Genomic DNA, 72,089 nt, shown 5'->3' on the forward strand with positions numbered 1-72,089 from the left:
AGGCCACTTATTACCTCATCAGAGCAAGTTGGCAAAGTAATTCAAGGGCTGGCTGATCAGGAGAGGTTACTAGAAGGCTGGATGTTGGCACACAGAAAAGAAAGTTCTATAATTTATTTTCTGTTTCAGTTGTGATACATTCCACAGTGGCATGCTGTTGTATTTATCATTACTAATCTCTTAAGGCCTTGAAATATTATTTTAGCTCACTCCTGTCAATGTCACAATGGGGAAAAACAAAATTGGTAGTTTTTCCCTCACAAAGGCTTTCCAAATATATTTTTTAAATGTCCCTGTCTATTTTTACATGCACCTTACCATGGGGGCACCAAAGGTAGACCCTAGGGGTGTCCTATGGGAAACATCGTTTACAACGCATGCATTACAGCGCATGTCATTAAAACAAATGTTTTACAACACGAAATCCATTACAACGCATGTCATTACATTGCATAATCCATTACAACGCATTCCCCAAAGTAACGCACTGGTTTAGTTAGAATAGTAATTGTGTTGTAATGCATTATGCGTTGTAACGACATGCGTTGTAATGGATTTTGCGATGTAAAAAATGTGTTGTAATGACTCGCGTTGTAATGCATGCGTTGTAAAGTGTCATATTTGTGTCTTATATGTAAAAATAAGGTAGTTTAGTACTTTGGACTTACCTTTACATCCAATGTCAAATTTTCACATAATTTCAATTTAAAATGAACTTGCAAAGAAGACCCTACTTTTAAAATGACATCAGGCAATACAATAGTGCACACTTAAGTGCCTTAACTCTACTGGGCCCCTAAACCTAGATGACCTACCATATACTAGGGACTTACAAGTACATTACTTAATGGGTAGACGGTGGAACTTTGGGGCATATTACCAAGCAATAGCGATAATTATCGCTATTGGTTGGTTAGAGACAAAATTTTACCGCTGAGCTGCGGCGATTTTTACCGCAGATAAACCTTGGTATTACCAAGGTTTTTCGCAAATGCGATAAAAAACGGCCGCAATGCATGAATATCGCTGAAAAGTCAGCGATATTCATGCATTACCGAGCTAATGCTCTTAGCCATGTTATCCAACACCCATTGGATAACATGGCTAAGAACTGCTCAGGGCAGGTGTTAGTTTTTGGAGATATTCGCGCTTAGCGCGAATCTCTCCAAAAGTTGGTAATAGGAGATAGCGATGTTAGCGACTGTTTCCAGTCGCTAACATCTTGGCATGCCCACTTTGCATGTCATTAGTGATAAATATCACTGACATGCAAAGTGGGGCCCAAGATGGTCGCTATCTCCTACTAGCTGTCGCTAACAGGTGTTAGCGACAGCTAGGTAATAGGGAGATATTTTTATCTCCGCTTTCTTGGCTTTTAAAGGCAAAAAAGCAGAGACAAACCCTCTTGATAATATGCCCCTTTGTTTTAAGTAAAATCACAAGTGACCTAACCCAGTGCTTTCTATGAGTGTTGCAGTTTCATGTGATGCTCTCCTAGGCAACTCTTGGGTTCCCCATATCTATAGAACCCCCATGCCATAACCCATCCAGTATGACATTGGGTTGTTGGTTGAGGGCGGTGAAACTCTAATGAAGCAACAGTTCTCGTCAGGGTGAACCACAAAAAGCCACTTAATTAACCTGTGCTTGTGCTTAACCCTCTCGTAGCTTGGCACAAAAGTAGTCTGGCTTAATTTAGAGGCAATATGTCTAGTATTTATGTAGCACTCAAACTGTAATAAACTGAGAACACAACATAAGAAGAATTTCATGCTAATTTAGAAAAATAGGGTTGAATGTAATAAATATTTGACACCAAAATGACAAAAATACAAGGAGACCGTGGAGATTAGTGTCAGATTCCAAAGTACTTTTATTTGGGTACACAGGAACAGAGATGCTAGCTCCCAAATCCCGCCAAGCAACAACCGAGAGCTTGAGTCGACAAGTCTCTCAGTATGTTACTTCAGCGGGAAGGGGGTAGTGGATAAAATAACAAAAGAGAGAAGAGAGAGAGTCCTGGCGATTCTTCTCACGGTCCGTCCAGCAGACTTCTTTTGGAAGAATTACCTGCAAGAATTTTACATTGATTTAGATAACTCTCCTATAACCTACTAATATTATTCTAATACTCTGGTCTACTTTTGCTTTCCTACCATTGCTATTCCAGAACTCTGCTGCTCTTCTATTTTCTATTCTCTTCACAAGGTGTCAAGTAATTGCAGGCTCCGTCAGCTAATCTTTTCTGCAAAACACAAACTCACTTAGTATCTTGTGCCTTCTCTATCCCTGTCCTTTCCCTGTTACTAGCCTTCCTCTACTTACTTAAGTTTCCTCTCTGTGTGTTCTATATTCGATGGTGCCTGTCTGTTTCTCCTCTGTACATCTTATGAAACTTATTCTGTGCTAGAATGAAATGTGCAAGGTGATTAGTCTTAACCTCTTTTTCTTTAAAACCTGCACTAACATATGGGTCTCATCAAACTCACTGAATTCGTTTTCTGTGTTGTCTTTACTCGAGTCGGTGTATGTCCATCTAACTTGAACTTCTACTGCTAAATTTTCCGAAGAAGATATACTCTGGAAATATCACTTTATATTCTAGTACTGCGGCATTTCAGGTAAGTCTTTATCTTCTCTAAACATTAATCAACTGTGACTTTGGGCCTAGAAACCCAGCGTGACACTTAGCTCTTGTCGTTTTCTTTTTTCTTTCAGCTCTGTTCCTGGTTTGCCGGTTCTACAGTTTCCAGCCGAAGATTGCCTCAGCGTTATCCTTTTCAGCGCCGTTAGAGGTCTCTAAGATGCCGGCAGACGGAAAGGCACGGTTAGTTGGCAGATTAAGTTGAGCGGATGCGGAGTTCTAAATCGGGGGAATGAGGAGACGGGAAGCGGGAAAATGGTCAACTAATGTACGGGGAAAACGGATACTAAAAGCCTACGGGACGGGAATGGCTACTCAGGTTTCTCAGAATCAAGACGCTAAAAACGCTCCTCCTCAGGCAGGGACTCAGGTGAAGTGCGCAGTTCTCTGCACTTGCGCGCTTCACCAGCACTCCACGTTTACTTTGGCGAAAGACTAGACCTCTGACTCTGCAGTGCGTCAGTGGCCATTCTTAGATTCCATTGGTGTACAATTTTCGTCCATTGTTTTCCCTGAAGGTGATTTTGTTTACGGATTCCGCTAGATCCTGCTAACACGCCGATTTGGAAACGTGGGGTTCTGACAGTACCCCCCAACAAAGTGGATTCTTTCCTCCCTGGCTTGGTGGGGTAACGTTGGTGGAATACCTTAACCAATCTAGGAGCGTGAACGTCCGTCTCATGCTCCCATGATCTTTCCTCCGGTCCATAACGTTTCCAGTCTACCAGGTAATATAGTTCCCCTCTTTGCTCTTTGGAGTCTATTATCTCCTTAACCTCAAATTCAGTTCCAGTCTCTAGTTGAAGTGGTTTTGGGGGAAGTTTTACTCGCAATTCCTTAGGGGCCTTCTTCAGCAAGGAGATATGAAAGACCGGGTGAACCTTCAATTTTGGTGGCAAAGTAAGTCGAAAAGTTACTGGATTTACTTTTTCTTCCACAGGGTATGGACCAATGAACCTTGGTTGAAACTTCCGATTGCCTTTTAACCTCAAGTTCTTGGTGCTTAACCAAACCTGATCTCCTATCTCCAAGAGAGGGCCTACTCTTCTTTTCTTGTCTGCATAACTCTTGTATTTCTTTTTTGCCGATTCTAAATTTTCTTTAGCACTTTGGTGTACCTAATTTAAATGGGTAACTATCTCCTCAACAGCTGGGACACATAGGTCTGTTTGTCTAATGGTGGAGTTTGGATGTCTCCCATAGTTCAGGTAGAAAGGTGAATAGCCTGTGGAGACATTCTTAGTGTTATTATGTGCAAACTCTGCTGCCCATAAGTAATCTGACCAATTCCCTTCCTGTTTGAGAAGAAATAATCTCAAATATTGTTCTAACTCCTGGTTCACCCTCTCGGTTTGACCATCAGTTTCCGGGTGGTAACTAGTGGAAAACCGAGTTTCACTCCCCAACCCTTTCATGAAAGATTTCCAGAAATGTGAAATGAACTGTGGGCCTCTGTCGGATATCACTACTTTGGAATTCCGTGAATTTTCACTACCTGACTGCTAAAATGAGCAGCCAACTGCTTAGCTGTTGGTACTCCTTTTAGGGCCAAGAAGTGTGCCATTTTACTAAGGGAATCAACCATTACCAGTATGGTGTTGTGACCCTGACTAAGTGGCAGATCAGTGATAAGGTCTAAGGTAACTGTGTGCCATGGGTATGGTGGTGTTGGTAAAGGCATGAGTAAACCTTTTGGTGCCTGCCGTTCTGATTTTCCCTGAGCGCAAATCTCACAGGTTTTCACATATTCCTCAATATCCTTGGACATATTAGGCCACCAATAGTGCCGCTTAATCAGTTCCTTGGTCTTTACCTCACCTTTATGACCTGCTAACTTTGCATCATGACATTCTTTTATAACTTGTTGTTGCAATTCATTGGTGGGAACGTACAGTTTTTCCTGAAAATACGGCAACTGATGATGAATCCTTCTGCCTTCTCCTTCTCGTGCCCAATCCTGTATTGCCTCTGAATCCATTGCTTCTAAAATTCCTTGTTCAAGGTGGATTGATGAGATTGCTCCAATTATTCTCTCGCTTGGAATGATCAACTGATTCTCTAAGGGAGTCTTCTGGTTCTCTGTGTCTAGCCTGGACAAGGCATCCGCTTTTCCGTTTTGTGCTCCTGGCCGATAAGTAATCACGAAGTCGTATTCAGCAAAATATAATGACCAACGTAACTGTCTTGGGGTGAGTGTTCTGGCCGTTTTCAAAAACTTCAGATTACGGTGGTCGGTGAAAACTGTTACTTGATGTTGCGCTCCCATCAGGTGATGCTGCCACTCGTTGAAAGCGTCTTTTATAGCCAATAGTTCTTTCTCGGTTATTGTGTAGTTAACCTCAGCCGAGGTTAATTTTCTCGATCTATAGGCTACTGGGTGCAACTGGCCCGTTGACTTCTTTCGCTGAGACAAGACTCCTCCAACTGCTTGATCCGAGGCGTCCGTCTCCACATAGAAAGGCTCAGTTGGATGTGCATGTTGTAGGATTGGGGCTGTCGTAAAGCTTTTCTTTAGTGACTGGAAGGCTGACTCTGCATCTTCGGTCCACTCAAATTTGAACCCCTTTTTCAACAGTCGGGTAAGGGGTAGAATCTTATGTGAAAATTCACTGATGAATCTTCGGTAGAAATTGGCGAATCCAATAAAACTTTGGACCTCCTTCACACTCTCTGGAGGCTTCCATTCCATCACCGCTTCAATTTTCTTCTGGTCCATGTGTATTCCTGTTGGTGAAATGATGAAACCCAGGAATTCTACTTGGTTTACATTGAAGGCACATTTCTCTAGTTTTACGAACAGTCTGTTTTCTCTCAGCTTCTGTAACACTCCTCTGACTTGATCTCGATGCCTCCCTTCGTCTTCTGAGTAGATTAGTATGTCGTCTATATACACGATTGCGCACTGATCAATAAACTCTTTCAAAACATCGTTATTGAAATACTGGAAAGCAGCCGGGGCGTTGCAGAGGCCATAGGGCATGACTTGATACTCAAATAGTCCGAATTTAGTCCGAAAGGCTGTTTTCCACTCGTCGCCCTCCTTCATCCTCACTAGATGGTACGCCCCTCTCAGGTCAAATTTTGTCTAAATCTTGGCTCCTTTTAATTGATCCAATAACACCGATATGAGTGGTAACGGATATCGGTTCTTTTTAGTAATCTTATTGATGGCTCTATAGTCAATGCAGGTTCTCAAATCCCCCTCCTTCTTCGGTATAAAGACCAAAGGCGAAGAGACTGGGGATTGAGAGGGTCGGATAAATCCGTTGGCCAAATACTTGTTGAGATATTCCCTAAGGTGATGGTGCTCCTTCTCAGTAAGGGCGTAAACTCGACTGCAAGGCAAATTTGAGCCTGGTTCTAACTCGATCTTACAGTCATAAGTTCGATGTGGAGGGAGTTGTTCCGCCTCGACTTCATTGAACACCTCCTCATATTCCTGATATTCTTCTGGAATCTCCTGGACGTGAATCACACAGATCGACCCTCCGGCTAGACACAACGAGTGTACAGGATTTGTTTCTTGCTCTTTTTCTGGTACCCCAAAGCAATATTCCTGACAATAGCTGGACTCCATTTGAATGGTCCTGGTGCTCCAGTTAATTGTTGGGTTATGCTCAGTGAGCCAAGGAAGTCCTAGTATCAGTTGGAATTGGGGAGCATCGATCAAATTAAACTGAATTTTCTCCTCATGTCCATCATTAGAAATTAAATGGATCGATTCCGTGTGGTTCACTATGGGGCCGGATGATAAGTTTGTCCCATCTACAGCTCTGACTGGTTCACTTTTTGATTTTTTAATAGATTGGATTCCCACTTCACTTGCAAATTTTATATCACAAAAATTTCCAGTCGCCCCAGAATCAATCATTACCGATACTCCAACTAATGTGATATCTCGAAATCTCACCTCCATAGGTAAGATTAAATGAGGGGCTGCTGATTGTAAGGTGTTAGCTATTTGATGTTCTTCTGGAGTTTTCTTCTGAGTCGCATCCACCTGTTCAACTCCGACAACAGGTGGTGCTTCTAGTTTTCCTTTGGCTTGTACATTGTCTTGGGCTTTTTTGGACAGTTTCTAACAAAATGACCGCCTGATCCGCAATACATGCACAGATTGCCAGCTCTTCTCTTTTCCTTCTCTTCTTTTGTGAGTGGACCACGTATTGTTCCTATTTGCATCGGTTTGGTTCCCTGTTGACTTTCATAGCTTCTGCCTCCTTCCGATCTGACCCTATCAAATCGAGGAACTGTCGGTCTATAATCTTTTCTTCTTTCACCCTTCCTTTCACCTTGTCGAAAATCTATCTCCAAGACCAGGTCCACTAACGCAGATACTTCTGTAGGTCTGTTTGGTATCCCAGCCAATACATCCTTTAACTCATCCTTCAGTCCGTGATGGAAAACTGCCGCCCTCTTGCTCTCCGGCCAGTTAGTTTCAACCGCTAGCTTGTTGAATTGGGCTAGATATGAGACCACGTCTCAGTTTCCTTGTTTCAGGTCGAGTAGTTCGTTGTCCACAGCTTGAGAGATTCGACGTCTCTCAAAAATTCGAAGGAATTCCTCCTTGAAATTTTCATAATTTCTTAATATCGGGTCATCTTTGGTGATTAACGGCAAAGACCAAGACGCTGCGTCACCACTCAGATACGATAATACAAAGGCGACCTTAGACTGCGCATCTGGAAAAATCGAAGGGCGGCACATAAAGTGTAGTGAGCATTGTGTGATAAATATTTGCGCCTTCTGTGGGTCTCCACTAAAACGCTCTGGTGCGGCTAAGGGAATAACTGGTGACAATGAGTGAATAACTTGAGAGGTCACTCTACTAGCGCCTGCTGCCTCTGAGGTTTGTCCACCAAACCCTGAACCCAATGGTTGTCTTAGTCGGTGAGCTAGCTCTGCAGTCTCTTTTCTCGAGTTTACAACTTCTTGTCTAAGATTTTAATTCTCCTCCCTGACTGCGCTCAACTCCTTTTGTATGGTATCTAAAATTGTTCCAAGGCTCTGTAAATCTATCCCCTCGGCCATCTCTGTTCGGGTGTAAAATGCAACTTGGGCACTTCACTCTGTCAGATTCCAAAGTACTTTTATTTGGGTACACAGGAACAGAGATGCTAGCTCCCAAATCCCGCCAAGCAACAACCGAGAGCTTGAGTCGACAAGTCTCTCAGTATGTTACTTCAGCGGGAAGGGGGTAGTGGATAAAATAACAAAAGAGAGAAGAGAGAGAGTCCTGGCGATTCTTCTCACGGTCCGTCCAGCAGACTTCTTTTGGAAGAATTACCTGCAAGAATTTTACATTGATTTAGATAACTCTCCTATAACCTACTAATATTATTCTAATACTCTGGTCTACTTTTGCTTTCCTACCATTGCTATTCCAGAACTCTGCTGCTCTTCTATTTTCTATTCTCCTCACAAGGTGTCAAGTAATTGCAGGCTCCGTCAGCTAATCTTTTCTGCAAAACACAAACTCACTTAGTATCGTGTGCCTTCTCTATCCCTGTCCTTTCCCTGTTACTAGCCTTCCTCTACTTACTTAAGTTTCCTCTCTGTGTGTTCTATATTCGATGGTGCCTGTCTGTTTCTCCTCTGTACATCTTATGAAACTTATTCTGTGCTAGAATGAAATGTGCAAGGTGATTAGTCTTAACCTCTTTTTCTTTAAAACCTGCACTAACATATGGGTCTCATCAAACTCACTGAATTCGTTTTCTGTGTTGTCTTTACTCGAGTCGGTGTATGTCCATCTAACTTGAACTTCTACTGCTAAATTTTCCAAAGAAGATATACTCTGGAAATATCACTTTATTTTCTAGTACTGCGGCATTTCAGGTAAGTCTTTATCTACTCTAAACATTAATCAACTGTGACTTTGGGCCTAGAAACCCAGCGTGACACTTAGCTCTTGTCGTTTTCTTTTTTCTTTCAGCTCCGTTCCTGGTTTGCCGGTTCTACAGTTTCCTGCCAAAGATTGCCTCAGAGATATTCTTTTCAGCGCCGTTAGAGGTCTCTAAGATGCCGGCAGACGGAAAGGCACGGTTAGTTGGCATATTAAGTTGAGCGGATGCGGAGTTCTAAATCGGGGGAATGAGGAGACGGGAAGCGGGAAAATGGTCAACTAATGTACGGGAAAAATGGATACTAAAAGCCTACAGGACGGGAATGGCTACTCAGGTTTCTCAGAATCAAGACGCTAAAAACGCTCCTCCTCAGGCAGGGACTCAGGTGAAGTGCGCAGTTGTCCGCACTCGCGCGCTTCACCAGCATTCGACGTTTACTTTGGCGAAAGACTAGAGCGCTGACTCTGCAGTGCGTCAGTGGCCATTCTTAGATTCCATTGGTGTACAATTTTCGTCCATTGTTTTCCCTGAAGGTGATTTTGTTTACGGATTCCGCTAGATCGCGCTAACACGCCGATCTGGAAACGTGGGGTTCTGACAATTAGGGAGAGTGTCACAGATGGCTGTTGCTGTAGCAGGAAGAGCATGCCAGGTGTACCGGATGGTCATCGCTGTAGCGCAAAGATCCTGTTGGGTGACAACGAAGGTTGTTGATGGCGATTTATATTGGCGGTCACCGTGGGTTGTAGATGCTTTTGCGCGAAGTGCATATCTGATGTTTCCGTTGGTCACTGTAACAAGAAGAGTCGGGTTCACCAGGGCTTTGGGTTAGCGGTCGGCGCAGGTGGCAAAATCTTGATGCGAAAGGGCCTGTTCCCAGTTGCGACAGCCCAAAATGTCTAGATTTTTCTTTTCCCGTTAGGAGAAACTCAACTGATGCCACACCAAGGGTCCAGGACTTGAGGGGCACCACCTAGACATCTGGAACTCACTCCAGCAGAGCCCAGCAGGGCTCAGGCAAGGCTAGTTTCAGGTTCAGTGCAGCAGGATCAGCTGCGCAGCTGCAGAGAAGCCTCTAAAGCTTGTTGTGTCTCTATTGGTCAGAACAGGGAGTCTCTCAGCTTACCCTTGAAGTTACTTCAGCTTGGGATAAAGGGTGCAAGGCAAGCCTCAGGCAGGTCCAAGTGCAGGTCTAGCACAGCAGATCAACTGTGCAGGCATTCTTCTGTAGTATCCACAGGTCCAGGAGTGTACTGAAGAGTGGGTCTATTGGTCCCATTTTTAGACCGGTTGCTCAATTTGAAGTGTGAAAAACATCTGGAGTCTTTCCCCTACACAGGTGCCGGGGATTTCCTGCCTCCCTGCCCTGGTCCCAGTCTGTCTCATGGAACAATAGGTTATTGAAAAAATCCTTTGTGTGTGAGCTGAGGCAGAGTCTTTAAAATGAAAATGTGACATGTGGCAGCTCTGCAACCCTGCATCAAGTCTGGATGCCCAACCTACTAACACCAAGACCCTCTATTGTGTGGCTGTCTGGGAGGAATACACAAAGACCAATTACACATAGTCATGTGACTCTGGAACAGTCTGCTGGCACGAAATATTTAGGGCAAGAAAATGGTAAATGTCTAAAAGTGGCATTTTCAGAATTGTGACTTAACCCCTTCGCCGCGGGGCTAATTCCCCTGCGGTGCAGGGGGAGGGGGGCCGTGCGCGGCACCGAGCTCGTCATGAGGCACAGTAGAGCTGTGCTCATGACAAGCTGAGCTTGTCATGACTCCGCCCACACAATAGAACTCCCTGCACAGGAGGGGAATTATCCCCGCGTGGGCGTTCCACGGCAGTTATGACAAGCTCAGCTCATCATGAGCACAGCTCCACGGTGCCTCATGATGAGCTGAGCTCATCATAAGTGCCGAAGAAGCTAAAATCAGAATTTACCATCAAAGAGGGTTTTAAATTACAATTCCTCAGATACCAAACATGACATTCCTATCTGCTCCCAACCAAATATTATCTCTTAATAAATGTAATAAAGTATCCCACTGTTAACCTATTGGAGAGGAATGCCTTTCATATCGAAAAATTATTTTTATTTTTTGAATACCCGGACATGTAAAACTTAAAAGCACATGCCAAACTGTTTTCATACAATTCACCCTGCCCTATGGACTGCTTGGCTCTTACCTTAGGGGTGGCTTATATGTATTATAAAGGAAGGGTTGGGCCTGGCAAAAGGTTTATTTTGCTAGGTCGAAATGGCAGTTTAAAACTGCACACAGGTTGCAAGGTCAGACTTGAGACATGTTTAAAAAGGCTACATTAGTGGGTGGCACAATATTTGCTGCAGACCCACTAATAGCATTTAATTGACCAGACCTGGGTATATGGTATGCTGCTTAACCGCATGCGTGCGGGCGGAATTCCGCCCGTACGCTGAGTTTTTTTAAAACGCATGTTACGTGACGAGCTGGGCTCGTCATGAGCGTGCGAGGAGGCTACCTCATGACAAGCCCAGCTCGTCATCAGCGTCGAAGGGGTTAAGAAGGGACTTACAAGTAAATTAAGTTTGCCAATTTGGTATGTCAGTTTAACTATGTTTAAAGGAAAGAGCACCAGCAATTTACCACTGTTTAGCAGTGGTAAAGTGCACAAGGTCCTAAAAGACAACAAAAATAGGTACAGAAACAAGTGGGATAAAGGTAAAAACATTTGAGGGTGACCCTGCAGACAGTGCCAAATCATACACATTCCATTTCATTTTTGGTGCATATTAAAGAAAGGTTTTCTGCTCATAAGGTGGTGACACCTTGTGCATGATTATGCAGAAAGCCTTACAATAAAGCACAATAACCTTATTTTGTGCCTGTAAATCATTAATTCATACAAAAGATATGATGTGATCATAAAGACAAACTTGCCTTCCTAAGGAAAGTCTCTAGGCAGTTAAGTGTAATTTAAAAGGTTTTCATTCTTTTCAGCGCTAAGTATGTAGGGGCTTATTTACGATAGCCCTGCGTCACTTTTGCACCACGTACAGTGGAACATGCATGATGTAGGGCTTTCATAAAGATTTATGAAGCCACGTAAAGCCACTCTGCTTGGATTTGAGTGGCCTTATAAATCCTGAGTAAGGTAATGCAGTGCAAATCACTGCATCACCCTGCTCTGCGCCCAGCAGGCATCCCATGGGCGCTGCAGTGGGTTTTCGTGCACAAGGACCATGGAATTTGGACGTTGCCCCACATTTATGAAAACATGAAGATCTGGGTAAGCGCCAAAACCATACGCTTCCAGAGAGGAGGTCTAACGAGGAGAAATAACTTCATTTATCTCTTTCAGTATGCTGCATTCATTGAAAGAGGAAAACCCATCTTAGGATTGTTATTGTGCAGGAGGATGCCCCTTTCTGCAAAAAAAGAATCCTGCCTGCAATAGAAGCACCCTTGCATTATAGTGCAAGAGTTCCTACATTGGTGCAAGGCTAACAAAATGGCACCAGCACAGGCAGAAAGAAAGGGAATGCACTGTATTGCTTAAAAGCGGTGAATTTCTGCCCTTTCACTTTTGGCATGGGGCAGCTTGGCAAGGTGCCTTGCTGTGCTGCCCTATGCCAATATCTCATAATTGAGACCCATGATTTACAACTACTTAGGGCCTGATTATGATGTGGGCTGAAACGGGGCAGACCGTCGGTCGGAGCCCTTCAGACCGCATCGTAATCGGGTGGTCGGATTCCATTCCGACGGACCCATTTTGATGGGGTCAGTCGGAAGAGAATCTGAATAGGATTTCCGAATGGCCTCCGATGGGTTGGGAGAGCCCGTCTGCCATTTGGAAAGCCTTCAGTAATCCCTCGGCTGGCTCTTTCTGGGTGAGGGATTACAATGGCAGATTCCCACAGCCTTTCTGTGACAGCCTTTCCGACACAGAAGGACTTTGGGAATATGCCTTTAAGGGTGCCCAGCAGGGACCACATGGGTGCAAGGCTGCCAAATGTCAGCCTAGGGGGCACTTATTGTGCCCCCCTGTTGATCCCTGCACCTGCATTCCATTTGAAATGCATGCTCCCATTGTAAAGTATAGGATTGCTACCGAACAGGGTTCGGTTGTATCCTACTTGCTGGGCTGGAACCAACAACAGGAGGTCGTTTGGTTCCAGTTCCCAAATGATGTTGGACGGAATCCGGTTCTCGAGCCCTAAGAGCATTTTGTAATTTCACATTCGGTCTGTTATGGGAGCTAAATCCTGGGCGGGGAAAACAATTGACAAAGTAATACCACGTGCAGTCTTACAGCATGCAAAATTACCACAGGTGTTCCTAGCGACACTTTTTCTTGGTAAAACCTGGAGGAATTCAGTGTTAATTCTGCATCTCAGGATTACCGATTCTTGTGGTTTCTATCAGCAGATCTGTGTGCAAAATTACTGTCTCAGAATTACCATTGACGTAAGAATAAGGGGACATATTTACAAGCCCCTATCACCACTAGAATTTCACTTTTTTGATGTTGTTGTGGCGATACAGGCTTTGCCTTATTTACAAGGCAGCGTTAAGCCACTTAACTTGGCTTAATGCTGCTCTGTAAATAAGGCACCCTTTCACGCTATATTTAGCATGAAAGGGGTGGACAATGGGTGTTGCAGTGGACATTCTGCCACAACACCCATTGATTTTGACACTGCCTCATATTTACAAGAGTGGCATAAATATGGTACAGCACTAAAATTAAGACCAGGGTAAACCTGGTCTTAACAGGGCGCAACGAGGAGAAATACTTTATTTCTCCTAGCTTTTTCTGTTTTTATGTGCAGCACACAAAAAACAGCAAAACCCCATGCATTACAAATCACCATTTAAGAATGTTTATTTGCAGAAAGGAACACATTCCTGCACGTAAACAATCATTCCCCACAATGCAGGCATTGTGCAATGGTGCCATGGTTGGTTCTAGTCAGCTGAAATTAGCACCAACACACGTGGAAATGCAGGGCTACACCGTATTGTTGTAAATACGGTGTAGCCCTGCATTTCAGAAGTGGCGGAGTTCAGCATTCAGCCAAGAAGGCTAACGCCACGCTCCGTCACTACTTTGTAAATAAGCACTGCGGTCTGTTTTAAAGGCACGAGCACATCTAAAGTATTTTATAAACTGTACATCCTAAAGAGATTTATCAGTCATCAAACAATTTAAATAGTGTATAACATGGCAATCTCTTATGTAAAAAGATCCTAAAACTCTTTTGTTTCCCGGTCATTTCCCCTTTCTAACAAGTAGGGCTAAAACTAACACTTTATTCAATTTAAAAAAAAAAACATTATTTTCACTGAAAGTCGTTCTCGGCGACAATAGGACATGCAGGTACGATGCCGCTCTAGTGCCTAGCTTTTCAGTTGTCTGTTGGAGATCAATATTATTAAACAAGGATAAAGTTGTAGCAAGAAGCACAACTGACAGCTCTCAACGCGGGGTTGAATGATCACTCCCAATTGCAATCGATTCCTTGAGCACTGAACACTAAGCCCACAGGCCATTGAAGAAAATAGGATGATGAAGGGCCGTAAACTAATACGTTACACATCTTCATTGATTCGTTATTGATAAACCATTATTTTCCCGAATGACAAACAGCTAGTGGTACTGTAACTGAAGCCCATGATTAATTTACATGTTTGGCAGAAAATGACTTCTTCGTCCAGCTGATTGTGAGCCAATGCTGAAACAGACGAAAAGAACACTTGACGAAGAAAAGGCCTGCGAAATCGTTGCTGTCAATGGCATTATACACAAAAAGCTAGAGTGTGAAAAAGTAACATCTCCCTTTTTAAATATCGTAGGAATATGTGTTCCGTGATAAAATAAGAAGGAAAGCGTCATAAGGGGAGGGAGAGCACCCCCTGATTATTCTAGGTCCCAAAAGGCCTCTCTGAGGAAACAATTTAAAAAGTTGACTTTGTTGCATGATTCACGGGGGCATATTATCAAGGGGGTTTATCTCCGCTTTTTTGACTTTAAAAGCCAAGAAAGCGGAGATAAAATTATCTCCCTATTACCTAGCTGTCGCTAACACCAGTTAGCGACAGCTAGTAGGAGATAGCGACCATCTTGGGCCCCACTTTGCATGTCAGTGATATTTATCACTAATGACATGCAAAGTGGGCGTGCCAAGATGTTAGCAACTGGAAACAGTCGCTAACATCGCTATCTCCTATTACCAACTTTTGGAGATATTCGCGCTAAGCGCGCATATCTCCAAAAGATAACACCTGCCCTGAGCAGTTCTTAGCCATGTTATCCAATGGGAGGTGGATAACATGGCTAAGAGCATTAGCTCGGTAATGCATGAATATCGCTGACTTTTCAGCGATATTCATGCATTGCGGCCGTTTTTTATCGCATTTGCGATAAACCTTGGTAATACCAAGGTTTATCTGCGATAAAAATCGCTGCAGCTCAGCGGTAAAATTTTGTCTCTAACCAAGCAATAGCGATAATTATCGCTATTGCTTGGTAATATGCCCCACGGTCCCTCCTGACCACCGCAGCAGGGCCTCTAAGACCTCTATTGCGCCCACTGATGGGTTCATGCACAATCCCTTGGAGTTCCACTTTTGCAGAGGTGCCACATAACTACTATTGTACCATGAAAAATAAGAAAATGTGAGGTAGGTGTATATGGGGGCTGCATGACTGTGAGTTGGCCAGCAACATGGGGCATGCGGCTACGGCCACCCTGCGGGTGTTGGTCACTTGCTGGGGGTTGGAGCAGGTTCGACACAGGCAAGGCCTTGCATCCATTCATCTCCTGCGCATGGTCAAAAGCTATTCTCAGTGATGAATTTGGGTGAATATAATTTTAAAAAAGCTGAACCTCACAGATAAAAGCAAAGGTTAATGTGATTTTATAGTCAGATATGGTAATAAAATCTTATATTATGAGAAGCAAAGCTTAAAGGGACATTATAGTTAGGTGAAAGTAACTATAACTTGCGCCCTAAAGAAACTATAACTCACCCCACACCATGCACTGTTAATAACCTTGTATATTACATCACTCATGAAAGGTTCAATGACATCATTGCTAAGATCACTGCAAAATCTTAAATTTAATCATTGATAACAGCACTTTTCATGTCAAGGGTGTGAGTTATAGTTACTTTAGGACACAAGTTATAGCTACTTGAGAAACCTATAACTGGTGAATTTCAGTGGTTTGGTAGTTCAAAATGGTATGTTTTAACTAACATTCCACCTATGTGACTAAAGTAACTATTACTCTGCGGATTACATAACAATTATAATCTACATTACATACTATAAGCACAGCAGCAGTGTGTATTAGTCAGCCAGCACCCGTATATCATGCTGGTTTGACACTGTTGGGATATTTACAAAGAAGTGGCGCAGTTAGACGTTAGCCATCATGGCTTAATGCCTCACTCCGCCACTTCAGATATGCAAGGCTGCACCATATTTACAACAATATGGTGCAGCCTTGTGTTTCCCCCTGCGCTGGCACTACACTTAGCAGTGAATCGCCAACGCAGGCACCCTTGCACCATAGTGTAATGGTGTCTGCGTGCAGTCGAAGATTGTTTTTGTTCAGGAAGGTCCCCCATCCTGCACTTAAACAATCTTGAAATGTGATTTTGTCACTTCTATGTGCGCTGCTTAATGCAGCACACATGAAAGTTACGAAATGTCATTTTTTTAAAAGATTGTTTAAGTGCAGGAAGGGTCACCTTCCTGAACATTACAATCCCAGGTGTTTTGCTTTTTCCATTTGTGCTGCACAAGGCAGCACACATGGAAAAAGCAAAAACGAGGAGAAATAAAAAATGTCTCCTCATTTCACCAAATTAAGACCAGGTTTTCCTCGGTCTTAATTTTGGCACTGCCTCCTATTTACGCTGCGCTCGTAAATAGGGGGCAGCGTGAAAATCAATGGGTGTTGCAGTGGAATGCCCACCGCAACACCCACTGCCCACCCCTTTCACGCTAAGCATATCGTGAAAGGGGGCCTTATTGGCAAGGCAGCATTAAGTCACGTTTAGTGGCTTAACGCTGCCTTGTAATTAAGGCAAAGCCCCTATGTCACTAAGAGTGAAGTTTCCATGGCGATAGGGGCTTGTACATATGCCCCTGTGTATCAAACAAAATTATCACTTTGAGCCATCTCAGTTAATCAGGTCCGCATGTAGTGGGCCCCAAATATCCCAGGGACTGGATGTCTATGGCAAAATGGAAGGGTGTACTTCAGATGACTCACTGCATAATATTAAGTCTTTAATCCCATCTTGGAATCGAGAAGGATGTCCTCTCCTCCATTCCTGGCTACCCCAACAACCTCCACTATGATTTCGTGATGTTCTACACATAGTCTGAAAGTGTAGTGAATAGAGTAAACTGCAGCCCATTAATATTCATAGCATTCACTGCCTCCACTATTTGTGACCAATTGGAATTAACTAAGGGCAATGGTGTACTAGTTGCATGAAATATACATCAAGCAACTTGAACATTCACTCATACCAATCCTAACAACTCTGGCCGTGGAACAGTTTCTCTATGTATGTATTTGACATTTATTAGCTTGTGTCTTCCATTGGTGAGACCTCTTTTATTTCAAAGCGTGATTTATTGATAGTATCTCCCATTTGGAAATAATGACATTAAATCTGGCATGCAGACAGATGACAGGTTCTTGTGTATGATATTTTTAATCTTTGGTGTACATCCATTCAACAGTTTTTCTGATGTTTCAAAATAAAAACATATGTATGTCCATCTGTCACACGAAAATGAAACAATTGTGACACTCCCACAAGCCATTGTAAGATGTTTCCAAAGAGTAAGGGGCATATGTATCAAAGAGCGCTTTTGCGATTCTCAAATAGCGATTTTTAGAGAATCCCTATTTGAGAATCGCAAAATGATATGTAAGTAAAAATTAGCAAACATTTTACGATTCCTTGACATTCCTTAATTGCGACTCGCAAATTGCGAGTCACAATTAAGGAATGGCTTCCCATTTATTCCTATGGGCCAAGAGGCCAATAGGAATGAATGGGAATTGCATGCTCAATTTGTGAGTATCCAATAGGTACTCGCAAATTGCGCATGCAATTCCAAGGATGCAAGGGTTCCAAATGGACACCCTGATGCGCCCCTGAAATGTGCATTTGTGCACATGTGGCGCACATACATGTTCTAGGGGCATGTATGTGAGCCACATGGCACTTTGAAAAATGCCAAAAAGTGCATTTTTCAAAGAAATCGCAAAATTTGCGATTTCTTATGCCAAATTCACACAACTTGGGTTCTTTCTGTATCTCATTGAAGGAATCGCAATTTGCGATTCTTTAAATGTAATCGCAAAATATTTTGCCATGGGCTTTTGGGATGATACATCCTAAAAGGCCTTTTCCCATTCGCAAACGGGCTGATTCTGAGAATCGGTCCGTTTGCGAACGGGAATTGGGCTTCATATAATCTGGCCCTGAGCCTATGGCCAATTCCTGTTCCAAACACCACATGCATATAGCTCATTGATTATGGTCAGTTGTCATATACAGAACATTGAGACTTTTGTTGGCCTTTTGCCAGGCCCTATCCCGATCACTCAATTAGACATGATATTTGGATATGCATAGCAGGATTTGCATGAAAGACTTGATCTTGAAAAAATATAGAAATAAATATAGAAATATAGAAAAAAATTGGTTCTGTTAGGAGATGCAATTGCTGTGATACATGTATTCAATACAAAAGATGTTTCACACTTCCTTATTCAAAATGAAACAGCGATTTCAGTTAAGAACACACCAGAAAAACACAAGTAGAGTTGATTTACTCTTATATTTTTGAAAAATATTGAATATGAGAAGGCTGTCACAAATACAAGTAAATTGCGTAAATACAAAAGTGACTATTGTGAGAAGATGACATGTGGTGACTGGTGAGGTGAATAGTACACTATATACAAAACAGATATATGTGGCATGAATAAAATTGTTGAACTTTTGTCCTGTCTCATTATTGAACACGTAATACAAGACCCAGCATTAATTGCCTACTGGTCAAAAGAACTGTGTGGACATGTGTGATGGAAAAGTGTTGACGTTTCGACCCTGGACACAGCGCGGATTGGTAAGCGTCACTGCGGGTCTTCCTCAGGACTATGAAAGGAGGAGTGAACAGCCTTCTTAATTGAAAAGGCTGAATACCTCCACCATCCGGTTGGAGTCTTAATAGCGGGCGATATCACCGCCAGCCGCGGCCAGTAGTGGGAGTACCGGCCGGGCGGTGATGTGGGGAGGGGCAGGGTGGGGGGTAGTAATGTATGGATTGCGACTTTAAAAGGTAAGTAAACATAAAAATAAATAAAACGAATTTTGTTGCAAACGCTGCATCGCATTTGGTGATGCAGTGTGTGCAACGAAATTTGTTTTATTTATTTTTATGGTTACTTACCTTTAAAAGCCCGTAATCCATACATTACTAACCCCACCCTGCCCCACCCCCTCCCCACGTCACCGCCCGGCCGGTACTCCCACTACCGGCTGCGGCTGGCCACCCCAACACACGACATCCACCAGCCGGTTGGAGTCCTGTGCTAATATTTTCAATTTCTAAATGCATGTTGACTTTGTTTATTGGCTGCATTTACAAATTGAAGATATTGTGGCACAGGACTCCAACCGGCTGTCAACCCCTCCTTTTATAGTCCTGATGAAGACCCCAGTAAAGCTTACCAATCCGCGCCATGTGCAGGGTCGAAACATCAACACTTTTCCATCACACAAGTCCACACAGTTCTCTTGACCAATAGGGAATGAATGTTGGGTCTTGTATTACATGTGTTAAATAATGAGACAGTACAAAAGTTCAACAATTCTTTTTATTTATGTCACAGATGTTTGTTTTGTATATAGTGTACTATTCACCTCACCAGTCACCACATGTCACCTTCTCACAATAGTCACTTTCGTATTTTCGCAATTTACTTGTATTTGTGACAGCCTTTTCATATTCAATATTTAAAAAAAATATATGAGTAAATCAACTCTACCTGTGTTTTCCCGGTGTGTCTTTTCTTTTGTATTGAATACATGTATCACAGCAATTGCATTTCTCAACAGAACCAATTGTTTTCTATATTATCAATACCCAGGTTCTGAGGGACACCGGGTCGCCCCATTATCCTTAATATTGATCTTGAAATAGGCACAATCCCTTATGGATATCCCTCACTATGCACAGAGGAGATTGAGTGCTTGGCCTTGCCACAGCCCATGGTGAACAGCCTTGTGCCATGCACTGTGGGACTTAAGCATAGGGTCTGGCCCTTCTATCCCTCAAAAAAGTATAAGTTGATTGCCAGAATTTCCAAGTTCATGAATTTACCCATCAAGGAATCTATAGATATAACACTCTGTGTAGTTGTATCTACAATATTAAATTCAAATTGTGGATTGGTTTAATAAGCTTCAAAAAGTTTCTCCGAACCTTGCAAGATTAAAAAAAAAAATGAATTTTCGTGCTACGGATTCACTTCAATTTTATTCGATGGTCCATGCGGATCTGTTCTGCTAAACGGCCATTACCAGAACTGAGAATCAGCTGGTAATGTTCTCAAAACATGTTCTTAAAAAATGATTAATAAAAAAACCCAAAGCACATATTTGAAAGGCTAGCTCAGCCAATTCTTGAAATCGAGAATAAAACAAAAATGATCCACATGGTTTCTAAGTTGACACACCACAACCCAAGAGAGCATCAGGGCACACAGAAAGGGGTTGGAAATGCCTTAAACTCTAAGGAAAAAACTGAGCGTCACATCCCTGCCTCAAACAGCAGAAAAGGAAAAATAAAACAATAATAAACATGTTTTATTTTTGTTTTATTTTTCATTTCCTGACATGTCTTTGGGGGCAGGGCCATGGGGAATGACAGGCTGCCAGAGGGCTGGTGGTCACTGTTGTCAGTGCGCATGACGGGTTGACCAAGTCACGTTAGAGGGAGCAGGCACAGGCTCCCAGTCTCATGGGTGTGCTAATTCAGAGTGCACAGGTCAATCCGGACGCTGCTCTCATGAAATGAGAGCAGTGTCAGGATTGGCCGCAGTGGTGTCTGTGATCCTGTGCCTGCAAAAAGAGGAGCAGAAGAGCGTGACAGGGCCAGTTGGTATTATGTTTAAAAAATATATATATTTTGCCCCTCCGACTCCTTACCTCCCCCCCACCCCGCCACTTTTCCGCAACATCATCTGCTACTGCGAAAATGCAAAAATAATAAAACTATGTGCAAGTGTTGGGTGAAAGAGTTGATAGGACAGGTTCTGTCTTGCCATGCACTGAAGGCTTCACTTCTCTCTTTTCCGCATGAACCAATGGTAATAAAAACGATATCAGACTCCACACACCAGCATATATAACATAAACATCCTTGCTTGGTACTCTTGGTGCTGATATTTAACGTATGCACACATGCCCACCCATCCACCGTACCCATTTATATTAAGCAAGAGGCAATCACATCCACATGTTTAAAGTTACACATATCACTAAATGTATTTCTTTAAACATAAAGAATGTTAAATGTATGGATTGTACGAACACGTGTGTGGATATGTAGAGATGTAGTAAAACTATATTTAAAAACATCCTTTCGTAGACTCAGTATTTACAAGACTATTGATCAGTGTTTATTGAGCTTTTAATTTAATTCTCGGTTTTGTTGAGTGCTTTATTGGCAGTCACACACAAATGCCGATTGGGCAAAATTAAACCATTTTACTTGCTTTGCATTTTTATGCTTTTAAGGAGATCTCTGGGGTACAACACGTCCAAAGTGTCATACAATTATGACAACACAAACTGAAATTATTAATCTACTCATTAGAGAATTTGTGTTTTGAGACATTAAAAATATATTGGTGCTTAGATTAATTGAGATAAATCAGAGTAGAACATTATGTTATGTGACAAAATACTTATAAAGTGAAGATTTTTATAATATTAAATTGTGTCTGCCGCAACTGTCAGCAAACACTTACTGCACAATATACATACCTACAAAAATATGTCTTGAAATAAAATATAAACATTTTTACTTCCTGCATGTGCATTAATGTGTATTCAGAAATACATTGTAAGGCTATCAAAATAGCAAGAAGGGGTTCATCACTATACTTGAATTGTTTGCATAGAGCAAATGCGGAACAAGGTAGGAGTATATATTTTGGGGGTCCTGTTCTCAAAAGTGACTCTAAAACAAAAGAAGGGAGTGCTTACATCTTGATAATATTTGAAACAACGCCGCAGTATGCTACCATTTAAACCACCCAGTTCGGTACCTTTTTTTATTTAAGGCAAAAAATAAGTGAACAATCATGTCTTATAATATTGGGCGACTAACATTGCTCAACAAAAACATGTCATTAAAGATAACGTTGAAGGTTAAGATTCTCCTCAACATCTTTGAGGGAACCTACTGTCAGGTTGTATGTAAAGCACACAGGGATCAACTGAGTCAAATTCAGGAGCAATTGTACTGGGATTGAGGATGGGAGTGACATGCCAAGGTTGCCAATTCTCCCCAAGGTGATAATTGTACCAGCATACCTGTCAAACGGTTTTCTTTAAAATTGGAACTGTGGCCAGGAATAAATGTTTTTTTTGTTGGGGGGGGGGGGCTGTTAATAACAGCAGTGTGAATGGACTTTTGCGATTTCTACTTAAATCCCGTTTTGCAAGTCTGTAATAGCGATTCCTTAATAATCGCTATTACAGACTCGCAAAACATGCCAATGATGAATCTAGGTGTTAGGTCCGAACAGGTCAGAATTTAAATAAAACTTAATAGTGTGTTTGAAGGATCTCTTTTCAGAATGTTTGTGAAAACCTATGGCATAAGGTGTATTTGTAAGCACATTAGAATCCTACCAGTGCTGGAAATGACAGCTAGGAGGGTTGGGACATCTTGATATTTGGCAGCTGATAGGCTGCATAGGTGAAAATGAGCGAAACGAACCAATTGTGTTACTACCATTTTAGTAGGACCATTTTCACAAGTGCTACCAAATTTTAATAGACTAATTCAAATACCCTGTAAAATGCTGAGATAATAATCAAGAAGGATACCGTTTGGCAGATATTTATTACTTTTAAAGAAGAGTACCACCATTTCTCAGGTAGTCTACTATGCCTTATTGAGGCACTACATCCATTCCGCAGAAGGGCTGCCAGACATTTATTGCGCAGTACGAACAGTATTCAGCTGGACTAGAGACAGAAATACTTGCTTGCCATCCGTTATTTGCACTGTTGATTAGCCAGTTTTGATTTGCACAAGAAAAAAGCGTGTCATTTGTAAAGTGTAATATCTGGCACTGATTTTGGTGAGGATATCTGTTAAAGAATTGTAACATTATATAAAGAGCTAGATTGACAAATGTCAACTTACACGTTTGTGTGAGTTTACACTTTTTCGGTATTCACAAAACTGTATTTTAATAGTAAGTTTACAACTACGGCCACTCCGCATTCGGGCGAGAACTCCGCAAAAGAAAAGATTGGACAGACCCCCATGTGAGCCCCAGGGCTTATGCCTTGTCTTGAATGAGGTAGAAGTTAGCTATTTAAGAGGGAGATTGCATTAAAATTAATGAATAATAAATCATTTTAGGAAGGTAATGTAGGATTATAAAGAGGGTGACCATATTTAAACCTATCGAGGCCTCTCCAGTTTTTTGGGTAAGTTATATCTTTCATAAGACTGCCACCCCCTCCGAATTCGGGTGAATTGACAAGTAGAGGTGTTCATTTGCTTGCAAGAGTAACAATATTATGACAATACGGCAACACATTGATTTATATTTTACATACAACGGCATTGTGCACATTGTCATGGCATGCGTTCTTTACATGTGGGGCACTATGGATGCAAATTTTGAGAAAGTATTTGTTAATTCATGGGTACGTCTAAGCCTGTGAGATCAGGAACATATGGGTGATGTAAAATGGCATAACATAATATAACATTGAAAAATGCACATTTACCCCTCCAGGCAGCTTGATGTTGAATCATAGATGTTTATTTCTTCCCAACTCAATGAAACTTTTTTTTCTATCTCAGGGCCTGATGTAAAGTTTGGAGTATGGACCGTTATGGAGGAACTACTCTGCCCATCAGGCTGATGGAACACTGTCAGCTATATTTAACTTTTGTGCCAGGCATAATGGCTCATAGTCTGTCAGCCAATTCACAACACTCTGTAGTCAGTTTTTCAGTCAACTGCTGCATATAAAACTCTAGTAAATGTCTCCCTGTTGTTAAACTCTGCAGAAAATCATAAGTGGTTAGAGATGACATTGTACTGAGTATTCTTATGATAGAGTTACCAAGATAAGGGTTTTTAGAAACATGTTTGTCACGCCTCAGACCTGCTTTATACAAAGCTCACTCATTACATACAACGCAGTCTCTTAGTAAAGTCGTCAAAGATATTTCCCCGTTGAGTGTAAGGTCTTTTGTTGGTTGAGGTGCACTGTAAGGGAGAAGACATCATTAATACATTTCTAACTTGTGAAGCCAATGTGACTCCACAATAAGGACCAGGTTTCACCAAATGTCGTAAAAGGATTTTATTTTGGATTAACAATAAATCCAGTATATAAGAAAACCAAAAATAAGTTTAAAATATACAGCAATACAGCAGATAAGCTGACATATCTTGGTAGAATGAGTTGCAATAAAATAAGATACAAGATTGTGACAGCCACAACAATAAAGAAAGAGATTAAAGCAAACAGGTGTTGCATAAACAATAACGTCCCTTCTAAAAATACGTCTAATATAGGATAATCTAGTAAAGATCTCTATTTCGGGAGCATAGAAGGTATCAGCATGATCAGAATTCAGTACAAGTCTTAGATAAAGGAAAGGAGTGTTTAGCATAATGCTTCACACTTACAAGAATAAGGCAAGCATAGATGTCTGCACCTCTCAAAGACTCAAGGAAATCTCTCTGCTCTCCAACTGTAGGAACACTAATTTAAAATTAACAGGAGATTCAGAAATGCTTTTTTCTCATTTCACTCCACCAGGAACCAATCGTATCATTAGTCAAGAGAGCATCTGTAACATCTCTTCAGTTTGCCATCAGAGCGAAACTTGGACTGTGATTCTCAACCGTGAACATCGCTCCATCCTGGTACAAGATCAACAGAAGGCCTCTTTTGACCATTAATGTTCCATGTTCACTGCCAAGTTCTTCCCTCCAGGCCTCACTATCAACTGTCAAAGACAAAAAAACAAGCCTTTCTCAAACATACAAGAATCATGATAATACATCTGGAATGAAAGAATGAATATGTTGGGAAGGCAAAATGCATTTTAATTTAGGCATGTCGTCAGGCTAAGTTAAGATAGCAGTTAATATGCACTTCGAATACATGGCAATCCATAAACATGTGTAACTTGAAGAATAAATGTAAAACGTGATACAATGAGTACATATTTATGTAATTGAACTGAACATTACTGAAGTTACGACACACAGTGAATATAATGTTGGTTATAAGTACATAATTGCACATTTGTGACGTCTAAGGCTGGAGCCTAAAATGAGCTGCTCCAGTACCGTGTATGATACGAGGTAGACACAGAAACCAAATATTGCCCTGAAGAAACATGATTGTGAAAGACACAAAAAATCAGAGCATGAGGTGTGGCCAAGATGACAGACTACTAGGAGCTCCTCTCCAAAGCCCCCTAGCCTGACAACAACAACAGCCATTGCAGCCCTGTCCTTCAGGGCTGTAACAATGCACTGACCCTGTGAGTGGGTGTTAATCCCCCAAGAGGTTTTGGACTGCATCCCATGGCTGACAAGCAGCCTCCCATGGCAGACTGCAACTGCCACATCTCTGTGGTCAACACTGCAATTTGGAATGCCGCACTACAGAGTCGCGGTAGGCCCGAAGACACTACAGAGCTGCTACTGCTTGTGCCCCACACACCTGGCTGTCTTGGGCATGGTTCCTGAGGACTGAAGGCCCTGTTGTCCACCTTACACCGCCTAACATGAGGAAGCTTCAGGGACCAGAGAGGCTGGGGCCCACTAGGAACATGCATAGATTTTGTGGCCTTGACTCTGTTGGCTACTCTCCCTCGTATCAAGTAGAAACCTGATGAGGGTCAGCGGGACTCCCCCATACCTAAGGTGAGGCCAACCCTCAAGCCGCAGTGGGTGTTTGGTAGGCCTCTGACATGTGTCAGGGCTCCAGTCCTCAACCAGCAGAGTTGATCACAGTGAACAAGGTTGGACTCGTGGGGAAAGCACCTGCATGGAGCATGTGGAGCTCATTGGACCTTTGGACTGCTTGTGGGTTTTGGGACCCTGAGTTCATGGGTGCCCCAGGAAGATGAGGGACACTAGTCTCTACCCATCTATTTGCCCCTTGTTAACATAGGGACAAATGCAGAGTTTGAATAAGAAGTGGTCTCCTTCTTGGCATGCATGTCACACTGCCGAGGGTGGACTATAGTGGAGAGCTAGCTGCAAGGGGTCTCCCTTCCCCACTGACAAGCCATAACAGCCCATAGAACAAAGAGGGACCCCACGTTGTAAGACATGTTCATAAAGGCAGCAGTGAAGAAGGCTGACTTCACAGAGAGGAGTCTGCAAAGGATCCCTCTGTAACATTGGAGCCGTCACCTGGCAGTTTGTGAAGGCTCTCTTTACCAAGCGAGGACATGGCGTCGCTTCTGGATGATGTGGAGGCAGACATTAAGAAGGTCAGTAGGATGTGCCTAATCTTGGCAAACGGTTGGTAATATTGGAGACTGGTGGGGATGGCCGGGAGGCGAACCAGAGAGCCATAAAAGGGACCTCGTGGAGCTCAGGGAGCAGAATTCGGACATGCAGCTCCACATGGACAACTTGGAGAACAGATCACGCTGATCAAACATTCAAATTAAAGGGGTTGCTCTGCAAGCTGATGGGGCGAACTTAGAGGGCTTCGTCATCCCCCTATTCCACCATGTACATCCAGAACTGGCGGAAAAGGAGATAGTGCTTGACCACACAACAGAGCAGGCCATCCTGCTAAGTCACTCGGACAGCCTTTAGACATCCTAACCTGTGATCACAGCTGCAAATTGAAAGAAGCCATAATGACAGCAGCCAGAGACCAAAGTCCTACCTGTGATGTTCAATGGTATAAAAGTATGGCTTTATCAGGATATGTCCCCATCCCCTTACAGCGACGCCATCACTTCCGTCCAATCACTGCCTACCTTCAGGACCATGCTATAAAATACAAATCGGGTCCCCCCTTCAGATTGTCCTCCATCTGGAAAACAAAACGTATATGGCCACACAGTGTAAAGGCTGATGAGGTCCTTGGGCTGCGGGCGGATTCAGGGTGCCCGCCCCAGGAAGTCAGTGCAGTGAACTACATGTAAACCCAAACAGCGCTGATGTACGAGGACAGCTCCTTACTAACCCATGCAGGTCGGGAGCTGCCAGGAACAAAGCACACTCCTTCAGAAGCTCTGAAACCGTAACGCCACCCAGACTTTTCATCGGACTGACCCCGACCTGTCAGCTTTCAGTCTTTTATCCATATGCAACCCTCATGAACCTAGTGCTAGATTTGTTTTCTTTGAAATCAAGGCAGTTGACCACTACCACTGCATTTGCTACTTAAAACACCCCTTCGGCTCATGGGCTTCTACCTTATCTGGCTGATCATTCACGCATCAACGTAGTCGCCGCCGCATCTCTGAACTCTAGATGTGGGAACTCCCATGGAGGGAGTGGTGAGTTGTCATGTTGTCCCCCCAGTTCATCATCCCCTTCAGCCAGGCAGTTCCTTTTACTGCTACCCTTGCTTCTTGGAAGAAGTACCAGAGCCGACATGACATCCATGAGGCATTTGCACCTGGGACGGACCAACCGCACCTCCCTGTAGTTCTTTGCAAATTGTCCAGATAACAAGCTAAAATGTCTGGACTTCAAACCCTCTGACAAATGACTGGCTCTTCTGGTCTTTCTCAAAGACTCCCACTGTGGAATTACCCTCCTGCAAGCGATGCATTTCCTCAGAATGGACTGGGGAAGGCTCCGCTCTTGCTAGTTTAATGGACAATATTTCTCCTCTGGCCCTGGTAAGACGGCAGGGATCACCATTTTCCTTACCAGTCACTTTTGGTATTTCCAGGCAGAGATCTAAGTTGCTGGGCAGCTATCCCATATTTAACCAGGTTTCTGGGCTAGCAAGAAGGGTGTTACCCCTGACCAATGGGGTGTAGGTTGCCAACGTCTGTGATGACAACTTCCTTAGAAGCATTGTTTTGCAAAAATCTAAATGAAGAAAATCTCTCCTCGAGATTCAGGTCTGGCTAACCCAACCTACAGATGTGGCTAATGTTTCCCTACACTCTCATTCCAGTTTTTCTCCTAATTCAATTACAGGTGCTCTCATCTGGCTGGGGGTGAAGGAAGTGGGGGTAGGATGGTTTCCTGTCCTCACTGTCTTTCTCCCTTTGAAGACCATTTTGGCTACCCAGCCCCCTTCCGGTCCTGGCATCTGCTGCATTAGATCTCCTTGCACCTTTGTCTCAGCCCAGGCCACTTCACACCTCATTAAGGAAGTTTGGCTCAGCCTGTCAAAGACTGGCCAATCAGAAGGGGTTGCTACTGGACTGATTTTAGGTAACTTTAGGAAAGCATGTCTAAAATTACTTTCAGACAATAGTTCTAATAAATCCAACCTTGGCAAGTTGCTGGATTTAACTAATATTTTCATACTTTGAATTATTACTTTAGCTCACTCCTGTCAAAAGTTAGGCTTTATTAAAGTTTCATAAACCCTTCCCATGTTAGCCTACATAGTTAATGTACTACAATGACGAACAATGAAATTGGCAGTGTTCCCCTCACCAGGGCATATAAAACATCTTTTATATTGTTCCAGCCTATTACTATAATGCATCTTACCATGGGGCGCCAAGGGTAGACTTTAAGGGTGGGTCACATATACATAAAATTAAGGTAGTTTAAGACTTTGAAAGTACTTTTGTTTCCAAAGTCGAATTTGGACATAGTTTTATTTTAAAAGCAGCCTGCAGAGCAGGGCTGCCTTTAACATTACAGCAGGCACTACAGCAGTGTACACTTATGTGCATTAACTCTACAGGGCCTCTAAACCTACATGATAAAGATTTACAGGTAGGTTGTCAGTATCAATTGTGATGACACCTAATTACCATATACCTATTAAACAGAGCACTGGACCTGGGCCTGGTTAGCAGAGTTCAGGGCACAATCAGAGTCAGTAACCACCAGCATCAGTCATAATAGTCCTAATAGCAAAAAACCTTACAAATTGCCCCTCACCTGCGCCACTGTAGAATCTGCTCAGCAATGTTGTAGGGAGCTCGCAGAGTTCTTTAATAATTTCTTTGTTGATACTTACAACACTTTACCTTATTCATCCGGCCCGGAAACGTGGACCTGGAAGCAGAAACCTCTCGGGCAGTTCTTCATGTTTAGAAGACCTTTGTGCTATAGATTTGGGCACCTTATCCTAACTTTTTTCCAAAGTAAAGTCAGGCTCTCCTCTCGACACAGCCCCGATGGGAAATATCCTTTACAACGAAACTTTTACCACGCAGTGCTGTTACAACGCAAGTATTACAACAAAAACCTTTACAATTCATTACACTGGGGTGCGCTCTAAGATAGGGAATAGTTTTAATTTACTATCCAACACCTTCCCTAGTGTCCACGGGGACTGGAGTTAGAATAGTAAATTAAATTATTCACTATCCAGCACCCCCAAATGTAATGCGTTGTAAAGGTTTGCGTTGTAATACTTGCGTTGTAACAGCATGCGTGGTAAAAGCATGCGTTGTAACGTCATACATCCAGCCCCGATGCACATGTTGCACATGGTGGAAGACACCATACTACCTGTGTTACCTGATGTATTAAAGTCCTCTATATGCTCCGGTCAAGTGCCATGGGCATGGAAACATGCCATGATAAGGGCACTACTAAAAAGAACTAATCTTAACCCTGACTTATGGGGCAACTATTGGCCGGTCTTACTTCTCCCGGGACCAGTAAAATTTTAGAGAAGTATGTAAATAAAATTATTTCCGAATATCTAGAAACCCATTTGATACTGCATACTTCCCAGACAGGCTACCAACCAAATCATGGCACAGAAACAGCTTTGTTAGTAGTGGTGGAAGAATCACAGAAAATCCTTGACCAGGGAGGCACGGTGGCGATCATCTTGCTTGACCTGAGGTCTGCATTCGATACTGTCAATTATAACATCTTTTTTGATAAACTCAGAGGGTGCCTCTCACATGTGGAGTCCCAGAGGGCTCTTCATTGAGCCCCACCCTGTTTAATGTTTATTTAAGACCCCTTGCTGAGTTAGTCCTGCCATATGGGATCCATATAGTAACCTATGCAGATGATACACAGCTAGTGGTGGCTGTAAGCCACCCGAAGAAGGTGCCTGCTAGCCTAGAATCTTGCCTTGGAACAGTGGCCACTTGGATGGACCAGTCGTGTCTCAAGCTTCATAGAGACAAGACGGAGCTGATGATCCTGGGTAACTATTCAACCACTACATCCAGACTGAGCTGGCCCAACTGTCTTGGCTACTGCCTAACCCCAGAGAAAAAATTAAAAGCCTGGGAGGATGGTTGATAGCTCACTTAAATTTAATCATCAGCAGTACAATTAGCAGCCTTCTGTCATGGGATCATCAGACAGATGCGAAAAATCCTCCCACTGCTTCCGGTAACTGCATGAAGAATCATGGTCCAGGCACTGGTGATGTCCCGGCTGGACTATGGGAATTCTCTCTACTTGGGCACTTCAAAGGCCACCACAAGAAAATTGCAGGTTGTGCAGAATTGTGTAGTGAGGTTGCTGCACAATATTCCCAAATAACAGTCTGCCAAGCCTGCACTGAGATCATTGCACTGGCTACCAGTAAAGGAACGTATAATGTTCAAATCGTTATGCATAGCACACAAAACCCTTTGGCCCTCAAATCAATCTACCCCTCATGGCCTTTTACCACCCCTTAAGATGTCTGCGATCAGCCAACCTGTTTTTGGCAACAGTACCTAAAATCAAAAGAGCACGATCCGGAGGCCGTATGTTCTCCTACAACGCTGCAAAATTATGGAACACTCTTCCATCTATCTCTGCTCAACAACCCACCATCTCTTGTTCCAGAAGCAACTAAAAACATGGCTCTTTCAGAACCTTCCTTAAGATTCTTATCAGTCGGCTTGTTGTTGATAGCGCTGGGATGCCTAAGGGTAGCCATGCGCTTTATCAAATGTTAACTAATAATAATAATAATAATGTTATTGAGGTAGGAGGGAAGATTTTTGACAAAAACAAATCCAATGGTGCATTTACAGCTTCATTTCTACTTTAATTTGCCCAAAATGTGTGGTTTGCCATGGGCAGCAATAATAATTCAAAAATATTTTAGGTTGACAACAATGTCTTACCATCCCACTGGGATTTTGGACTTCATCTTCATCTTCCCCAAGAGACCCTTTATTGAATAATAGCAAAATATGTTTTCAGAAGAATCCGCCTAAATTGGCTCGAGAGTAATATGTATTGGGGGCAGTTAAAAAACTCGAATATGCAATGTCACAAGAATTGTAATTTCTCAAGCTATACATAGCATCTATTCTCACTAAATGTTTCCAACTTGTCCATTTCAAGTAGATGATTCATCATGTTTTGTTACTATGAATGTGCTTGGAATGTAAGGGTAGGAACATCTAAAGTTATACAAATGCCAAAATAATCAACTGAAGACACCAGACCCAAACAAATCATTCAGGCTCATAAAGAAATGCTACGCTCAGTTGTACCGAGTTTACAGGATTAGCCAGCCGATTGCTTGCGCCAAATGCACGTCTTCAGTACCGAGACTGCACTATTGATAAATAGATGACGAAATATCTCCACACCACTCATGAAATGCGAGCCATAGCAGAAAGTGCCCTCCGGTACTAAGAAGCAAACATGGGCATTATACTTTCTAAACTGATCATTATTTATACTTCAAATACCAGCTTAAGATATATTTCGAAAATGCTATTATATTTTCTTACAATTTAGCTTGACATTACAGTGCGAAAACAATATAACTTCGGAAACACAAGCTAAATCACCCAATCAGAAGCTAGTAATTTATGTGAAAAAATAATATTATAATATATGTTTAGAAATTACATGTTTATACATTACACAGTCAATTTCTGATCTCCAGAACTCCATATCTTTTTACTATAAAAAAAAGGATGTTCATAGGGAGGCAGGATATTCACCACCACTGTAATGTCATTACACCAAGATGGCTACCATATGTCAAGGATAGGCACCAATGAACCAGTACCATAGGGTTGCAATGGAAAGCCACACTTACGTCATGGATTTGCACAAACTAACAGGAACAGGTCTCTGTTATGCAACAGATTGACAGAATGTTGACATACGTTTCCAAAAGATGCCAAGCATGCCACTATTATGAAAGGATACACATTGACATCAAGAATGACCAAAATAGCAGGTATGAACTGTTAGGGCCAGTTAAGCACCCAGGAGTATGTCCCACCATCTGCCCACTACTCAAATATACACACACTCTCACACCCATTTATGTGTTCATTCACTCACTCATACATGCATAGGCACACAGTCTCTCATTCACCATCCTAGCAACTTGTGTTCCCAGTCTCACAACTCTGCATGCAGTCTTTTAGTCACTCTCCTTATATGTTCTGTGACCTGATAGCAGAAGGAACAGCGAGTCAGTAGAGATATGCAAAAGCTCTCATGATTTACACCTTCCGCTTGTCCCACCGAGGTCCCTTCTTCCTCTGAATCTTCGCAAAGGAGGGTAAGATAGGGGGAAGTCTTTACCTGAGTGTGGGTTGGTGCATGCATCTCCTATCACTCATACAAATCTGCTTGGAATTGTTTTTTGCATCCACATTGTATATTGAAATTCTACCTCTCAGTTGTCCTTCTACCAGCAGCAATGTGGTGCAAGGGAATCATAAGCTAAACTAATGGGCCATGTTCAGGCCCCCTTCTTAGCTACAGATGCCCTCTTGGTCTTAAAGCACTAATGAGGAGCAACCCTATGATGAAGCATGCCACCAAATGTGGGTGGGGGTTTATATGCTTTCTCAACTCAATAGACTGGTAATATAAAATGTTGGTTATTTACCCTATTTCAGGTTTTACTTTTCAAAAAATAATAAAAACAAGGCAAGGTTTATGGGTTGCACTTGTGGTCACTTTATTGTCGGGCAAGTACATTTAGGTGCAATATTAACAGTTACTAGAAAGGAGCATTAAATATTTCCTGACACTCTATGTAAAATTATTTTGAGGCATGACATTGTTAAGATATCTCCAGTGGAGTTCATTGCATAAAAGAGACACTTTAGATCATCAGAGACAAACATCCCCCTGCTTGAATCTAATGTTTTGTATTGGCATGCATTTCTTAAGCCTGTCAAATTTGTTGGTCTTAGGCCTTGCGATAAAGTAACTGAACATTTCATTAGTTCCCTATAAAACTATGACTCTCCATGCAATATTGTACAACTGTTCTGAACAATGCACCACATGGCCCTATTTTCTACAAAGTTTTTTGAGGGAGAAGCAAATTATTTAGAGTGGATTGAACTCATTTGCTATGCTTACTTGGGGCCAGATGCACGACCCATCTTTGAATGCGCAAACGGGTTAGCGGCCCGTATGTGCATGCAAAAACTGTTAGGGTCATGTACAAACCCTATTAAGCGAGTCGCAATTTATTTGCGACTCTCTAAATAGGATTTGCGCCTCGCAAGTAGGAAAGGGCGTTCCAAGGGTGTCCCTTCCTAATTGCGAATCGCTACCCCATCTAAGAATTGTTTGCGACCGCAATTGCGGTCACAAAACACTTGCAATTTACCGCACTCATCGTGCTTTATTTGTAAGCCGCCCCAGACATGGAGGTCAGCTGAGCCCACAGGCCACCATACCTGGGAGGGCCAGCCATTTCCAATGGGGTCTCAAATTGCAAGTGCCTAATTAATATGCATGAGTCAAGCAATCTGTGACAACATTGGGAATGGGAAACAGTGTAGCAGACACTGTTGTACATACCAATTTGTGACTCACAAATTGCTAGTCGCTATTGCGACGCAAATTGGGAGTCACAAAGTCCTTGGTCGTACATGAAAGTCAAATAACTCATTTTCTGTATATTTTAGGATACATTGAACAATAGCATATTGTTGGATTTATAAATACCATTCTCCTAAGTCCTTGAATGCTGTATTATTGAATTCCTAGCAATATATATGCGTTCATAAACTATTGCTGTGTTCTACTATGTGGCTGTGGTTCTACAATGGGGAAAACAAAATGTGCAATTTCTCCAACACCAGGGCATGTAAAGCATCATTTATAAGGACCCTGTTACATGATGTTCCACCTGATGGGACACAGAGGGGAGATTTTGGGTGTTCAGAATGTGCAATAAAAATTTAGATCCACTTTCCACAGTGCTCTTAGTCGAATTTGGGAGGCACTTTACTATAATCTGGAAAGTAGAATGTGCAAGCTCTCTATCCCCAGGGCATATAAAACATTTGATATAAGGGCCCTTGTTTTATTTACATAAGCCACACCCCTGGGACACCTAGGGGAGTACCTGGAGGTACCTAATATGCCAACATATTGTAAATTATTACTAATTAAGTGCCCTTACCATCAAAGTCGAGTTTGCAGTGAATTTATTTTTAAAAACAGTGCTGCAACACATGGCTACTTCTAAAATTACCTCAGGCACTCAGCAGTGACACATGAAGGTGTAGAAAGGACTGCTGGCCTCTAAACTGCCATGCCCTATGGTACTTATGGGTAGCTTTAGCCCCTGCCCTATTTTCTACTAAGTACTTATACGGTAGGCCATGCCAATTGTAAGTGTACCCTAATGAATGTGGGTGTTTTCACTTGTGTTTTCAACATAGCACTGGCACTGGTTAGACAGAGCCAGGGACAGTCAGAGTCAGTTAACACAAGTACCAATCAGCAAAAAATGGAGGTGCACAGGGCACACAGGATGACTTTGCAACAACATATCACAACAAGTACCTCCAGAGCACGGCAGAGAAGGCCTCCAACAACATACACTGGCCTTCATCTTAGCCAACATAGACACAGTAAGCTGTAAGAGTCCTGGCACAGTTGGTGCACAGCGGTAGTTCCTACTGTAAAAGTAAAGTCCACATTTGTAAAGCGCACAATCACCCGTAAGGGTCTCTAGGCGCTGAGGGCCGTCGGGAAGATTAAGCGAGCTATTGCCCAGAGTCACATGGTGCTGGGCTAACCTGCCGCCGGAGCCGGGGATCGAACCGTGGTCCCCAGATTCCAGCGTCAGTCGCCCTGGCCGCGGCGCCACACCTCTCCCCGTTTCTTCAAGCACTGTAAGTGCTTGAAGAAGCACACACTATGGCATTTTCTCTAGCTGATACGTGTATGTGTGGAAAGCCTGCACTGTTGTCACTGATGACTTTTACATACATGTGCGGTGTGTGCTAGCAAAGTATGATAAAAGTGTTTCCCTGTGATCAGCTTTTGCTTTTCCATTTTGCAGACCCTTGTCTCAAAATTCCTGAAGTGGGCTTTGCCCTCAAATCCAAACCTTGATGTGCACTGTTAGCTCTTGCTAACGTTATTCTGTCAACCTGATTTTGTTCATTAGTGTACTGACTAATGTCCTTTCAAAATGCAAAATATTAAACATAAAAAAGCTCAAAAAGGTGAATGATAGTGGTTGGCTCTGAGTTCAGTAGATGTCTACATGGTTATTGCGTGCTTAAAATGTGTTATTTCTGAACCTCTGGAGCAAACTCCACTATACTTTGCAAAGTACAAGAAACCATTAATGATGTGGCACCTGGCAGTTAATCGGTCTCTATTGTTCCAGCTGAGGTCCATGTTCAATCAATCAATCAATCAATCAATCAGGGGTTTGTAAAGCACAGCTACTCACCCGTGAGGGTCTCAAGGCATTAGGGGGGAGGGGCGGCAGCTCTGTTGAGTGCTAGGGTCATCTGAAGAGCCAGGTCTTGAGATCCTTCCTGAACTGGAGCAGTGTAGGGACATGCCAGAGATGGAGGTCATACCAGGCCTTGGCTTAGAGGTAGGAGAAGGACTGTTCTCCCTTCCTGGTCTTGCAGATGTGTGGGAGGGTGGCCAGTGAGAGGTCAGTTGATCCCAGATGTCTCTTGTGTGCGTGGAGAAGAAGCACTTGTTAAGGTATGCTGGTCCGGTGTTGTGGAGGGCCTTGAATTTGTGAGTGAGGAACTTGCTGGTTATTCTTCTTTCATTGGGGAGCCAGTGGAGATCACCGAGGTGTTGGGTGATGTGGTTGTGACGGGGAATGTCCAGGATCAGTCTGGTCGCGGTTTTCTGGATGGTCTTGAGGTTGCTGGGTAGTCTCTTGTTGATTGCGACATAGAGGGCGTAGCCATAGTCCAGTCTGCTACTAATGAGGGCTTGCGTTAACGTTTTTCTGTATTCAGATGGGATCCATCTGAACATTTTACAGAGTATGCGGAGGGTGTTGAAGCAGGCCATGTAGACTTTTAAGAGGGCGGGGCTGAGGGTGGATCCCTGGGGCACTCCACATCTGTTCCTTGTTGGTTCTGAGAGGTAGGACAAGAGTGGGACTCGCTGAGTTCTGCCTGTGAGATATGAGCGTGCCCAGTCAAGGGTCTTTCCGCGGATACTGGTGTCGTGGAGTCTGGTGGCTAGTGTGCAGTGGGAGACTATGTTGAAGGCAGCTGAAGGGTCCAGGAGGATGAGGGCTGCTATTTGGCCCTGGTCGTGAAGGGAACGGATATCATCAGTGGTGGTGAGTAGGGCAGTCTCGGTGCTGTGGTTAAGGTGGAATCCAGATTGGGAGATGCCCAGGACATTGTTGGTTTTGTGAAGTTTGCTAGTTGTGTGTTGATGGCCTTTTCGATGACCATGGCTGTGAATGGAAGCAGGGAGATGGGCCTGAAGTTCTCAAGGGCCATCAGGTCAGGAGAGGCTAACTCCGGCATGTTTCCAGTGGTCAGGGAATGTGGCAGTTTTGAGGGAGCAGTTAATCATTTGGTGTAATTCGAGTCGATTGCCTCGGTGCCTCTGTGGAAGATGTGGGGTAGCAGGGGCCTGAGGGTGCTCTGGAGTGGATGCTCTTCATGGTCTTTAAGGTGTTTTCTGTCGTGAGCAGGGTCCAGGTGAGCAGGGTCTGTTGGGTGGCGTTCCTGGGGGTGGGATCTGGAGCGGTGTGGAGGTCTTGGTTGTTGAAGTTGTTGTAGGTCATCTTAATTTTGAGGTGAAAAAAAGTGCTGAGTCTGTTGCAGAAGTCTTGGGAGGGTGGAACGTCTGTTATTTTGCTATTGGGTTTGGCAAATTCCTTGATGATGGAGAAGAGTTCTTTAGTGTTGTGGGCATTGGGGAAGATTTTGTCTTGGAGGAATTTGATGAGTTGTTGGTGTGCTTTGGTGGCTGCTCTTTAGATGGTGCGTGTTTCTGGGGTTCTGTTGTTCCTCTATGTCTTTTCGAGTCATCAGCAGGAGCGCTTGAATTGTTGGAGAGCAGGCGTGACCCAGCTTGCTTTCTTGATGTGTCGTTCTGTGGCTTTATTAAGGGGGGTGAGTGTGTCGGCAAAGTTTGTGATCCAGCAGTGGAAATTGTGTGCGGTAGTGTTAACATCTGGCGTTTTTGTTGGTGATGAGGGTGTAGGAGGGTGTGGGAGAGATTGTGTTCAGTGACTTTGTTCCAGCTTCTGCAGGGGAGGCGGTGGGAGTGCTTCTGTGCAGTGGGTTTTCTGAAGGAGAAGTGGATGCAGTGGTGTTCTGTCCAGAAGAGTTCTGTAGGAGACACTGTTTCCTTTTGCAAAGACAGAGTTGATTGTGTGTCCTGCTGTGTACATGGTGGTGGTGACCAGTTGCTTCAGTCCTATGTTGGTGGGGTTCCTTGGGAGGGTGGTGGTGTTGGGGTCATCATGGTTGTCCGGATGGGATTTTAGGTCTCTGTGTAGGATTTAGTCAGTGGAAGCAAGGGCATGGGGTGCGATGAAGTCAGCGATGGTGTCAGTGAAAGGAGCATGGTGGCCTGGCGGCCTGGCGGCCTGTACATGAAGGTTCCACAGAGAGTCATTTTAGGGTTGGTCTGGAAGTGGAGGTGCTCCATGAGGGTCGTAGTGTCACCTGGGCCAGTGGTTGGCATGCGGAGGGTGCTTTTGTGGATGATAGTGATGCCTGGGTAGTTGGGGTGTCTTTCTGCAGCATCTTGTATCTGTCGGGAATGGTAGTGGTGATGTCGGGTGCAGAGTTGGTGTTGGTACATGTTTCTGTGAAGAAGGCAGATTCGAACTCTCTGTCACAAGGCCTGATGCATATAAAGACCCATGTTGTGGGGAAGAAAGGAAGAAAATGGAATAATGATCATGGAAATGTAGAGGAGTTTTGCCTTGGCATTCTAAGGATGGGTACTTCTGCTGAAAAATTAAAATATGACTTAGACAGTAGGACCAAACTTTTTTCAGACCTTAGGGTACTGTGGAAAGATTGGTGAAAAATGCATTGTGGAAAAACCGGAGGAACTTGGACAGTTGACTTCATCAGGGACAGTATTTGGAACACACAGAATCTAGTCCATAGGCATAGCAGTTGAAGTCATTGAACAAAATCAGGTGATAAATACATGCCAGAGCATGTTCTGCTTTCTTCCAAAGATGCAGACTTGCATGTTTAAGAAACAAGCACCTAGTTGCAAGACAACACTTGTGCACTAGCATTCCATGCGTTCACTCCCAGCAGCTGTAGGGACATGCAGTGTGTTACACCATCTATTATCTTTTCTCTACTCTTTCATCCTATATCACTCACTCCCATCACCACTCATTCTTCAAATTGTCTATTTCCCCACATGTTCCCTTTTTTCCTCTTCTCACCTCAGAGTAATGCCGTTGTCCTCTCTTTTTACTTTCTCACTCATCGCCCCAACCTTCTTCTGTAGTGTAGTTCCTATATTCCCAATAGGCTCTGCGCATTGGAATAATATATTCAGCAGTGTAGACGTAGGACTGAGGTTATCTAGGTCTCTACTGACTATATTAGACTTAAGGTTTGCCAGCTAGCTCAGAGGTCACTAGAAAATTTCTCGAATAAACGAGGAGGAGTTTAACCTCCCTGGATAGACAAGAAGGGATTAGCTTCTGACAACCATAAAACATGACAACTTTGCTCTCCCTGAATAAGAGAGTATCTCTAGAGTCGTGTGAAAACAATAGACAGCTATTTCACTCAGTCAAATGTGCGTACTTAGTTTCACCAGAATGCAGAGAAAAGAGAGACGGGCGTTTTCAATAAAAGGTGTTATTTATTGAGCAGTCTTCTTCCTCATACAAGAGAAATGAATTGCCACGATTGTAATACTCATGGTAAAGTAAAGTGCGTACAGTAATAGGAGGATTATAAAATAATACTGTAAAAGCATTGATATGGTTTCTTAGCCATATGATACTTTAAAATAGATAAAATATATACATACATATATACATTGACTAATCGTACTCAACTGGTGCTTCTAAATACGCCTACCCCGGTGTACCTGACCTAAGCCTAATACATGGGAAGGAGTAAGTAAGTAGCAGTTTAAGTTAAGTTTGTTTTGCCAAGAATCTGACTCAAGAATTCTCTGTAAGGGTTTAGTCAGTTCCGTACCTGGGTAATAGAAAGCAGGAGGTCTTGTATCTCTTTCTCAGGACTCGATATCCCAGTAACCCGTGAAGGTATCTGGAAACACCGGAGCTGGATTTCTCGGCAGGAGAAAAGACAGCGTCTCTCTCAGTGCGTCAGGGAGGAGGGGCAGCGTCCGTGGGCTCTCGCATCAGCTGGGCTCTCGGGCAAGTAGATAGCTGCTCTGCTCCAGAATCACCACTGTGTGTTTGCTTAAGGCAACGTTGGTATATTTATACCTGAAAGGTGCCTTGGTTTGACATAAGGTTGGACATAAGAGGTCAATAAAGATGTCACTAAGAACTGGCCGTTCTTACAGTGCTTTACAGGAGTTCTAGGACGAAATCAAAACGAAAGCAAAGGGGATTTCCCAGGTTGCTGGAGGCTTGGTTTTGTTTAGAGAACTTGGTGTGCTTACTAGGGGGCCGGAGAAGTAGCCTTGCTTAATGTGACAGCATGTGCTACGATTGAATTATGGATATGATTATTATGCCGTTGTAAGGATATTATTGATTATAACCGGACAACGGCATAAAATAGGATTAACGATTCAGGTTCATAGAGAAAACACTACACCCACTCCACAAATTAATGTCCATCATTACTAAAACTTAAGCAATAGTAAACATAAAAGTTGCATGTGTATACCAACCCACCCCAAAATACATTTTTGCATTTGAAATGGTGTATGCGAAATACATGAAAATAATTATAGGTACTGTACGCTTTTCAAGAAGTGTAATCATTCATTAAAAAGGATGCATATATATATCAGCATGAATGATTTGCGAAATTTACACATGAAATGGCTCTTAATACAGAAAAAAAGAGGTCGAGACCATTCCATCACATATAAATACAGTTGCTGTAAATGTGCTAGAGGCTGACGTGATATATTGTCTTTAGAGTTCCTAAAATAGAAGCTCTGTTCTCTAAGAATAGTTCTACTTCAAGCAGAGTACATGTGCCAGAAAAAGGGTAAATATTTTGGAATCGGAAAAAAAAATAATTTCGATTTCAGGGGAGAGAGAAAAAATATAGTTCCAAATATGTTCAGTAGCTTTTGTATATCAAAGCCGAAGGCCGAATTCAGAGTTCAGGGAACACTGTGTACTAGTTTGCTTAAAAGTTATTCTTTTTGTTCGGGGGAAAACATCATTTCAGACAGACTTTCAAAAAAGTGGTTTACCGCTTCAGGTGAAAGTTCGACCAAGTTGGAAAATGCCGCAACTGTGCAGTCATGAGAATGATTGCTATCATCGATGTCAGGATCAGCAATGCTCACAGAAGGTCGTACCTGGGTGATGTTGCTCTCATCTCGTACTTCACTACCCTTTAATCGCAATGGTGGAGTCTCAACGAATGCCGTCATCAGGATTGGTAACCGCTGGGGACAACACGATGCATGAGCCGTTACAGGACTTAGCAAAGTATCTGTATCCAATGGTACTGCTGATTGTAGTGTAAGACAGACGTCCAACACGCATTCTTCTCCGCATAGCATACATCGAAGCACAGGTAAGATACAATTCTGCCAGATGGGTCTGAATGAAAGAAACCAGGTCATATTCAGATCTCTTAGCCGGGCTAATCCAAGGACTTTAGTTATGCGGTCCCGATAGCGTATAGCTAGGATCGTTTCTTCCATTGTTGCTGGAGTCTTGTCTGCGTTTTGGCTTGCCATAACGAAGCAGAAGTATCAAAAATAAAATGCCTGCTATGAGTCCCAACAGGAGTGGTAGGCCGCCAAAGACTGAATGGACAACATTAGGAAAAATGCCCAGAGCTGTTGTGAAGGGTGTTAACAGTCCCGAAAAAATTGTCTTAAATACATGTGGGATACCGCTCGTATCAGACATATTTAGGATTTGGCTTAACATTTCTGCGAAATGTAGGGGGCAATTTGTTGATAAAAGTGTATGTATCTCTGCCGTTGTCCTTGCAACTTGTAGATCATACGTTTCTTTTGATGACGTCAAGGGCACAGTTGTCTGCAAAAGGACAGACTTCATTCTGCTTAAAGTATCAATTCAAATAGAAGAGATATTCAAAAAGGGCCACATTTTTTCCTCCCTGTCTGGAGTGCTGTTTGGAAACAATACTTGCATACAGCAAGTGACCATGGAACTAACGCTCACGAGATAAGCTTTTCCTGGCACCATGCCACAACATCTGTGGTCCACTATTAGAATATAGCTCCCGTTAGAAAGCCGTCTAAAGAATGGCTCTATTCGAGTTGCAGGTGTACCATGCTGGTGACATGAAAGGTTATTTGAAGTCCCCTCACAGGCCCCATGCAGGTTAATACCTTGACACAGAAGTATACCACTTAGTGACCTTCTACAATTATTACCACTAAGAAATACATTCTGTTCCTTTTCACTATAACATGTGTGTGTGTAAGGTAATTTCCATGATGACTTAATGTACCCTTTACCCAACCTTTCATACTGGCCTGCTGGTATATACTCTTGACAGAATTTAAATTTGAAAGTCGTTATCGGAATTGTTATTATTCCGTGTATTATCCATTCAATGACAGGTCGTTCTGACATTGTCAATGGTAATCTCTCAAGTTTTTCAATGCTCAGAATTGTATATTCTGCTCCTTTCTGTGCCAAGCTGATTTGTGTATCAGTAAGGTTAAAAAAAGAAAATAATGACGCTGTGTTAATTAAACACCAAGGCACGTAGCCTGAACGCAGATTTTGTAACGTCCAGCCAAGCTGTACAATAGAACGTAATTGGGACTGACCGTGTTGTAACATTAGCAAGTCCTGCTCTATTATATCTATAGCAGATGATACAATACTGTCCAGTGAATATATTCTGGAAGACAGAGTCATTAACCCATTGTCCACAACAGAAAGTGATTTTTCCAAATTAATACGGTCAATTTCCCGTATTTTTTCTGCTGTTTCAATTTGCGTTTCTTTCCAAGCTTCGTTGTAAGCTGCATATATACCGGCTGCTATGAAACGTTTTTAACGCTGTTTGCGTGGTCCCATTATGAAATCACGCAAGTCAGCACCATCTTTAAGTAAAGTCAAGTGTTGCTTAATTTCTGCCAGTGTGGATTTCTGTAGCCATTCGAGGCAGAGTTTTCCTACACTGTATGTTGTAACTATCCCTGGATGTTGTCTCTGGGAGTATCTAGGGTCTGGCCTGGTCAATTTGAACCCCTGTATTTTGTTCAGGAATCTATCTTGACAGTTATTTGTGTCTGTGGGCCAGATCAACCATTTTTTCCAATCAGGATGTGTTCTGTTTTGGTTAAAAATATGGGACATGTCTATCTCAACATCTGTAGTGCTATTATTGTCAGGTGTTGGCTTTGGAATAGACGGTTTGTTTAAGTCTTTAATTTTGGCTTGGCCAAGACAGGTTGTCTGTTGAATGGTATCATTCAAGAATATAATTTGTTCTGGGATCATGCAGGCTCTAAATAATGATTCTATACCTTGGACCTGCCAATCTTTGGTACCCCAGATGGTTTTTGTTTCAATATTGTTTTTCCAAAAATCAAAACCAAATGTAGTCATGTGTTCATAAAATGCTTCTGAATAGATTAATTTAGTGTTTGTCAGCATTGTTTTCATTCCTGTCTTATTTAACATTTTGAAATAAAAGGCTTCTGCTTCACTTGTGTTAAACCCTGAGAAGTATGAGAATTTCTCATAAAATGTTTTTGAACTGCCTTTTGGTGGAGTTGCACAATGTTCCCATTGATTATAATTTAAAACATTTCTAGGTTGAGCAGATTTATGCAAATAGTGATGTGCAAAGTGGTTGTAGCAGTACATTTCTTCATAATTAGATGAACCCTGCAAGTAATCATGTTCTGTAAATTTTGCTGACATTACTAAATCTGACATCATATCATTAATACTTTCAAACTCCCAATCATCAGAGAATGTGCTCGGTTTTACAAAGTCACTCAATGAAATCTTAAACTGGTGTGGATACTTCAAGAGCTCGACCGGGCCATAAATTTCATAATCTGTTTTGTCCCAAGCTACCCCACCGGGTATTGGATTGGCTGTGACGTTCACGGATGATAGTTCTCTTTTCTCGATGTGAGATGACTTGTGTGGTTTTAGGACCAAGTTGATGTTCTAACTTGCTGTGTCCATTGTACTATATTTTCCCTCAATGAATTTTCCCAAACAAAGAACCCAGATGAGCCAAAGCAGGAGGAAAAGTACACCTAAAACAATCCAAAATTCAATCCATGGAGAAATCAGATAGGTTTCTTTGAGTTGATGAAAGAGTTCTGTTACTTTGTTTTTAAAAGATTTAGTTGTTGGCTGTTCTTCAGGCTCGCTTGGATCCTCAGAAAAGTCATCGAAATTGATGAAGTAGCCAGATGCAGTTCTGTCAATTGTTGGAATCGCTTCCAGATTTTTATTTGCTTTTGGAATTTTCTTTGTTTCATTAGCATAGTCTGTGGCTACATCGTTGTAGACAGGTGTTTCTTGATGAAGTGTTGCAATTTGGGTTTCAAGAGGCACAAGTTCCATTGCATTATTGCATAGTCCTTTTTTATTCACTGCAGGTTTATCAAATGTGATTAGTCTCTCAGTTTGAACCTCCTGTATTGTAGCAAACTTTGGTGTTCTGCTATTTTTTGGGAGTCCACTGAGCCTACTACTTATTATCGGGCACATGATTGTGGTTTTACCAGGTCGATGGATACAACTCGGTTCTCCTTTTTACCAGCAAGGGGCGGTAGTACAACTGATCTTGTTCCGTTGACAGCTAAGACAGGTACTGCTTTTCTGTAAGAAGGCCCAAATTCCTTCTTCACCGCGATCTTCTCTCTGACCAGATCCCCAATCTTTGGAATCCAGAAAGGTCTTGCTGGGACAGGTGGTTTCTCTTCAGTGGCTGTTGGCTGCTGTTTTATCTTTACGTTGCTCAGGTCTTTTCTAGTTTCATTTAAGTCCTGTAAAATAGCCAAACGATCTTTGATATCAAAGCATTTTTCTTCTACCACTGAAGTCTGACTATCGAGGTCCTGAATGTGCATTCTAGTCCCGAACAATAGTTCATACGGACTGAAACCTTTTAGAGAATTTCTTGGCAGATTGTTAAGACTACGTTGGACACTTGTTAAATGTTGGACCCACCCATCACCCGTACCTAATACCCTCGCCGTTATAGATTGCTTTATGTCTCGGTTTTTTCTTTCCACAATCTCGTTTCCCTCAGGATGGAAGGGACAAGAGTACCGCAATGCAATGCCCATGCTGGTCATGGCCTCCTTATAAGCTCGAGAGCTAAAAGCAGGACCCTGGTCAGAATGTAGCATGCCAATTGCGTATGTGCCGATATAGACTCGCAAATCTTTTATAACAGTTCTGGCGTCAGCCGAGCGCTGGTGTCTACATTTTAAGTGAATCTAGTCTTAAATAGTATACATTGGGACGCATGTTTCCTGTTTAATCATGCGTATAGATCGCCTTATGCTTTCTATTAGGTGTTCTGGCACTACTTCGGCCGGTTCGCCACTGCGATCTCTGTTGCAGTTTTCACAATTTTTTGCAAGTTTGTGATTATCCAAGCTCATTCCCGGCCACCAGTATTCTGATTGTAATTCTGTCAGAGATTCTTTGATGATCTGATGCCTTAGACCCAATCCCATATGTGCTTCTTGTATTAAGAAGATTCTCCTGTTCGTGTTTGGAATTACTCTATCCCCCACTCCAGGGATTCGAGCAAAAGGAACAGAGTTTGCATCGATTATGTATGTATAATTGAGTGGATAGGTCACGGGTAATGCTGCACAGTTGCCTTTTGAAGACATTTTTACAGCCAGCATGGTTTCCCCGTCTATTTATTTTTCTGAACGCTTTTTTGTGGCTACGGAAGCCGGATTAGTTGCTTCCGCTGTGGCTGTCTCAGCCAATGAATTCCCTGCAGCGTGAACGCCATCCCGCTGATGACTCAGTGTATGTATCACGTGAGTCTTTTGTAGTTCTTTCTTCAAAAGAACTACTTGTTCCCAAAGCGATTTTTGCTTGATTGTGGCACCTGTGTCATCTTTGTAACCGTTTTGAACCCATTTCTGCAAGTCATTATTGTATGATTTGACGCAGGAATGCGAATCGTACACTATTAGTGTCGGGAATTCGAGATCGGCAATGTCGAGCGCCATTTTTAAAGCTATTAATTCAGTTTGTTGACCTGAATTGTCTTTTACAGATTGTGACATTGCTACCAGTGGTCTCAATTTACCTCCGCGCCACCGGCATTTGACAACCTCGCACGTAGCGTTATAAGCTTGTTTTCCCCAAACTGAGGGTTGTGCATATCCGTCTGTATATATTACACAGGCGTAAAGTTGTATGGGCAGAATTTCGATTGGCAGAGGATATTCTCTTTCATACGTTAGATATTTCAATTTTTTCATTTCCGGGTCAAAATAGTATTTCACTTTTTCTGTAGCAAGAGAATTCTCCCATTGTATCCATTTTGGATCTAATGCCACGGTAGTTAAATTACGTGGGCTTGTTAATGCCTCGAAGGCTGATTCTACTGTTAAAACAGTAATCTGTCTGCCTTGGGCCTGGGCTCTTTCTTTTGCTACAGCTGTTTGAACCGCATTTACAAATTTTTTTTGCTAGACTGAATGTTTTTTCAGTTTGTGAGTACACGTGTGATTTGTATGCTACTGGTACCTTTTCTCCCTCATTAGAGCTCAGGTACGTGAATCCGCATCTTCCTGGGATGACTCGGATTACAAGGTTGCGTGTATTATCGCGAGTTTGCAATTTTGTTTTTGCTAACATGTCTGTTTGCAATGATCTCAACATTTCTGTGTGTTTTTGAGTCCAATTGATTGGTTTAAAATCAGGTTTTATTAATTCATAGAGAGGTTTAACCCTCTCTGCATAATTTAGAATGTAAGTTCTTCCGAAATTTAGGAAACCTAGTATTGATTGTAAGTTCCTCAGCGTTTTTGGTGCTTGGAGTACAGCACACTTCTCTAAGAAATTGTCTGCTAGGCTTTTGCCTTCACTTGATAATTAATATTCTAAAAACAGGACAGTCAGATGGGCAATTCATGACTTTTTAAAGTTGAATTTGTAACCCTCTGCTGCGAACCCAAGTATTATGGTGTTCACTCTTTTGAAGTGAGTATCCAAGTCATCATCTGTCAGATAGATGTCATCGACATAAGATAATGCCTCATCATCATACATTTGTAGTAACTCTGTTACTCTATCTGAGAATAATCCTGGGCTATTCTTGAACCCCTGTGGGAGTCGACAGAAATTTTTCTGCGAGCCCATTATTGAGAAAGCGGTCAAATACCTGCTTTCAGGTGTTTTGACAAAAAAATTCATTAGAGATGTCTAATGTTGTTTTGTATTTTTTGCGCACGATGTTATTCATTAGTGCTGCACTGTGTGAGTTTTGTACTGCAAATGTCTTGCAACATGAGTTGAGGTGTCTGTAGTCCAAAACTAGACGATATGAATCGTCTGGCTTGGAGACAGGAAACAAAGGATTGTTCATTTGTGAGGTGCATGTTTCAATCACCCCCTGGTATTCAAGTTGATCTAAGATCTCCCTGACCTGTTTTTTAGCTTCTTGCTTAATTGGGTACTGCCTTTGTACAGTTGGTTGACATTTTAATTGGATTTTGTGAGGAGGAGAGTCCTCATCCCATCCTACATGATTTTTATATAATGCAGGAGCTTGGGCTACTGCTCACTTTCTTGCAAGTGTATATTTTTTATGAATTGGAATGCGATTTGAAAAGGCCGGCATAATCATTTCTTCGCCATGAGGGCACTCCCTGACAAACTCTAGTGGCCAGTTCTTTTCAGCTAAAAGGATGTCATAGCCTTTGGAAAGGTTATCCCAAAATAGACCCCTTACTTTCCTAGTTTTATCTCCCTCTATACGTAGTGTTATCTCGTATATTTTATGAAGTTTGCTAACTCTGCTGTCTGCAGTTTCCACTTGAATGTATTCATTCGTGTCCACTGTCTCCAGATGATTCATCAGGATCTTGCGAGCTATGGTCACTTCTGCTGCGCTGTCTAGCACTGTCTGGGCCCACTCTCCGTTTTTCAGCTGTGTCCTCAGTATCCTCGGCATGTTTGACTATTTTAATGCTGGCTACCTTCTTTCTTGGAAATTGTAATTTTTTACTTTGATGAGCAGGTTCTTTGTCTTTGGACTTGACGTGCTCTTCCCTTTGTTCTGATCGTCCTAGTCTTTCCGATTTCTGCGAGGAAGTCTGAAAAGATCGAGAGGGACGTGTATCAATATCTTGATATCTATCAGGTTTCTTTAGATTATCCCTATTTCTAAGGTTGTATCTTTTCTCAGAGGGCTCCCTCTGGGGAGACTTGTGTCCTTGGTCTGGAGATATTTCTCTCCGCCGAGGAGACCTTCCTCTGGACTGGAATCTTTTTTCTTTGGGAGTGGATTGTTTATTTCCATCCCAGCTCTTTTTTGGAGTGTTTAGATTATTTTTAATAAATATTTTTTCAGGATTTTCAGTTAGTTGGGGTTTTACTGGTTTCCCACCCAAACTATCTCTTCCTAGTTCTTCATATGATTTTTCTATGATTCTGGCAAGTTCAAATGGTTGTTCTGCTATATCTGTTTCTTTCAATTTCTGGCGGATCGCCACAGATGCTGCTTCCCCTTTTATGTTGGCTAATAATATAGCCGAGACCTGCTTGATGTCTTTTAGTAATTTCATACCCAGAGTTAAAGCAGGTTCTGGACCGTATTCATTTAGAATCTGTCTTAGTACATCGGGTATTACCGCCATGGACGGAACACCATGTGTTCTTGTGTAAATGGAAGCAAAGACTGTGCCCCAAGTGCCACAGTCCTCTACATGTGGTGCGATCCCCATTGGAAGACAGATAGTCAGAATTCTGTGTTTCTCAGTAGGGGTAGTATCCGGAAATACTGTCTCTATTTGAGTGATTTTTTGTGCTAACCAGAATGGAATTTGTTCCCGTATTATGGGTACTTTACCCAGACATGATTGTATGTTCTGTGGTGTAATTTTGTTTGTGTTCCCCTGATGAGGGGTCAGCCGTGGAATGTTAACAGTTGGTTGGACTGTTGAGGTCCGCATTATATATTGCACTAATTGTCTATGTATTTTAATTATTATTTTTAGCTGGACTAAAAGTTCTGGTACTGACATTTTTTCAATGTCTGGATGTGGTGTGTAGCTGGCTAGAACCGGCCACGTTGCTCCTGGTCTACCTAGTGGACCGAGCCTGGTGATGTGATTATTATGTTTTAGGGCGCGTTTAAACCAGAGCAGGTGCTCTTGGTATTTTAATGGGATTTCCACCTCCTCGAAAGGAGTGTATTCATCCGGGGGTTCCTCTATTTTGAAATAGTGGAATTCGTGTGTGACAGCGTTTGCTGCTGGAAAGTTTATCCATGAATAGAATACCTCTGTCTGCCGATATTCATGTGCCTCAATTACGAATATGACTGTACCACCTCTCGATGTTAGTCCATTTTCTATAAGTTTAAGAGTTATAGTTTTTCTTATGTTGACCGGAATGAGTATTGCATTCGGGTTATTCTGTAGGAGACTTGTGTCATCCTCTAGGAGTCGAGCTGCTATTCTAGCTGTCTCCCTTTCGTCCTCACTTTCTGTCATTTTTACTAACAGAAAAGTTTTTGTTACAGATCAAGTTTCAAGGAAACAAAGATTAGGTGCACAATATTTTTGGAACACTGTATCCTTCAACGTTGACTAAACCAAAAACTATACACAGAAATCTCTTCCTACTAAATTCCGGCGGATGTTTAACATTTTACCCACTCCAGACGTCTTTTGGAGTATTTACGGGAAAAAAGGTCTGTGTGAAAAAGCACAACTGAGTTACTCTAATGTCTTGCGTTAGATTTATCACCTTAACAAACGTTGGGCGCCATGTAGTGTAGTTCCTATATTCCCAATAGGCTTTGCGCATTGGAATAATATATTCAGCAGTGTAGGCGTAGGACTGAGGTTATCTAGGTCTCTACTGACTATATTAGACTTAAGGTTTGCCAGCTAGCTCAGAGGTCACTAGAAACTTTCTCGAATAAACGAGGAGGAGTTTAACCTCCCTGGATAGACAAGAAGGGATTAGCTTCTGACAACCATAAAACATGACAACTTTGCTCTCCCTGAATAAGAGTGTATCTCTAGAGTCGTGTGAAAACAATAGGCAGCTATTTCACTCAGTCAAATGTGCGTACTTAGTTTCACCAGAATGCAGAGAAAAGAGAGACGGGCGTTTTCAATAAAAGGTGTTATTTATTGAGCAGTCTTCTTCCTCATACAGAGAAATGAATTGCCACGATTGAAATACTCATGGTAAAGTAAAGTGCGTACAGTAAAAGGAGGATTATAAAATAATACTGTAAAAGCATTGATATGGTTTCTTAGCCATATGATACTTTAAAATAGATAAAATATATACATACATATATACATTGACTAATCGTACTCAACTGGTGCTTCTAAATACGCCTACCCCGGTGTACCTGTCCTAAGCCTAATACGTGGGAAGGAGTAAGTAAGTAGCAGTTTAAGTTAAGTTTGTTTTGCCAAGAATCTGACTCAAGAATTCTCTGTAAGGGTTTAGTCAGTTCCGTACCTGGGTAATAGAAAGCAGGAGGTCTTGTATCTCTTTCTCAGGACTCGATATCCCAGTAACCCGCGAAGGTATCTGGAAACACCGGAGCTGGATTTCTCGGCAGGAGAAAAGACAGCGTCTCTCTCAGTGCGTCAGGGAGGAGGGGCAGCGTCCGTGGGCTCTCGCATCAGCTGGGCTCTCGGGCAAGTAGATAGCTGCTCTGCTCCAGAATCACCACCGTGTGTTTGCTTAAGGCAACGTTGGTATATTTATACCTGAAAGGTGCCTGGGTTTGACGTAAGGTTGGACATAAGACGTTAATAAAGATGTCACTAAGAACTGGCAGTTCTTACAGTGCTTTACAGGAGTTCTAGGACGAAATCAAAACAAATGCAAGGGGGATTTCCCCGGTTGCTGTGGGCTTGGTTTTGTTTAGAGAACTCGGTGTGCTTACTAGTGGGCCGGAGAAGTAGCCTTGCTTAATGTGACAGCATGTGCTACGACTGAATTATGGATATGATTATTATGCCGTTGTATGGATATTATTGATTATAACCGGACAAGGGCATAAAATAGGAATATCGATTCAGGTTCCTAGATAAAACACTACACTTTGTCTCTCTTTTTTAATCTGGTCTCAACGTCTCCTCTTTCACTGTCTCTCTGCTCCACTCTTCTCCTCCTCCTTATTTGACTCTTCCTTTTTCTTCTTCCTCACCCCGCTGCCTGCTCAATTAGGGGCAGATTAACAAGAACTGTTGCATCTCTGCATATTTGCAGAGATGCGCCAGTTTATTTGCGTGATGGTAAAAATCCTTGCGCCACCATGGATGCTCCGCATTTATAAAGTGGCGCACTGTTGCACAAGGACAGACAGATGCGTGACACATCTTCTGTTGGAAAGGCAACGCATTGCTGGCGTCATGTCATAAGCATACATTATACCTGATGATTGTATAATGTAGCGCAGGGCTTTACAAAGTTACGCATCTCCTTAGATGCGTTACGGTGTAAATAAGTTGCATCGTGGTGCATTTTTTACGACGCCACTGCATCACAGAGGTGACGCAACAGCGGCGTAAAGCTGGCGCAAGGGGCTGGTAAACCTGCCCCTTAGTCTCCCTCTTCATACTCACATCCCCCCACCTGCCCTTTCATCACTGCACCATCTGTCCCTCATCGCCTCCCCTCTGACACAGATCACCGTGGACCTCCTTTTGTCTTTTTCACTCTCCTTTATGACTTTTGATTCCCCCCTCATTTCTTTCCTTTTTCTCAATACCCTTTCTCTTATCCTTGAACACAGCATGATTCACTCTACTCCTTGCATTGCTTTCCTTTCTCAATCTATCTCTCTCTCTCTCTCTGTCTGAATCTCTCCCTCTCATACTCTCACTCAAGTGATTTCGATTTTAAATGTGGGAAAACAAACATGCATTATTGCTTGAAAGAGCATTCACTTTAATCCACTTTGTGTTTCTCCTCATTAAAACTCAATATTTTAAAGAGTTGCAGAGCATATTTACGAGAGGGTATCGCAAACAGAACATCACTTTTAGGGATGTTCTGGTGGTGATATCCCCTTCTCCTTGTTTACAAAGAGGCATTAAGCCACTTAACATGGCTTAACGTCACCATGTAAAAAAGTGCTATGAAAACAAATGATGTACAGATTGCTGAAAAAAATCACACATTCGCCCCCAGTCGAGAGATCTGGGTTAAATTCCTTGTTCTTTTGCTCACTATGCCACCCCAGTTTAGACCCAGCCATGTGCAAATCAGTCATGTCCCAGTTCCTTCTGGGAACAGATCAGCCCGAACTGCCTTGCCCTGTCCACCTTGGACAGGAAACAGGCAGCATTGAACTGATTTTGGGTATTACTCCTCATCAGCCAGGCTGGCTTGAATCCAGTGTCACTTTGAGCAAGGGACCCACATCGGGGCATACCCATCCCACTTAGGTTGAAAAGTGCTGCACAAACAAAGGACGGCTGAATAAATCATACATCCACCCCCAGTCAAAAGATCTGGGTTAAATCCATTGTTCTTTTGCTCACCATGCCACCTTATTTAGAACCAGCCATGAGGAAATCAGTCTTGAGCCTGTTCCTTATGGGAACAGTACAGCCCGAACTGCCATGCCAGGTCCTCCTTGAACTGGAACAAGCAACCTGGGACCAGTTGCGGGGGTAATACTCCTCATTAGCCAGGCCGGCTTGAATCTCTCTCTCTCTCTCTCTCTCTCTCTCTCTCTCTCTCTCTCTCTCTCTCTCTCTCTCTCTCTCTCTCTCTCTCTCCCTCAACCTCTGCCTCTCACACACTGACTCAAATGACTTAGCTTTTAAATGTGGGAAAGCAAACAATTAATGGGGGCAAATAAAATTTGCATTATTGCTTAAAAGAGCCTTCACTTTAATCGACTTTGTGTTTCTCCTTCTTAAAATTCACTATTTTAAAACAGTTGCAGAACATATAGGGGCATATTTACAAGGGGATATCACCAACAGAACGTCACTTTTAGCGACGTTCTGGTGATGATATCCCCTTCGCCTTGTTCACAAAGTGGCATGAAGCCACTTTCCGTGGCTTAATGCCGCATTGTAAATAAGGCTACTTTTCACGCTTCACTTAGAATTAAAGGGGTGTGTAATGATTGTTACAGTGGGCATCTGCCACAACACCCATTGCTTTTTGACCCTGCCCCAGATTTACAGGCTGGGGAAGCGCCAAAATCTAAGGCCATGTAATACCTGGTCTTAGACTGCAGATACGAGAAGAAATTGTTAATTTCCCATTGTTTTTTGCTCTTTCCATGTGTGCTGCATTCAGAGCACACATAGAAGGAACAAATCACCTTTCAAGATTAGTACCAGTGAAGCAAAAGCAGTGGACCATGAAGACTGCACCTGACCTGTTGTTACAAAAGGTGTAGTTAAACAAAAGTATATACAAATGTGGCACACACTTCAAGCACCTGCTGCTAAGGTGCATAAAAGAAAATAGGTTACAAGTAACAATATAGAACATCAAGATGCATCACAACAATAACCCAAAAAAACAAGGGTCCTGATTTGGGGAGCGGGCAGACTCAGGTCGATGGGGACTGCCCAACATAGTGTTGGGGGTATCACAGGCCAAATTACAATGCAACGGCCACTGTGGCCGTCGCATTGTACAGGTTTGCCATTGCAGCAGTTGCTGCAGGATGCAGCACCCACTGCAATGGAAAAAAGGGATGTGTAACGCATTCCTGTACTACGTGACAGATACCATGCAGTGTCTGTCACTTGGTACAGGGATCTGTTGAGCAGCACAATAGGTACCCTGCACACCTAAAGAAAAGGGCCTGAGGTGAAGGGGGGCCCGCAATGGGCCCCCAATGTCCATCCTCGCCAGCCTTTCTATGGTAGGTGAACTGTAATTTAAAGGCTGTTGGGGAGGGGCCATCCCAATCCCGACGGCGGTTCCTGGTAGTCACTGCCACCATTGTAGGGATTGAGAGGTATTTCCACCCTCTTGCACACCTCCCGCCATCAAAATCTAGTGGGCAGAAAAGCTGCTTAGAATAACTGGGGTCACCGCCACTGACAGCCTGTCGGTGGCAGTCTCCTCGCCTTCCCAATCAGCCTGCCGCTTGTGATTCTTTAATTTATTTTCTCTTTTTTTATAAAGTTTCAAATATTTGCAGTGAAGACAGAGAATTCATTTCATCCATGAGATGGACTTCTTCAGGGAAAGTGTAAATACAGAAGAATTTCAGCCTAGTAGAAACTTCACGGTCCGGTTTCAAATTGGACTCCCACGGTAGTATACTTAATCAATATTCAGTATTAAAAATCGCAAACACTATCAACCATTGTTGTCCAGATTAAGACCAAGTAAGTGTAAGCCACAATTATAACAACCCAAGTGGGCTCATGATGGCAAAGGAACGTTAAAGGGGCCTGTAAGCTCTGATAAGCACTTCCATGGGTGTATTGCTGTCAGTGTCCGTCGTCTGCACTCCGGTGTAGTGCACGAGGGCAGTCGCCTTCCAAGATTGTTTATGTGCAGGAAGGAGTTCCTTCCTGCACATAAACAATCGCCACTGAAGCGCAGGCAGCCTTGCAACATGACACAAGGGTGCCTGTGCTGGTGCTAGGCAGGTTTATTAGTGCCAGGGGAAACACAAGGGTGCACCATATTTTGGTAAATACTGTGCATCCCTGCATTTTAAAAATTTTGGAGCATGGCGTTACTGTGCACCGACATTAATTATGCTCCATAGTTTTTTAAGCGCCTTCAGCAATGTGAGACTGTAACTGTATGGAATTTATACAGTGTCAATGACCTCCCCTTGATGGTTGTAGTGGAGTCTCATGGAGATGAGTCTAGTAGTTACTCCCATTTCTCAAACTAGAACTCCATTTGGGCAGTGACTGCCTGTCACTAATTCTGCTTGGTCTCATGGGGGGTGGGTAGCCGGAGCTTTCCCTCTGCAGACAGGGAGAGAAGTGACTCAGCAGACTTTATAGAAATGTGCATGTATAGTGATCGGAATTTAGTCCTTAACTCGTAATGAGGGCCTAAGTGTGCAGTCAGGCAGGCAGATCGAAGCACTGGCTGAACTTAAGTTACAATTAGTAAGCCATAGTTGGAAAGGAAGAGAGATACTCACCCAAAAGGTGATGGAATGCATGCTTACAAACAGTTTAACCAGTGGCAATTGCACTGGGTAGCATTCTAACCCATCGTTTTTTACCCACTGTGCCAATGTAGGCATCGGCCCACCTAATGCAAATCAGTACTGCTCCTGCTCCTCATGGGAACAGTCCATCCCAAAACTTGGTCATCTCAGCCCTCCACTCTGCAGTCTAACACATTTTTTATTGGGAACTCCAAAACTAAGGGGCATATCAGCAAAGCTTTGCAATAACTATCGCAAAGCGTGCTTAGCGCTCCTTTCCTTAGCCCCCGCTATCGCAGGTTTTTATCGTGGAGATATCCGATTATTAGCAACGCGTATCTCCAAGGCGATGAAAATTCCTGTGATAGCGGGGAAATCGCGGTTTTACAGGGAACATTGTTGGTTTTCCAGCGATGTTCCCTGAAAAACGGTGATACCCTTGCTGATACGACCCTGTGGTCGTATCAGCAGAATCCACCCACTATGTTAGGGGTGGCTAAGTCAAGAATTTAGCAGACGTTAGTTTTTGGAGAAAACAGCAGTTTTCTCCAAAAACTAACATCTGCTAAAATGCTAGGGCATCCTTGCTGATAGCACGAAGCCGCGCTATTGATGTCCTGACATGTAGTGTATGTCAGGGACGCCCACTTTGCATCTCATTAGAGATGCAAAGGTAGGCGTAGTGCAAAAGGGTGCTAACATGCGAATATGGCTTTTAAAGCCAAAAAAGCGGAGCTTAAGCCCTTGCTGATATGCCCCTAAATGACTAAGCTATGCCCCTGAATGAAATGGCAAGGATGCAGCAGTTTTAGATTTGGGGTGGGGGCAGAGAAGGGGCAGCCAAAAACATAGGGTTGGCCGGGCTCCAGCATACCTCCTTGTGCCTATGGCCCCAGGACTCGTTATTTGAGTAAATGCACCTGCTCATATTATTTTGGTCAAGTAAACACACCATGGGGGAAGAAAAACGTAGGGGCATATTACCAAGGAACAGGGAAAATTAACACTAAGGGCGCTTAGCGTTCATTTTTTTAACGCCCGCTATCGCTGGATAATATCGCCTGGTTATCGCATTGTTAACAACGCTAACCACCTAGGCGATAAAAAATCCAGCGATAGTGGCATTTTGGGAGGTTATCGCTGGTAATGCAGTGATAAAACTAGAAGGATAGGGATATCCTTGTTGATAGCCCATGGTGGACTTAGCCATGTAATTCACCTCCCATTGGATTACATGGCTAAGTCTGAAAATTAGAAGACGTAAAAAAGCAGAGTTAACCGTGGTTAGCGCTGCTTTTTTTGTCTCTAACAGGGTTAGCGTGAAGCTTGATATTCGGAGAAATGTCGCTTAGCGACATTTCTTCTATTATTTTGCTCTGGAACGCCCACTTTGCATGGAAGTGTAGTGAAAAAGGGTGCTAACATGCGATTTTGCATATTAGCACCCTGTTGTTGATAGGGCGATGTTTTATCTCCACTTCTTTGACTTTTAAAGCCAAAAAAGCAGAGATAAAGCCCTTGGTAATATGCCCCTTAATTTGTATGATTTCCCTTAAAGCTGCGAGCAACAAAGTGCTCAGTTTACTCATAGCATGCAAGGAAGGCAATTCTTGCCTAAAATGTAATTTATAAAACTGCACCCTACTTAAAGTCCTCTCTCCTTCTAAATGGCTCTCTTGCTTTACAGTTACGTTATTTACAGTTACTCTTTCACCACTAGTTTTTCTCTTCATCGCTGTTTGGCAATCTTTCTTTTTCTCAATATTTCTCAATTTTTTTCCTTTTTGTCCGTTGCACTGAATGAAGTTTGAGGATGAAAAAATACCTGCAACTGCTCGCACTGAAGAAGCACTACTTATAATTAATTGCAGCCATTCGTTCAGTGTGCATGCAGCAGGATCTCTGCCTAAAATGGGTAAAAAACTTATCATGTCAAAGTCCGCATTTCAGATATCAACATTCAGGTTTCTTCTGTACGATAAAAGATAAACATCTCACTTTCCAATGTCGGCGGGTGATGCCCTGCCTGCACTTGATGTGAGCAATAGAACATCACGTCATCACGTACATACACACCCTTGGAATGGTGAACTTTCTATGGTCTTCCATATTCTCCTACAAGGGTTAAACATGGGTCCGGTCGCCACATTATTGTTGAATCCGGAGAAAAGTAAAGCTCTCACAAGTCCTGGTGCGGGTCGGGCGATGATAGATCCATGCTAAGGGGCATATTATCAAGAATGGCGATAAAATTATCGCCGCATTAGCGGTGGGAAACTGCCGCTAAAGCTGCGACAATGGGCTTGATAATATGCCCTTGAGAATTCCCATAGCAGCCCAGGTTAACACCAGAACCTGGGCTGCTATGGGAATTCACAAGAGCATATTATCAAGCCCATTATTGATGTTTTAGCTGCAGTTTCCTGCCGCTAAAGCGACGATAATTTTATCGCCATTCTTGATAATATGCCCCTAAGTTCTTTTTCTAAAGGGTTTTTTGTCCTCCTTGCCCAGTCACGAAAGAAGCAGAGCCTTGACAGCAGTAGCCTCCCTTTGAGCTATCCCATGGTATATTTATTGCTTTAGGTTAATGGACTTTTCTCAAAAGTGGTTTTCTCTTTAATCTAAACAGTACAGGGGTAGAACCATCCTTATAACGAGACCCTCTGTTTGCATACAAGGTTCCGATTCTCCCTATGGTAAACTCTGAACAGAACCAATATATTGGCTAATAGTCTCATCCTCTACCTACATCTGAAGTGACAATTACGATATAAAATAATATTTGTTTTCCATGCTGCAGTCTTTAGATCAAACTATCCTCACTGGTGGATATCTACATCTTCTTTTAACTTAGATAAGAACGCAGAAGTCATTAAGGGTGTAAAAAAAGCAAACCTTGTGAACGGACTCTTCCAGAATGATTTAGAAGCTCAGTTTCAGTTTCATCGGAGTACGAAAGATTATTAAGGGCAAGTGGGTGGTGGTGCCCTTTTAGGTCTCGCTTATCAGCGCGCATACGCTGCTCTGCGAGACCTATTGTAACTCACCACATGCATACTCGTGCGTGTGTGTCCTGTTGCTTGCAGTTACCCGCACGGGCTCCATGTGCTTTGAATTATCGTGCCCAGACGCGTGAGCAATAATTCAAAACACATGGCTTGCTGTGGAGCGTGCACACGCACCACTCGCGTGCTCGTTTTTCCTACTGTGGCCCCGAGTTTATGCCTGCGGAGGGGAAGCGGGAAGGCAAGCTTTTTTTCTCAGAACTCTGTTGAAGAGCAAGGGTGCATCAGGCGTATCAGGATTCGAGAGTTTCGCCGGAGAATGCAGAGTAGCTCGAAGGTTCCTGTTGCTCTTAGCACTGCCAGAGTAATTGGAGACAGATTCCTCGCCGAGCGTCCCGAGGAGAGTTTGCAAGCAGGGTGTTGCCTACATTCTCTCCGTTTCTTTCTTTGTGCAGTTTTTTTTGTTTTAATACACATCAACCACTCCAAAACAGAACTGGAAAGAGGCGGGCCCGGCATTGTGGATTTAAAAACAGTCCAAATATTGTCTGAAAGAGAAAACGGGTAAGAGACAAGACTTGCCAGTGAGAAGGTACACGTGAGGGGCCACCTTAAAACATGTTAGGTTCCGTTTGAAAGGTGCTGAGTAGGGTAAATTATCTGGTTAGTTGCCTAAAATTTTATAACAAATATTCAATTAAAATCGGCACTACGCAGATATCAGAATATTATAGATGACATAATTCGTAACATATGTATAAACAATATTTGTTATATGCATGGACTAGAACTACAAAAAAACTTTAGTTCTACGAAATCATACGCCATCGACGTTTAGTTGACTTCGGTTCTATAATTAAATTTCAATTAGAAAGTGAACGCTGGCGTCACATGCCATTATTTGAGAGCAGCAGATGATTTGCCTTTTTAGTCCTTCTTTGATGTCTATGTGAACGATTACGCTAGTAGAGACATCTAGTGGAACCGGCTAGGTTGCTGAGCCACGGGGCTGAAGGGAAAAGTCATGAAGGACCAACTGTGCATGCTCATCCCGTAGCAGCTCAAACCGGGAGCTGCCCTTCCACCAAGCAGTTTTTGTACCTGATCCCTTCTTAGCTTGGGCAGCCCTAATGCCTTGTTGCTCATGTAGTTCTATAGTTTTCATGTTTCTCTTCTACGCTGCCGCCCTGCATAACCAGAATCATGGCTTCTGTCTGGAAGAGGCAGCAGCGGGTTGGCAAGCACGCGTCCAAGTTCCAGTTCGTGGCATCTTAAGAGGAGCTGATGGTGGAGTGCACCAAAAAAAGGTGAGTGTTTTTTAAGTGGTGGAATGACCTGTGTACTGATGCTGATCATGTTTAGGCTGTTGCCACCCTTGGGAGGAGGCGGACAATACATGGCGGGATGCGTATCGCTGTGCATTCCCCTCCCTGCACTATCCAGGCCACAGTAGCAGGCATGCCATTCACAGGTGGGAACATTGCCTCCACGATCATCTTCAGCAGGGCACCCATCCCATTACCTGCCAGAGAGAAACCTCACACACTGCACCTAGTACAGAGTGGAATATGACCACTCATCCCTGGCAGAGGCTACCTTACCAACTGTTTGGACGATGCAGGCATTCTTATATGGGACCAACATTCATATGGACTATATTTCACTGGCCAACAAATGTCTGCTAGCAGCAATACCTTTACGTGGGAGACAGAATGCTTTTGCCCCCACCCATTTGTAAATACCTCTTAGGGTGGTCTTCTGCCTGGGGTAATGATGCCCGGGTCCTGGGGTTTTGATACCCCTTTCATCAAGCTACCACTTTCAAGGATGCCTGTAATTCTCGTTCAATTGTTTCATGATGCTTTTCCAATTGTCGCATCCAGGTGTTCTATCAGCTGGGTGGAGTGTAAGCAAATCGTTCCATTTCTTGATGAAGTATTTCCAGTTCGAGTGTTGATTTCTTTTTAGTAGATCGCAAACACATGAATAAGGGTGGAAGAGAACACACAAAGTATAGGGGTTAAAGAGCGCAGCCAGTCTCTCTACTGAGTACCTGTAAATTGCCACCTTCAGGGAAATATGTATTTTAGAGTTTACTTTGGCTTGTACAGTAGGCAACGGGCCACGTTGTGCTGCTGCAAGACTTACTGGTATTTACAGCTTTTCCTTCAGAAGATGGGTGATGTGAGAAGTTGTGTCTTTTGTGGTTTATTTACTCTGATAAATTATACCATTGTATAAACACATAACCACGAATGTGTGTGAGCCAATGACTTCTGTAGTTGTTGTTGTCGATGGTCATTGCTCTGGCTGTGTAAATGCACTTAGGGTGCACAGGCCGAGGTTAGCAGATAGTTAGGTTTATTTTCGTCCTGTGTGTTGGAAAGGAAGACAAACGAGTGACCACTAAAATGGCAGTTTTACCGGGTTGCCAATTGCACGGCATTGTACCTCTGTTATCAGACACTGATCAGGTGTATAGAGTGAAAGGTAACTCTCATTCCAGCGGGCCTGTTCATTAAACACAGTCTACAACATACCTTAAAAACATTGCCAATACCTCTCGCTAAACACTTATAAGTACCAAAGGCGAGACCTTTTGGCTATGCCAATGCTTGTTTTACAAGGTGCGAGCTCACCTCAAGTTAGTAAAGATTGGGGCTAGGAAGGGAAGATTCCAAGTGATGGAAATAACCAGTAAGTGAGGTAAAACAAAACTATTGATATTTCGAAAAATAAGCTACATGTAAATACGATAAACTAATACCGATCGGGATAACATCATGGCGCGCCATGGAAGGTGTAATCCATAACGTGAATCTCAAATGGGGCGTAATGAATAACCAGTTCTTCTACAAACGCATTACAAAGTAAATACCTATAACTTTTACTAAACATGAAAAATTTAGCTACTTGCGCAATGCCTTCATACACAATTTAATTCCTTATTTGAACAAAAGCTTTTAATGAAGGACTGTCTTTATCACACAGGAAATTCTCGGTAATAATCAATATTTTGAAAATGTCTATGCTGCAAATCTAGCATTTATCAACTTTATTTACTGCCTCACATTTTTCATGGACTGGCAAGCCCAAAAATATTATACCCATATTTCAAACTCGTGATAGCTATTCCATTTGTATATTGGAATTCCTATAGGAAAACCAACAAAAATGTACTAGCAATTTAAAGCAGAAAATTGCGGGTCGGTGATATGAAATGGACTATACATTGAATGAGTGGAAAATGATTTAATTTAGAACTAACACGTCAAATTACATGAATTTAAAAGAATCTTCATTAAAATCGAAGGGGCGTTTATCACCAGCACATTTTGTGCAAATTACTCATCAATTATGAAAAGATGGCTGTTATTACAGCACATTGGATTAATTTTGCCCATGTAGACATCTACTCATCACACTGTCTTCTGTGGCTACTGAATTATGACATGTGTAGTCATTCAATTTTATTGTCTCCTGACCGTAATTGATTAATAATAAGTTGAGTTAATAAATCACATTTATAAGTACAATTTCTTCCCTACGTTATCGACATCTGATATCAGCTTGAAGGTATTTGGAATGTTGCATCAAAGAAAAATCTTGCGAACATGTATTGACACACATTGAAATGATAATCCCTCTTTAAAATTCTATCCAAGCTATCAAATTAGTGATATCACCACAGCAGACAGTAACAGAAAAATGTGCAAGTCCAGTCTCATCGTCTCTATGTGAGTGTGATTAGAAATAGCACAGCCTACCTCATAGAATTCATCTGTAAGTTTTGCTTGCAGAATTCCATGGCAAGCGTTGACCTTCGCTGGGAATCTTAAATTACAGTAGCAGTGATCTCTAGACTTTTACTACAGCTAATAGTTTTTGGGAAGGAGACACCTGGAGCCTGATGCAGATAAGAGGCTAGTCGCTGCACATGTTTTGTAATTTTCTTCAACTAGCTTCTCTCTCTTTGCAGAGTGAGGGATTCTCAAATCCTTCGTACTGCAAAGGAACAGCACACAAAAAGTTGTAAACTAGACAATTCTTTACCGTTAATGGGGCGGGAATCAGCTTGTGACTCCTTGCGACTTATGATTGCTGGGTTGGAAGCATGCATGTAACAGCAGACCACCATCCCAGCCTCAAGAAGCACAATGTAACCTTAAAGTGAAAGGAGGTCACAATCTCACAATTGGCACACTTTGATTCTGAGCATGTAGGAATGTGTTTACTGCATCTACCAATATCACCAGCTAGCATAAACAAGTGTAAACCATCAATATTTGACAACTCATACAGTGTGAATATTGACCTAACCTTTGCGACCATAGAGCAATGAAACAGCACAAATATAATATAAGGGAGTGGGCAATCCCTATGTAAACGTAAACGCCTGTCTCTAATTTCCATATTATAGGTGACTAGAGACATCTCTAGTCGCTTGTAATAAAGAAATGTAGCCACTCAACTGTATCTTAAATCATTACAGTTGAGTTCTGACATCACAATACCTGCTGCCAGACCCAAACAGCCGGGCAGAGGGGAAAGACAGGTCAAAGATCAAAACCTGCAGTTCAAAACGGGAAACATCCATTACAATGCAGTCATTACAATGACCTAACTTTGCAACACAACTGTTACAATGCAACTGCCTTCACATCGCATGCCATTACAATGAATGCCATCAACCCATGTCACTACAACGCATGCCATTACAACACATACCATTACAACATATATGCCATTACAACGCATTTTAAGTTTATTAATAGAAATTTCTTTAGTGTTAGAGTGGGTATGGGTTTTGAGGTACATGGAAATAGTAATTTTTATCCCCACACTATCCATCACCTACCCTACTGTTGCACTCACTGGAGTGGGAATACTAATTTTTGCTCCTACACTATCCCACACTTAGTAATTTTACACCAAGACTATCCACCACTTACCCTACTGTTGTACTCACTGAGTGGGAATAGTCATTTTTACCCCTACACTATCCAACACTTACCCTACTGTTGCCCTAAAAGTATGAGTTGTAATGGTATGTGTTGTAATGGTATGCGTTGTAATGGAATGTGTTGTAAATTCATGTAATGTAATGGTAGTTACAATGTAAAGACTGCATTGTAAAAGCATGCATTGTAATTGCTTGGGTTGTAACATGATATATTTGTTTAAAACACTAAAAGGTGTTTCATTCCTTGATTTTGCTTTTCTAGCAAGTGGCAGGTAGAAACTGGATATTAATTGCAACATGTTTATTTGTACATGCTTGATAGAATCTTTCTGCATGTTTTTACACATCCTAAGCTGCAGCGTTTAAAAAAAATCTAATTTGTATTTAAATGATTTCAATATCTTTTTGCACCAAAGCCCTGGTGTTGGTGAAGTGAGTGAGCCACCCAATAAAAAACATGAGAGCATGATATATAAGAAGGAGATTTGTGAAGCCAAGGCAATAATCAATGTGAAAGCATCTGAAACAGGGACACAGGTGTAGATTGGTGGAAGGGAGTTCAAATAAAATGCAGTATTATAGGATATAATAAACGTGCTGTATTAACGTGCAAGCTTCAATAAAAGAAAATTGCTTTTAGAATTATGACAAATATACACAGATGCAATTGTTACACATACTAGGCATCAACCACCTAAAGTGATACTGTAAAAACCTTGTTCACTTAGAAATGCTAACACATTAAATTATATTTCTTAGTAAAGATGAAATCATTTATAATGAAGATATTACAAAAATGTGTACCTCCTGACCTCTGTAAAAAGATGTTTTTCATAACAAGATAAACATTTTATAAAATGATTCACATATTGCTTGTAAAATGTTTCTGTTCGAATAGAACTCACTGTTGCAATTGAATACATTTAGTCTCTTTAAATAGAAGCTGTGTTACAATGTATGTAGAATCAGCACATAATTTAGGCATTGACATTGACCTCTTCAACTAACATCCATTTACTTTTCAGAATATGTCATTGCAAAAATGTTTTATTTTCAATGTAAAAGATGTTTCAACTTCTACATAGCCTATTGTGAGGACTTTAGTTTCAAAGGATAGAATTATACAAATATAAGTGGGACAGCTAAGCCATTAGGGATGCTGACCCTGTTCAACATTTGTTACAACAAATCTAACTAACGCAATTGGTAGACTATTGTTCTCTTGATGATTTGATGATGAGTAATATGGTTCCCCATTGGACGATGACTGGATGGAAGAAGATGGGAAAAGCAACTGTTACAGACTTTCAAAAAAATGTGTTGTTTATATGAGTGCATGTTCCTAGATTAGTAGATGCTATTGCCAACCATGACTGCACACTCACATTAATAGACACTCTCTGTCTGCGAAGCTCTGATTGAAAACCTTACCCGTTTTGCCCCAGTCTCTGTGATAAATTGTGCTGAGACTCTGCTGAGATTCCTGAAATTCTCTTTTTGGGACATTCTGTTTTGATATTTCACATTTTTAACAGGATTTACTGAAGCTTTATGCTTGCTCTCACTCTCTTGCTATTAAGCTCTTCAGGAGTTCTAACTGACTCGTTCCTCACTTTCTTAGAATAGGGAATCTTTCTTTTTTGAAATGTGCTTATTGCTTTTGTTTCTTCATGTACTGATTTGATAATAGCAAGAATGATAATATTTAGTGATGAATAAATGAAAATCAAATAAAGATTAGAATTAATAAAGCCTTTAAGACTTTCCTAATTCTATTAACTGACTCACTCTTATATAGATTATTGATAACTGTTAACATAGTGTTGATTTGATGTCTCTTCTCGCCACAACGACCAAGGTCCGCCTGCCTGATCCAGCGAGGATTTGGCTGGATAAATGGTGAACCATAGATTTGAATTTAACCTGATTCTCGCTCCAGCATTGGTGATGGCACAGAAGGAACCTTATGAAGAAAGGGGGAGAAAAGATAAGCTGTGAGAGTACAACTCTTCATTGACAGAAGAGACCATAGTTGTTACTTGGCCTAACACTAACCTCAGCGTTCTTCTGTTTCCAGAGGGGCCTTGGTTGCTTCACTCTACAGGACCGAGGACAGGGTGAAAAAGCAGAAAACACTGAAGATTTCTAAAGACAGGAACCACACCTAAACTTGATGTACAACGTCGTCCCAAGCAGACTTAAGGACTTGTAATGTTTTGGCTCTGTTTTCCCTATCCACCAACCCGCGGGCATAAGACCTGTATATGTGACTGTCAAGTCATTAATAAAAGCCATCATACATAAAACAGATAAGCCTCCTAATCCTTATTTGCTCTTGTCCCTTCACAGTAAGGAGATTTTACTGGGTGCGTTTGTGTATGGGGAGAAAGTGAAGTTCCCTGAGGTTTTGGGTGACATGGATGCAGCAAGGTAGATTGAGGATGAGTCTTATAATTCTTCATGTTTACAAATACCCTATCTCTTGCATTTGAAAGAGCACTAGCCATAGGATTTAAATTATTTTTGAGAAGGGTTATGGTGTGACCATGTATTTCAAGGAATAGAGCAACACCAGCCGTACGTTATAAGGAAATTATGTCACCTCAGTGTTCAATGATGTTATAGAGGGACTCACCTTAGGCCTCATTCCTCTATTTGGTCTCAGAACTCTTCTGTGACTTGTAATATCCTAATACTGTACAACAGGGGTACTTTATACCACATAACAAAAGAGGAGACATATTGTAATTTAAAGTGGGCTGCTAGCTTAAATACTTTCATATTCTTTCATATCATCATTTTTAACAGTGGACTCAGTACTTTGGGAGAGGTTTACTAAGAGCTGGTGCAATGCAACTCAGCACCTAATGTTGCTGTGCTGCCTTGCATCAATGGTAAAGACAAAACACAGAGCTAAAATATATGGCACAGTTTTGCTTGCCGTGAGTGGTGGCTCACATTTGACTGACATGCTCCAGTGCAGGCATCATACACTAAAACAATATGCTTTAATATGTTTTCCACTTTGAGTGTAGAGTGCAGCACACAAGCAAAGTTTTAAAACTGTTCAGAAAAGAAAACGTTTCTCAAACTTGATCCCTGCCTCAAGGAGTATGACTTTGACGCACATCACTGCCGACCAATGTGAGCAGATATGGATTTGTGCCAAAACCCATAGGTGGTTGCATGGGAACACCCATTTACCACCCATGGACACAACATCTTGCCCTTGGGTAACACCAATTTTGTAATGCAAACCTGGAGCAGGGTTGATACATTTTCCCCTCTGTGTGTCTTGTAGCTGTCAGAAGTTCCACACATTCATTGAAAATGTCAGGGGCAATCCATTGGAATTTCACAGTGGCATACTAGAGGAACACTGCGTACAAGGAAATGACACGGGGGCAGTGGTCTAATTGGACCCTTTGTTTTTAAAGCTGTAGAAGCTGTTATCATATTTGGGAGATCTTATTTGGACGAGCACTTCCAATGCCTTGCTAACTAAGCCACTAGATCTTCAAAGCACAGCTAATTTGGCAAAACAATATGAAATGGTTTTGTTCTAATATTGTCTTATTTTATCAATGTCCTGCACTTGATTGAAATATGAGTACTTGCACTGATCTTTGTTCTACACGACACATGAGTACCCAAGTACTCTCAGTTGTTCCGTTTTGTCAAGCATGAAATTAAATTTCTTATGTCTTGTTCATGGCAGCATTCTTTTTTCACCATCTTGTATACTGGCTGTGTTCTGCTTCATCGTTAGCATCTCTTGGTCAACAGTCCAAATTTCTCAATATCTGTCTTGTCAGTATTGATGGCCAAAATCAGTTATGCCTTACCCTCAGCTTATCTCAAGCTCTTCTTGCCATGCTTTTTCTCTCCCTCATGCAATTGCAAGCACTTTCAGAGGTGGAAGTGTTGGTGTTCCCCATCCGCTAGGACCGTAGGTATACTTTGATCAATCTCAAACTTAAAGTGATTATACAATATTCCATAATTTATATGTTTGGTACTTAAAATTTGTCAAATATACAAAACATCTACCATATTTGTACAGTATGAATTCTTCCAAAAGTCCTTATAGGTTTTACAGCTCATAGGGTGTTTTCAAGCTAATTGTTTTTTTTGTAGGGTGTATCTTTGTGAAATTTTAAGTGCCAAAGAAATGCATCATGCAATATCAAAAAATGACTTATAGTTTAAAAATGATAAATGAGTATCAGTCTCTCACCTCAAAATGTGGACAGATTGAGAGCAAGGAGGCAAGATGGCGCCCGAACGCCGAGACGTGTCGGACGTGTGAGCTGCTCTCTCCTCTGACTCACAGGCTGTCGATGGTTGAGAGAGAAGGCCGACGCGAGCAGGTATCCTGAATCGGCATAAGGAGTATTGGAGAGTCCGTGGAGAATCCGTGTGATAGAAAGTGAATTGGTAAACTGACTCACCGGTAAAGGGGCCGAGCGCGAAGCATTGAGCAAGGGGCGCTGTGCATGGACGTCGATTGCTGAACGCCGAACTTCGAACTCCGGGTGCTGAGCGACGAACGCCTGAGCCGGAGAGTGGTTGCAGCGGAGGACGCCGAGCTCGGCGAGCGCCCTGGAGAATGTGGAAAGCGCTGAACGCCGAACACTGAAAGCATCGGAGATCTGTTACAGCTGTGGACGCTGATTGTTTTTGACGAGTGCTGTGAGGCTGTTGTATTCGCTTTTGAGAGGCAAACAATAGTAGAGAAATACTCATGGCACCTAAGGGGACTCGCAAAAAACGGGACCCGGAGACCACAACAGTGAGTACGCACACTGAGAAAGATATGACTGGGACTGTATTTAAAAAAGCGGGGGGAGTGATCATGGCTGAAAATGCGAGTGGTAGCCCTAACACAGCCGCAGTTGCGTCAAACAAACAGACTATTTCCACACTTTTTAAGGCAGTTGAGGCAAAAAAACGTCAGGAATTGGCATGCAGCCCACAGACTGTCTCACAAGGTCTGCAAGGAAACACAGGAGAGCTTAATGGAGAGTCTAATGTAATGAATGTGACAACACCAGAGCTGCAAGGGGAACCTTTTAAATTTGGTGCCTCAAACAGCTACTATGTCTGGAGCCGCCTCATTGCCAAATGGTAATTTAGCTGTCGCCCCACCTCTGCCCCTACTCTTATAGGAAACGATTCTAATTCTGGAGCACTGGGGAGTGACGTTATGGCCGCTTTGGGAATGCCTAATCTACCTGAACGCAGCCCTGATTTAAATGCATTTAACGAGGCAGAATCACTGGATTTCTATTCAGTCTCGGAAAACTCAGCCTCCTCATGCGAAGATTTGGCTGCCCAATACTCCAAAAAGATGCAATTGGAGGAAGGCGAAAGTGAGGTAGATGACGATGACGAAACTGAGGCTGAGGAAGATATTGAAGATAGTCCCATTACAGTCAGGGGTGAGGGTGATGTTTCTCTAATTGAGGGGGCTACAGGAGGTTGTCAAGAAGACTTAAATGAAAACATTACTTTAGCGACAATTTATCAGACTATTCTGAGCCATATGGAAAAGACAGAGCGGGATAGTCAAAAAATTCAAAATTCTTGCCGGAAGTTGCAAAGTTCTATCCGGAGGCTCGCAAAATCCCAATCTGACTTTGGAGAGAGATTTAATGAAGTCGAGACCAGAGTGTCTAATATTGAGGATGAACTGGTAAAACAAAAGGCTGCTACTGAAAACCTTAGTGCTAATAAAGAGGATATACTTTGGAAGATGGCTGACTTCGAAAATCGCTCTTGGCGTAACAATCTTAGACTAATGCAAATTCCCGAGGGGAAAGAAGGCCAAGATCCACGCAAGTTCGTCATTGAACTATTTCAAAGGGCATTCCCGGAGATGAAGAGGTGGGATTGGGAGCGAGAGATTGAACGTGCCCACAGATTCCCATTTAATATTCAACCTAGGCAGGGGGAAAATGCCAATAAACCCAGACCAATCCTGGTGGCCTTCAACAGCTGTCGTGCTAGAGAAGATATCTATTTGAATACACGACCAAATAGTAAAGGCATGGGTGTAGGATTTACTTTTTTCGCGACATCGGATTATTGTAAATATACTATGGATACACGGTGGCAACTAAGACAATTAGTGAATCAATTTCAAAGGAAGGGTGCACAAGCATATGTTATGAACCCGGCTAAATTGAAAGTTATTTACAAAGAGAATACTCGCTTCTTTAGTAATGTTGAAGCCGCCAAAGGATATCTGCATGATTTAAAAGATGTTTAGAATATGAATGATTTCAGCTCTTCTTTCGTTTCTTTCTTTAACTGTGCAGTATATTTTTGTTAATTATCAAGGAGGGAAATATGATCTAACAGTTCTACAAGCTTCACAAGTGTTAACTGTATAAGTTTAATAATATGGTTGATAGCTGTTAAGATACACTTGTATGATGCAAAAAGTGTCTTAGATTTCGAATGTTGAATTTTTTTATTTTTTTTTTAGATCTTCTCATGAAGTACTTAGCGAGCCTTAGGGAGCCTTGTTTAAGCTAGAGTAAAAAACAAAAAAAAAAAAAAAACAAAAACAAAAAAAAAAGTTAGGCTGCACAGTATACTTATAAATCTCGAAAACGATGACCTGTGAGGTACAACAGGGGAGAGATGTAGGTCAGAACCATCATCAGGACCAGGAGTCCGAAAGCCTCGGTAAAGGTGGGGGGGGGGTAGGGTAGGGCCAAGTGGGGTAGGGGGGTATAGGTGGAGGGTGGCATGGTGGGTAAAAGGGGAAAATGCCTCGGGGGGTCAAATGATCGTATAGCACGAATAATAAGGAGCAGATTCATTATTAAAGGGCCTGTAAGGAGGAAGATGAAATGTTGTAATTTAATTTACACAAATGGAGATCTGTTGTTACTCTTATTACTGTAATGGCCAAGAATCAAAAAATATGCTCTTTTAATGTGTCGGGTCTCAATAATATAAATAAAAGAAAGAGGATTGCAACTGAAATTCGATTTATGAACCCGGATGTTCTATGTCTACAGGAAACTCATCTTCCCTGGGAGAAGAGAGCCTTAGCATCTGATTTAGGGTATTTACTGTTGGCAAAATCTCGACAAACAACTATGATCAGAGGGGTAATGATTATGATAAAACCACGGTTAGGTACTCTTGTAAAAAGCTTATCGGATAAATGGGGCAGATGGGTGATAGCCACATTAAACATAGGGGGTATACTTATCACGATTTGTTCTATTTATGGATCCAATCTGGATGAAGGGGAAATAATTGATTACCTAAATATGGAACTTGCTAATTGGAGATCCCCCTTAGTTTTATGTGGGGATTTAAATATTAATTTGATGGGAGGTGAACTCGAGACTGGAATAGAGAACTATAATGGTAGAAAACCTCGTGTATTTAGAGCACTACATGATCTAGTGAAGGATCACGCATTAGTTGATATATGGGCTAAAAACCACCCTACTACGCCAGGCTACACCTATTACTCTTCGCCTTATAAGAAATTCGTACGCTTGGATTATTTTTTTACCTCCACTGCAATTCATTCTAATATAAAAATTCAGTTATATCCCAGGGTAACATCGGATCATTCCCCACTGATAATAGAGATACCTCATATAGGAGAACTAAAACAGAATAAGAATTTCTCGTTTGATAGAAAATTATGCTTGATTGGAGAATATAGAGAGGTCAGAAATAAATGGACTAATGAATTTATACAGAACAACCTAGGTTCCGCTAATATTGAGATAATTTGGGATACATGGAAAGCGTGTTTCAGAGGGGAAACATCGAGTTATGGGCTTTACTATCAGAATCTACAGCGAAGAAAAATGCGGGATCTATATGATCACCTTTCTAAGGCTGAAGAAAATTTAATAATAGAGATTAAGAAGGGGGACTATAATTTAGTTAAAATTCATGAGCATGAGGGTTTAGTTGCTAAATGCCGTGCGCACATTACAGGAATTTGGTCTGAGGAGATAGCGCGGAAATACTTAACATACAGGAGGTACATGCACGAATATGGAGAAGCTGTAGGTAGGGCTTTAGCCTTAAAACTAAAAATGAAGGAATCTAATGGTAAAATTGTTAGATTACAAGATGAAAAGGGGACAACATATGAAGACCCACAGAAAATACTAGAAATATTCTATCAATTCTATTCTGATCTGTATACTAAGCAATCTAATCTAGTACCTGACACTTTTCTGTATGGGGGTACCTTTAGAAAATTAACGGATATGGAAAAGATGGCTCTAGAGCAACCCTTTACAATGGAAGAATTGGAGAAGGCAGTTAAAAGTATCTCTAATGGTAAGACCGCTGGGCCTGACTTTATTCCAGCTTAAGTGTACAAATGTTTTTTTGAATCCTTAAAAATCATCATGTTGGAGACTTTTAGAATGGCCCAACTGGGGAAAGCTCCACAATCATGGGATGATGCCTTAATCGCGGTTTTCTCAAAAAAAGGGAAACCCCCGGAGTTACCTGCATCATATCGACCCATATCCCTATTGAACTGTGACAGCAAGATATACTCAAAGATGTTAGCAAATCGATTGTCTAGGATAATAACACCGCTAGTTTCATTGACCCAACATGGGGTTATTCCTAATAGAGGAACAACAGCACATATTAATAAGGTGATTACTCTAATAGACATAGCAGAAACCGAGAAAAGACACTTTGCTCTGATATTACTTGACGCTGAGAAAGCGTTCGATCGCGTAGAATGGGCTTACATGTGGAAAGTTATGGAGAGAATGGGATTCGGCACACATTTTGTAAGAGCTGTTAAGGTTCTGTATCGTTCACCTAATGCTAGAGTTACTGTTATGGGTCAAAAGTCAGAAAGAATAACCATTACAAGAGGTACCCGACAGGGTTGTCCCTGTTTGCCACTTCTTTTTGCGTTATTTATTAATCCTTTTTTAAATAAATTACTAGAATCACCACTCATTAAACCATTCATTGTTGCCAATATACCCCACTCTATATTCGCTCATGCGGATGATATAGCCATAGTTACTACGGATCCCCATATGGCAATTACAGAGATAGAACGGCTAGCTAATGAGTTTGGAAATAGTTCTGGCTATAAACTGAACGCGTCGAAAACGCAGATACTCTGCTCAGACAGCACTCAATTCAACGATAATAGGGTAACATCTGAGGTGACATACTTAGGAATTATCTTAAAATCACATACAAAAGAGATTGTGGAATCTAACTGGGCCAATATATCACATCAAATTCAGCAATCATTAGATAGATGGGGGCGACTTCAATTTTCCATAATTGGAAGAGGGAACAATATTAAGATGAATGTATTACCCAAAATACTCTATATATTTGGTAGTATTCCCCTAGAAATCCCTACTAGTCATATATTTAAATTGCAATCTTCATGTACAAAATTTCTATGGGCACCAGGGAAAGTAAGGCGTGCGATGAAATGGCTTACA

This window comes from Lissotriton helveticus, chromosome 3_1 (assembly GCF_964261635.1).
Source record: "Lissotriton helveticus chromosome 3_1, aLisHel1.1, whole genome shotgun sequence".
Taxonomy (NCBI): domain Eukaryota; kingdom Metazoa; phylum Chordata; class Amphibia; order Caudata; family Salamandridae; genus Lissotriton; species Lissotriton helveticus.